This window comes from Poeciliopsis prolifica, unplaced genomic scaffold (assembly GCF_027474105.1).
Source record: "Poeciliopsis prolifica strain line A6 unplaced genomic scaffold, Auburn_PproV2 SCAFFOLD002, whole genome shotgun sequence".
NCBI lineage: Eukaryota > Metazoa > Chordata > Actinopteri > Cyprinodontiformes > Poeciliidae > Poeciliopsis > Poeciliopsis prolifica.
The window spans coordinates 16,530,245-16,602,333 of NW_026562377.1; the positions used below are offsets into that span (position 1 = coordinate 16,530,245).

General features: G+C 37.9%; 5 protein-coding genes across 8 annotated transcripts in view; 2 read left to right on the top strand and 3 right to left on the bottom strand.

Annotated features, from left to right (window-relative positions):
* Positions 1 to 5,571, bottom strand: part of cpamd8 (C3 and PZP like alpha-2-macroglobulin domain containing 8) — a 41,610-nt gene extending 36,039 nt beyond the window's left edge. For 3 of the 4 annotated variants that reach the window (XM_055049366.1, XM_055049375.1, XM_055049358.1), the window contains exons 1-5: positions 4,881 to 5,571; positions 2,433 to 2,584; positions 2,054 to 2,076; positions 846 to 1,011; positions 383 to 435 (exon numbers count right to left, since the gene is read on the bottom strand). In XM_055049366.1, the coding sequence (XP_054905341.1) occupies positions 383 to 435; positions 846 to 1,011; positions 2,054 to 2,076; positions 2,433 to 2,584; positions 4,881 to 4,966 (480 nt within the window). In that variant the 5' untranslated portion in view covers positions 4,967 to 5,571. The remainder of the gene's footprint in view (positions 1 to 382; positions 436 to 845; positions 1,012 to 2,053; positions 2,077 to 2,432; positions 2,585 to 4,880) is intronic. The other variant, XM_055049386.1, reaches the window with a different exon arrangement.
* A 2,240-nt stretch (positions 5,572 to 7,811) lies between these two features.
* On the bottom strand, positions 7,812 to 11,303 carry sac3d1 (SAC3 domain containing 1). Its single transcript, XM_055049521.1, has 4 exons — positions 11,258 to 11,303; positions 10,408 to 10,822; positions 9,227 to 9,509; positions 7,812 to 8,748 (listed from the first exon to the last, which is right to left on the bottom strand). Exons 1-4 carry the CDS (start codon positions 11,281 to 11,283, stop codon positions 8,282 to 8,284), a joined length of 1,191 nt encoding a protein of 396 aa, XP_054905496.1. The 5' UTR covers positions 11,284 to 11,303; the 3' UTR covers positions 7,812 to 8,281.
* Positions 11,304 to 12,036: 733 nt separating this feature from the next.
* haus8 (HAUS augmin like complex subunit 8) lies at positions 12,037 to 17,011 on the bottom strand. Its single transcript, XM_055049550.1, has 10 exons — positions 16,932 to 17,011; positions 16,619 to 16,683; positions 15,277 to 15,338; positions 14,922 to 15,036; positions 14,620 to 14,730; positions 14,417 to 14,520; positions 14,111 to 14,269; positions 13,076 to 13,217; positions 12,731 to 12,872; positions 12,037 to 12,435 (listed from the first exon to the last, which is right to left on the bottom strand). Exons 1-10 carry the CDS (start codon positions 16,994 to 16,996, stop codon positions 12,309 to 12,311), a joined length of 1,092 nt encoding a protein of 363 aa, XP_054905525.1. The 5' UTR covers positions 16,997 to 17,011; the 3' UTR covers positions 12,037 to 12,308.
* Positions 17,012 to 25,259: 8,248 nt separating this feature from the next.
* foxe3 (forkhead box E3) lies at positions 25,260 to 26,543 on the top strand. The gene has a single exon (XM_055056549.1). The coding sequence runs from the start codon at positions 25,260 to 25,262 to the stop codon at positions 26,541 to 26,543; it is 1,284 nt and encodes a 427-aa protein (XP_054912524.1).
* A 3,307-nt stretch (positions 26,544 to 29,850) lies between these two features.
* On the top strand, positions 29,851 to 31,758 carry foxd2 (forkhead box D2). The gene has a single exon (XM_055019815.1). It carries the CDS (start codon positions 30,275 to 30,277, stop codon positions 31,379 to 31,381), a length of 1,107 nt encoding a protein of 368 aa, XP_054875790.1. The 5' UTR covers positions 29,851 to 30,274; the 3' UTR covers positions 31,382 to 31,758.
* Positions 31,759 to 72,089: the final 40,331 nt, after the last annotated feature.

Consider the following 72,089-nt stretch of genomic DNA (forward strand, 5'->3'; position numbering starts at 1 on the left):
TTTTATCACATGTTGACATTCATTTATCCGTGGAAGTGAGTCCAGCTTTGTGCCTGCAGTACTTTTATAGCTGCAAACATAAATAAACTGCATGTCGGCACAGTATTTGAGTATTTCAGGCCACTCCAAACATTCCACATGAAATGACTCTAACTTTGCCTCTGTAAATAGGTGACTGTTCACTTCACTGCACACAGGGAGAAAACTATGTTTCTCATCTTAACTCTCAAGGTGAAAAATGTCAAACTGGAAGACAAAAACATCTAAAATTACAATGTGAATATTCAGAATTTCAATTCAGCAATGAAGGGCACTATGAATTAAAAAGAATCCATTAGAGTTAGCAAAATTGATCTCTTATTAAGCTTAATTATATAATTACCTTTTCATTTATGGGCCTCATATCAGGTGCCACTGTGTAGACTTTAATAAGCACTGAAAGCAACAAACAAAACAGTAATTTATAAAAAGTAAAAAATAGCATATAAATATGTAACATTTCACAGATTAACTGCATATTAAATGCTAAACTATTTTATTAGAAATGTTTTACAGTGATATTTACCACAACTACTTAATTAAAGAACCTTTGGATTTGTTTATTTGCTAATATCTACAATCTACAGTGCCAAACAAAAGTATCATCAAGCTAAAATAACGTGAAAAAACTAAAATGAATGTTTAAAACTACTGAGACCTTCACAGAATAGCTGTATTTGTACTAAGACTGAACTGATCAAAGACAAAGTTCATTTACTAATTAACAACATGCTTAAAAGATACCTTTATCCTCTACATTTCTGAGTGAGTTAACTAATTAACTACCAGCAGCCCTAAAAGGGAACCTTTATGTTTGGGTTTGTAGATGGGTTTGTCAGTTTGGATGAAGACGGCTGAGCCCTTGCTCTCCACGGTGATGGTGGTGTAATTGTGGAAAATGTAGCCTCTCTCTGTGAGCTGACGGTTTCCCCAGACCTTCAACAGAGCCTGCCCTCTCAGCCCAGAAGGAACCTGGTGGTGGGAAGGCAAACATTCAGATGGATCAAGGCTAACTCAAAAAAGAGAGAAAAAGTAAAATTACCCTGAACCTTGATTTAAATCTATCTATCTATCTATCTATCTATCTATCTATCTATCTATCTATCTATCTATCTATCTATCTATCTATCTATCTATCTATCTATCTATCTATCTATCTATCTATCTATTTATCTATCTATCTATCTATCTATCTATCTATCTATCTATCTATCTATCTATCTATCTATATCTATCTATCTATCTATCTATCTATCTATCTATCTATCTATCTATCTATCTATCTATCTATCTATCTATCTATCTATCTATCTATCTATCTATCTATCTATCTATCTATCTATCTATCTATCTATCTATCTATCTATCTATCTATCTATCTATCTATCTATCTATCTATCTATCTATCTATCTATCTATCTATCTATCTATCTACTATCTATCTATCTATCTATCTATCTATCTATCTATCTATCTATCTATCTATCTATCTATCTATCTATCTATCTATCTATCTATCTATCTATCTATCTATCTATCTATCTATCTATCTATCTATCTATCTATCTATCTATCTATCATCTATCATCTATCTATCTATCTATCTATCTATCTATCTATCTATCTATCTATCTATCTATCTATCTATCTATCTATATATCTATCTATCTATCTATCTATCTATCTATCATCTACTATCTATCTATCTATCTATCATCTATCTATCTATCTATCTATCTATCTATCTATCTATCTATCTATCTATCTATCTATCTATCTATCTATCTATCTATCTATAGGAATAAAATTGTGCAACTTAGATTGATCGAGTCCTGCCTGCGGGAGTGGCAGAACAATATATGCACGTCGACAGCTGTTGTGTATTACATAGGGGCTGTTACCTTATTCTCAATGAATGAGCAGGCACAGATGTAGAACTACAAATAATGCACGTGTTGATTTGGATACTGCCTGAGGACAAGAGTTCAGCTGCTGCACACATTGCAGTACTCACCTTCAATTTGATGGTGCCTTTATCTGTAAAAGTAGCAGAAGAAGAGAGAATACTATGTGAAATGCTTTTTGCCCACACATTTCAGTAAGTTATTGTCAAGGTATGAGAGCTACAAGCATGTAGTTGAGTTTGCTTTGAGGAGGAGTTTTGCTTATTTTAGCAGAAGGTCCAGCTGCAACCCGTCTCCATGCAATTCTGAGCAGAACAGAGTGAGTAGCACCATCGATTAGCAGTGCTGTCAAACAAATCATGCTCTGTGTACACTAAAATCCTGGTCGGATAGACTAAATTGATGCAACCGTTGTGTGTTGTACAGGAACACACAAATACTCCTCCTACCTGCAGATTTCCTCTTAAATCTTAGGAATTTTGTCCTCACCATAAACTGTGCTGTGATTGTGGGCGACTGCTTGTCCTTTCACAGACAGCTGCACCTGGACGCGTGTTTCTGCTTTTGCATTGAAGATAGTGACGCTCACGCTCTCCTCTACACCAGCTCGAAACACTGAGGGGGCAGCAACCAGGTATCCTCTGACAGAAAACCATGAGGTAGAATGAAGGAAGGAGAGAAGAAAGCATAGGGGTAAATAAGAGGACAAGAAATCAATAGACAAAAGAGAAAAAAGGAATCATAATATGAACAGATGAAACAATGTTGCACCTATAAGTCTCTCAAGTCTAGAATTAAGCCTCTGATTCAAATAACCAACCCGCATAGCTATGACGCATTACAGGTAACTTCACAAGAAATCTAACTTAAATAGTCACTTTGCAACATCTTGCAAATATCACAAGTCTTTATCCAATATAATGGGTGAAATAATTCTTCTTTTGCTTGAACAAAGGTTTTTCCAGAACTCTGTCAAGAGAAAGCTTGGGGCATATTGATTTGGACTGCAGTGTGTCCCACATTATTGAAAAAAAAAAAAAAATGGAGAAAATGTGAGGACAGGTGAAGAAATAGAAAGTTTTTAAAAAATCACCACAAGATAAACTGGATCCTAAAGTAACATAAGGCACACAGTACAGCAGAACATGGTGTTGCAGAATTTATGGTCTACCAAAAGGGTTAAGACCACTGAAAATATGCTGCAAGTTTTTCCCTCAAAGCTCACTAAAATTTTGTTTCTTTTTGACAATCTGATGCTAGTAACTGATGGGTCAGCTAAGACAATGAATAAAGTGGTAATGACTGAACAAAATAGAAACCATGTGTCTCAGCCACTGTCACAGAAGGAAAGAATTTCAATAAAACAGAAAAAAATAGTGTGTATGCTTAGTATGTAGTGGTCAGGACCTATCACACATATCTCAAGGAAGAACCAGTGCTAAAGTAATAACAGTCATGTGAGTCAAAGCTCAGTAATGTTGGGAGCGAAGCTTTGCTCCTGTGGTCTCAATCAATTCAATTTGATTTATTCACAGCACAGTTCTCAACAAAAGTTAACTCAAAGAACTGTAGTAAAAATGCATGGTATGTAGAATGTATGTATGTCAAGAATGTATGCCAAGTCAATGGCATACATTCTAAATAGTTTCTGGTTATCAACACCCTGGCAACAGACAATCTATTGCTGCTTAAATGTGTAAAAGAAGAAAAATAAATAAATACATTTATCCAAGTTCTAGAAGTTTGGGATCTGAAATGAGTTGCAGTTTTTTGGCTATGAGGCTGCATACCTGCCAAGGAGTCATGGTGTCCTTGAATCTGGCTTACTCTGGTAAAATAATGTGTGTTTGAAAATGTTCCACACTGATTCCATCCTTTTGTAACTGAAAACCTTCTCCGAAGAGCTCACAAATCAGAGCTGAGTAAAACCTTGAGCACAAACCCAATTGCATGCATGAGAGTAAGATCAGGTGGTTGGCATTACAGCACTGCAGAATTAGGGCCAGAGGCAACCAAAGTTCCAGTGCAAGAGTCATGAGAAAATCCCTGAAAAATAAGACCTCAGGAGAAGGGAGATAATATGGGGAAATTGACTGTATGTGTTTGATCTAAGGAAAGTTTAACTTGTCCTGTGATGAGCCTGGATCAGGCGGTACTTATTTCAATCACATGGCTGCTGTTATCAAGTTCTTTTAGCCCAGCTGTTCTCCCTTGGACTGGTTCGTTATTGCTTACCATGCAAGAGTGAGTATTTTAGGTGAGGTCTCAGAAAGGTGGTCACAAGGTTGCATGTGTTTGGGAGCTGGACCTGCAAGCTTTCTTCAGAGCTTGATACCACACAACTAAAGCTGCGTTTGACCTGTCATAAGTCTTTACAACTCCTTATTAATAACACTCAAAGTCATCTTTAGTCCACTAGAGCAGCTGTCTGAGCGCATCACAGTGCCAGAGACTAAGAGGGTACTGACAAGCTCAGGAATCTATTTATATTTGTCATTCTCACAGCACATACTTTGCGTTAGGTTCCAACACAACAAAATCTCAAACTATCATTCTGACCTCATGTCAATACCACCAAATAGTAAATGAACCCTGTGAAAACAAAAAGAAACATAAGCGCTAAGAAGACAGTTAAAAAGTCCAAGACAAGTTTTTATAAAAACTTGTCTTATATATTAATATATATATATATATATATATATATATATATATATATATATATATATATATAATATATATATATATATATATATTAATATATATATATATATATATATATATATATATATATATATATATATATATATATATATATATATATATATATATATATATATATATATATATATATATATTAATTGCCTGGTTTGGGAATATTTACTAGAACACAGCTCTGCGCTCATCTCAAAGACACTCCAAACAACACGGGCGACTTACTGTCGTTCAAGCGCACAGCTTCTGCACACGCTGCAGATAAACAAGGTCCACCAAAGACTCCAAGCTCTCCAAAACATCCGCTGCATTTTTTCTTCTTCACTTTTTTTTTTTTTTTTTTTTGTTTTATGTTGATCACAAGCTAACTTCTATATATATCGTCTCTCTCCTGGGTGAAAGTTGGCCGCTTTATATCCGAATAAACACGGGAACTCTTGAACAGATTCCTCTCCGTCTACCGATCCATCCTGGCTGATTTGAATGATAGGTGCGCAGAATTGTTGTGATCATCTCTCTTAAACAAATCTGGATCCAAGCATTTTTTTTTTTTTTTTGTTTTTGGAGGGATCTTCCTCTTACAGCAGCTACACCACCAGTCCTCTCCCATGTGCCTTCACCCGCCCCGGTTCCGTTCTCTCATATTTCAGCATTAACATTTGTTAGTGTCCTCCCACTTCTGTCCGCTCGGAAATGTCTCAGGGGGAAAAAAAGGGGGGAAAAAATCAGCTTGCATGACCATTCAAGCAAGCTCTCGCTTCTCATGTTGTTCCTTGTGATTTCAGATCGGTTTGTCTAGAAGCAGCAAAGCAGCGCTTCATTCAGATTTCTTGCGTCCTCTGTTCACTCCTCTCAGCCAAGACGGCACGACTCTACTCGCACAGTGTGTCCATTTCACCACAAGCAGCAATTACATGATAAGTATTTGCTACAAAAAAAAAAGTTCGAAGGGTGTATTAAAAGTGCATACAATCAAAAATCAATAAATAAAAAGTTTGCATGCAGTAACAGTCTCGTCTTACATTTATTTTGGACACAGGCTGCGTCCATTTCTGTGGCACAGTGGCTCCAGCAAGAGGCGCTGTTTCTTGTGCGCACATTTGCCTGTAAAAAAAAAAAAAAAAAAAAAAAAAAAAAAAGCTCTATGCCGCGTCAATCAATTGAAACAGAAGAAAACACATTTTAAAGCTTTTTGTGAGACGTCTGGCCCACACGAGGAAGCCATCAACACAGCATTTTTTATTTTTTTTGGAGGTTTACCCTGTTTAAACCTTAGACAAGTAAGAGTCTAAAATAATTTAAAATCAACCATTCCACTGAAATAAAAAAGGAAGAATAAAAGTCGGACTAATAAGCTTCTGTCTGACCATCCAATTAAGGTAGCCCGCAATACAGACTGCAAGATGCTAAAAGAAGGCTACAGGGATACATCTACGTCTGACTTTAGTTATTGTTGAGATAAAACTGAATCCGTACGGAATCCAACTTTAACTTTCATAAAATCATTGCAAACAGCAACTTTTACCTACTGCTGAACAGTAATGACAAGTAAGACATAAGAAAGCATAATAATAAGATGATAAAGCTAAGGGCATAACAATGAATCAAAAATTCAACTCAAGAAACAATAAAAGTTAAAATACCAATGAAAGTTAGGTAAAGTCAAGTCTCATGAAACAGAATCAAACAGAAGTGCCAGGGTTGAGGTTTCTGTGCTGCAGCAGTTTCTAACCACCTCACTGTCAGACCCAGCATGTATTTCTGAAAGTGAAGGGAGGAGCAAGCTTTTCTCTGTTAACAAATGGTTGACCATGGCTACAAAAAAACCATCTCTGATCTTATTTCAGCTAAAGCGAGTAACATACATAACATATATATTGTGTAACTACTATTAAATGTAGATAATTAATCACTTAACAGAAATAAATAAGATTTCTATACATAAATGTGAAATTTTCTTAATATAAGGACCTGAGTATTTTCGAATATTCAAAAAGATTTTAACCCTAACCACACAAAAACAGAGGCTGAAACTGTTTACATTTGAACTGGTTGCGGCATACAGTCTAAAACACCAATGCTGTTCAGTCGAAACTGTTAGGCGATATAACATTTAAGCTGTGAAGCTGATGAGAGCATAACAATATTCCAGGGCCAAACAATTCTACAGCCAAGAGGCAACCCCCTGCTAGCTGCAGTGGCACCACGAGCCCACAGGGAGACTACTCAGAAATTGTTTTTACTGCAGGTTCAGCACTACTTGTGATCAACATAAAACAACAATGAACCCTTAATGATCTGATGCAAACTTGTTCATGATAGGATTGCTCTCAGTCTTTGCAAATGTTCAATAAACACATATTTGACACACATTATAGAGTGATTTGAAGAAATAATTTTCATTTTAAGAAGTGACCAAAATAACCATTCATCCATAGTTGCTTGTCCTTTTCGGGTCCCGGCGAGGCTGGTAGCCATTTTCCACGATCACTGGGAGAGAGGCGTGATGCCTTTGCAGGTCATTAGTCCATCATAGGGCAACACAAAGATATAGGACAAACCATGGACACACATACACATACTTGAGGACAACTTAGTGAAACCAGTCAACATAACAATCATGTTTTTGGACTGTGGGAGGAATCCAGGGTACCCAAAGAGAACCCATGCATGCACAAATTATGGGGCTACAGGAAAAGGCAGGATGGGTGCTTATGAGTACTTATTAGATTTTATTTGACACATGGAAAGTTGAATTCTTTCAGGTATTTTTGACACCATTGACATCACAGTTATGAACTTCTCCTACAGTTTAATTTGCCAACCATCAAAAGAAAAACTCAAGATACACAGATCTATGCAGATTTATTGAAATAAAATTTGGAGATGCAAACTGTGCAAACCATCTCATTTACTGATCAAACATACGCAACTACGAACAAACTAGTTTGTAGTAGCAGGTAGAACTTTAAATCGCGTGTTTGAGAGATTTAGGTAGCAGACCAAACGCAAAAAGAACCAGCAGATCTTGAAAGTCAAATGATACTATGATCACAAGTTTGTATGTAAGGTTTGTTTTGATAAATGCTGCCACCAAGTGGTGACAGGATGTACATAAAAATTTAACTCAGGCAAATCAGGCAAACAAGTCAAAGATCTGTTTGGTAACACACATATTTATTGAAATGGTTTCACAGTAAGGAGTTGGATTAGTGCTAATGAATGAAGACCGGTGCAAAGAAAAATCCCCTAACTGTTTTGAGAAATATCAAAAACAGCATGTAAAAAGCAACTGTTAGCCTTTGGAAATAATCATGGTGACCTTTTATTTCTCTTTACATTATATTACATGAAGAAAGCTGTTAAAATAACAAACATTACCAGTATGAAAGGAGTTCACATTCCGAGGTGATTCGAGACCTGAGGTAATACCACTTATTGCACAGCAGGACATTAAAAAACATACAAAATTAATGTTCAGTGAAAAAGAAAAAAAAAAATCAGCCATCTAGAAGACAACTTGTTTAATGCAGGTTGAACTCTGTTGTAAATTTTATTGGAAACCTAAAGAGCTCTGTTACAGGAGTAAGGTACGACGAGCACCGATTAAGAGACAAATATCTGTATCAAGTACATCCGTGAATGATGCTCTTCACAGTGAGGCCTCTTTGTTTCTCAGATACTATGTTATGATACAGTTTACAATCCAGTTTCCCTTGTTCAGGTTCAGTAAAAGCACTTTTGGAAAATAACACCTGGTTGTGCTGATTTATTTCGATGCCGTACACCTGACAAAGTTCGGCTGTAAGGGATGGTTCCAAGGACAAGAGCTGAGCGAGTCTGTCAAGAGGAAAGCGGCAGTTGCGGCTGTGGTATCCGTGGCTGTATATAAGCAGTAAGTGTCTACGACATGTCACCAGGTGGCGGTGCAGTGCACAGGCCTGCAAAAAGTCCAGCTTCTGCACTAGTCGGAGTAAATGTACATGGTTTCCCTCCAGAAATGCTTGATTTATTGCTAGAGCGAGTTTAAGAGAAGGAGCTTGTCGCAGGCGCTCAGGGAGCTCCAAAACATCCTGAGCGGCGGGACTTGAACCTACAGAGAAAGCATGAATTGAATCAGTTTGGGAGAAATGTTCTGAGTAACACGTGTTTTAAGTGCATGTTCCCCACTGACTACTTTTAACCACTTTTTCCGATTATTTTTGACCAAATTTCTTTGACCGCATCACTTTCATAACGATGAGCCCTAACACTTTGTCAGAGCTTCACTTCCTCCAGCGAAGGGGCACTTACAAATCAAAATTCGACTGCTGATTGGTCAGTCATTGACAAACCCACTGGATTGACATGTGGAGTCATTTCATTTCAAATCATAAAATGTATCCAAAACAGCTAATCTGTAAATAGACATATGGTGTCAAAATAGCTTTAAATAGTTTTTTTTCAATACTTTCCCAATTCTCTTAAAAACTGATATTAATTTCAAGTGATCTCCTGGTTAAATAGATCTTAAATACAACATACATAAACATGAAAAACACCTAAGGAAATTTTCAAGACATTAAACTGACCCAGGTTGTAGAGGAGGCCGAGAGTCTGAAACTCCTCTTGGTTTGGATATGGTCCAGTTCCAGTTTTGTAGCAGTCAAACAGCCAATTCAGATATTCTTGTAGGTGTGTATCATTGATGCGTGGATCGTAAATCCGCAGCGGCTCACCACAAAGACGGTAAGAAGCGTAGATGTGGAAACGCACTGTTAGCTCTAAAATTGCCACACAGTCCTTCCCAGTCAACCTTTGGATGATCATGTCCTGTTTCACACTACGTAGTCGATCAAACACAAAGCTGTACACCTGAAAGGGAGCAAGAAGTTCAATTCCAAAAAATGCTTGTGTACAACTTTTATTTGACAATGTTCTTGGTAGTGAATCACAATGTCATAGATTCTGCACTAGGTACCTTGCCAAAATACTCATGTTTTTACATTTTCTTACAAACCTACAAACAGCTTGTAAAAATCAGCCTCCATGATTTTATGTCATAGACTAACTCAGTTGTCCAAGTCCAGTCAACAGGTTTAATCCCACTCTTCATCACAGCAGGATGCACAAGTCACTGTGAAATTGCACACTTTGAATTATGAGGAATGTTCGCTGTCTTTTTCTCTGACCTGTCTGATGTGTTTCCTGGTCTCAATGATACTTTGTGTTTACCCATGTTCTCCAACAAACCTCAGAGGCCAACCAAGAAAAGCTGCACCTATACTAAGATTAAATTAAACACAGTTCATGTATATTGATTAATGCTGTGATTTGTGATGGTATTTAGTTGCACTTGATTTTATTTAGGTGTAATAAGTAAACGGGGCCAAACATGAATGCACATCTAACCTTTCTGATTGTTTTTTTTTTGTTAGAAATGTTTCTACTTCAGAAATGTGTGATGCTTATTTGCTTGTTAGTAAGATAAAATTCCAATAAAACACATGAAAAGTGACACAATGTGACACAAATAAAAAAATAAATAAATAAAGGAGAATCCATGCTTTTACAATGTAAGCTGCACCCAAATCTTAATTGAGGTTTAATTTAAAATACAGCAACATGTTTTTCATGTCATTATCATCTATATGTACCTAAATTATGAAAACATAAAAAAGTCAGATCTTAATAGCAATAACTCAACACCTTTAGGATAGTAAAAAAAGTTTTCCTGAAATAAATAAATCAATAATGTGGTAAATCTACTTGCCTCAGTCCATGGGTACAGACTAGTTGACCCTGCAATCTCATCAATAAGATAGTAGACAGTCTTCAGCAACACATCAGGTGGTCGCAGGTAAGAGGGCTTTGTCACATCTTTTCCTGCTGCTGGTCTGGAATACTCCTTGACAGCACGCAGAGGATCTCCCTTCGGCTTTCGAAAGCTCTCGGTACCAGGGACCACTTCGAAACAGTGGAGCCGGTTTTGAGACTCACGGTTCCACAGCTCTTCAGCAGGACACATGGTTTGACAGGACGCTCTGGGAGCCATTTCTTTTATTTCTTTTTCCTGGTCTTCTGCTTCCACCTCATTCTTTTGGGTTTTGCTTTCATTTTGACATTGCTTTTTGTTCCTCGGACTCTTCCATCCACCTGATGGTGCCCTACTGTTCTGCAACCGAGAGCTGTTTAAGAACAGATAATGAACAGAGGAGTGGATTTACAATTATGTCACTTCTCTCCATCAGCACACGGAAACATGAGGGGGAGCACAACATCTTTGTTCTATATAAACTGAAAGAAACTTTACTTTTTAGCAGGAGGGGAAAACTATCAAGAACTGTACACTTGTCATCCAACATTACAAATCCAGCCACTTTCATTTGAACCCAATTCTTAGTCTTGTAAACTACGTGAGTAGGCCGTTACCTGAGTAACACCGATTGTCTCCTGGACTAGTTAGCTTGCTAACGACCTCAGCTTGAAAATAACCCTCATGAAGAAAGACGCGGACATATTTTTAAGTTCATAGTAATTTAGTTACTCGTTAAAACCTTGACCCTAAATTTACTTTGAACAAAAATTACTTTTAAAACAATAAATTCAGCTTTTGCACTTACATGCGCGTACCTCTCCTGCGGTTCATTGGCTCAACTAAACAGGAATGTCGTCACTTCCTGTAAGCCGCCAATGGAAATGCGCTTGAATGGAACGTCATATCCGGAATTTGGTGCAATTTTGTTTACGGTAAAATAAAAATAAATAAACAACCTTTAAAATGACTACTGGCATTTTCTGGCACATGATGTTCAAAACCTTTGGCAAAATTTAGGTGTATTATTCCATACTTCATTATCAATGAACTCCATTTTAGAAAATGTGTTATTTGATCAAAAACTAATTCATACAATGAACATATAACATCATTTTGCGGGGAACATTTTTTTTTTATCCACAAATGCAAGATTGAAGGAAGGAGTGCATCATCATTTGGAGAATATAAACCAACTCATGCTTTTTTGGATACGCCTGGATAATTTTGAGATGATTTCGCCCATAATAGAAATTACCTTTTCACGAGAAACCGCCCAAAGCTGAGCGGAAAAGTCTTATTAAACAAAAATGAAATGTCATCTCTATGGTGACATAAGCATGGTTACAAGTAACACTATTCACACCATAAGCCATTGTCCTATTAATTTCCCCTTTTCCTTTTGATTCAGCCATTGTATCAAAAAGGCAGATTAAGATTAAGATTAATAAGACTACATTAGTAATTTATCCATTGGTATTACATTTGATCGGTTTAAATATTGTCCACTTGATGGCGCAGTAGAGCAAATTAAGTTCCAGGATCTTTGGCTCAGAAATGGAGAAATTGGATGGAAAGACTACTTGATTTAAAAGAATGAGCTAATTTTATTGCTGTATAAAGCTGAAAGGGAAAGTTCGGTTTTTAATGTTTACTAAACACAAGTAATCTGTAAACCTGCATGACCAATTAATTACTCAACAATACAAACTATAACACAATTACAACGAAATCAAACAGATTATACATTTAAGAAAAGACACAAAAGGAAGTTACACAAATTAATTTGGGAAATAATACAGGGACTGGGGTATTAGCTAAAGTGCAGGAATTGTGTATCCCATTCTGTCTGGTATTCGTCACTGTTTGGGGCAGAAGAGCAGGAGGGTTCTGGAATTCGCAAGTTGCTCTTCCTCGACGGCTTGCTGAAGCTGGACTGATTGACGGCAGACCAAAGAGGACAGTTCCAAAAGCTCTGAGCATGTTCTGGAAAGAACAGGGACATCTGAGTACTTAAAGTTAAGACATCTTAACATTGACACCATAAAAACTGAAGAACAACTCTTGAGGAATTCAACATCTTCAGATTGAAGAACATGTCTTATTTCCATTTGTAAAATCTGACTCTAGCAGGTCAGAGCAGCAGTTTTACAATTATGTACCATTCTTTGCTAACTAATCTCTTAAAATCCTAATGTAATTTTTTTAATGTTGTTACAGTATTTATACTTTGGGTACAAGCACTTTTGCAAGGGACTGCAGCATGTTATACATTACCTACCCTGAAAGCTGCTGACTGATATCCTTTGATATTGTTTTAATTTCCCTGAGGCACTCTAAAGATGTGCTGTGGTCCAGATGGTCTCCCTGTGTGCAGTCCTGCAGCAGAACCTCCGTTTCTTTCAGGCAAACTTCAGCTTTTTCTAAAAACAGCAATATAAAGGGACATAAGTATTATAGCATGTAGCAATAGTTTATACAAAACAATAGAGTTAAATCTTGATATCCAACTCCCTTATAAAGAAGAATTATTAGTTTGTGTTTATTTGCAGACAATGCAGTCCATGTAGTAAGAATTCTAACTTAAAGTTTATAACTTCAAGTTAGTTATAAACATTATGACAACCTAGAAATTCTTTTCCATCCCCATTTATGTAGAAATTCTTCACAGGCAACTCATGACGAGTTGAATCAACAGCTGAAGCAAAACACTTGTAGTCCTTTGTGAACTGGTTGGCTGCCTCGGCCACGGGTGTCAGAATATCAATCTGAAGGGAAAAAATAGAAATAAAAAATAGGCCCATTAGTTAAAATGCTATTGCTGAAACAAAAGAGCTCACAATTTACAAATGCAATCCTTACAAATATATGATGCAATAACAAAAGCATATGTCTTCAGTAACTTACCCTATTGACGCATAGCTCATCAATAAAAATCAATTTTGCACTGGCAAAAAATATTGACCTTAACTAACAATTAATTTACAATACTGACACAAATAGGGAAATAAATCTGATCTAACAAAGTAAGGTAATGCAAATAACTTCAAATTTTGAACTCTGCATTAATTTCTGTGCAGTTGGTGTTTATACTTACTACAGTGCAGCTTTAAGAAACAAAGCCTTTATTTTACTGATGCTGTTCCAGGCTTAGATCAGCCTTCAGTAAATGGACCATATGTGCAGAAATAAATCAGTTTGTTTGGTGATCATCCAGAGAAGTCAGTTCTTCTCTCTCGACAATACAAATTAAAAATACAATACATCCTTAAAAATCTTAATTTGTTAAATAAATATAAAAACGACACCAGTCCGTTAAAAAGCAACTACAAACACACCCATTAGGCATTCCCAGGCTATTGCTTATTTTTCGTTTTTGTTTTTGAGGTCCAACCAGTCAATTCCTGTTATAGTTTTTTTCCAATAACTAAAACATAAAAAAATGTATTGCCTGTTCTAATATTTACATTAGAACCCAACAGATAAAAAATGAAAGAACGACAAGATTTCTTCAATCATGCATCACAAGATCTGTCAATAATACATAGTAGGGCTTTGTCAAAGTTCATACAAGAAAATGTGTCAAGTATATGATCTTGATAGATACAAGACCAACTCAAAAATGGGAAAATATTCAACAATTAGTTATTGCTGCACTGACCTGCAAGTCTAAGAGCTCATTCAGTTGTTTCTTCTTCTCCATTAGAAGATATTGGTGCTTTTTCTCCTTAACCTTCCTATACAGTCTCTGTTCTTCTTCCATATTTTGAAGGAGCTTTGCCACTGCTTCAGCTTTGAACTTTGCAGTGTTACTCTCCATCTAGAAAAGAACATTTTCAAAAAATGTTTTTCCAAGAGAAAACATGCGATACATGTGTAAGTTATGTTCACATTAAGGTAGGCTAACTGAATGCAACAGATGCACAGAAATGTACAGCTTTATTCAGACCATGTAAACAAGTCTTACCTTAGCTGTTAGATAGGCTAGAAGAAATGTTTGCATTTCTACAATCTTCTTCTCACTCTCTAGAGTTCTTTCAGCCTCCTTTGCGTTCTCAATCACAGTTTTATCTTTGAAATATGGTAAAAAAAAAAAAAAAAAAAACCTTATCAATTCACAATTCAGTTCTGAAAGGAAGTTCTGGCATTGCAAAGTTGTTTTCTATTTACCTTTAATGACTGAAATATCAAAATCTGGTCGAAAATAGTGACCATCCGAAAAAGTGGACTGGAGGACACTTTTACCAAGCAAGGATGTATCAGCTTTGCATGTCAGTTTTGCTTTAACAAAGAGAAAACAGTACAATCAAAATTAATTTTAAGACAACTTATTTTGTATAAATTGTATTTTATTAAACAAAACAGAAAGAAATAATGGTCATGTAATTGTTATTCTTATATTTTAATACTCAAAACCTGACATTTAATAACATTAATCAAAACCCAAAGTAACCCCATAAAGACAAACTTACATTCCGCCAGTGCTTGTGTGGTTATTAAGCGCCTTGTTGGAGCGCCCACCTTTGGTTTTACAGCGGTGGGTTTGGGTGAGGAAGGCCCAGTCGACTCACTGGTCAGTGAGTTGCTCTTTAAAGGTAGAATATGAAACATCAAAGGATAGCAGGAAGAAAGAAAAAGAAAAAAAAAAACAGCAAGACAGTCTAGTTTACATCAAGGTGAAAAGCAAATTCACTCCGGCATTGTTTAAAAATATATCCTCTCTTATGTACATAAAAAGCAACATGCATCATATGTGATCTGTTATGTAAAAAAAAAAACTCAACTTGTTTCAATGTAACAAAGATAAATATAGACAAATTGATTTACCTTTGAGAGAGATGTCTTCTCAGCAGCTTGTAAATATCGAGATTTGACAATAGTCCCACTTGCTACAAACCAACAAAGACAATAAATGTATTATGAAGGTTTTTTTAAAGCACTTAATGTATAATGCACAGTTTTATCATAAGAGGTACATTATATGATCACTTGTAACATTAAGAAGGTGAAACTTCTTGCTTTTATACCTGAAATTAATTTATTAACATAATTAAAACTGGTATGGGTCTTGTGTGTCACTTTTCAAGTTCAGTTTGTATGTTCTTTTATGCCTATAACTTGAACATATATATTTTTGCAGTTTGTCAGTTGAACAGTATATACAGGAAAATGGTAAATTTGAGATTTAAATGTTTTATGAAAATATTTAAAATAGCATTTAGTATGTCACAGCAGTCAAAGAAGGGGAACGGATATTTAAATGTTTGAAAATAGTTGGAACATAATAACTACATCCACTGACAAAACATAAGGTGCAGCAATAGATATAACAAGAGCATTCCCTAAAGACAGAAGGCACCTCACATGTGTTAATGTAGACCAATCAGTGATGCTAAAGTAAAAACAAACTTCTATACAATGGATACTAACACAGCCAGTGTTCTCTCCATAATCCACAATTCCTTAGTAAATGTTAAAAGAGTGCTAACCCTGTAGAAGATATCTCTGGATGCTAACAACCATGAAATTTGCCTTAAGTTAAAGATCAGTAAAACCATCAAAATCAACGCAAAATCGAAAAGGTAGTATTTATCATCTAGTGGAAACTAACTTAGCAAAGCTTGATTTCAAAAATTTCTAACAATATGAGTTAGTAAATCAGCACTCAATTATCCTAATAACTATATATTCATTACGGTGCAGTTTGATAACTTTGTGAGCTTCACAAACTGTTGGAAAAAACAGAAGCTTAACATAGCTTGAGAAGTGCTGGTCAAACTAAAAATGGCAATATAAAATTGTTTTAAGGAATTTATCACAAGGTTGTCAGTAAATGAAATTAACAACAGCAAAAAAGATACAATGTGATTTCAATCCTAAATGGAAAAAAAAAAACACACCACTAAAACAATATATTTGTTGAATTTAGTTTCGTTTACAAACTGAAATACGGACTCAGGTGTGTAAAATTAAGAGTTTGTTTTTCCAAACTCTATAGACGTAGACATGATGGAAGCAAATCTTTTTTCAAAAGACCTGCCAATGAACCCTCTCGATATATAGGCCTAAATGACGTTTCTGAATTCACCACACTATTGCAGTTTTGCTCAGAACATCTACTAATTTACATTACGTCAGTCATCTATAACAAACATAAGTGCATACTTACATTTACCAGTTTTCTTCCCATCTGCAGTGTTACTTGCTTTAACTCCACTACTGGCACATTTTGAACTGAAAACAACAAACAATTGCTGAATGGCAACTTTGTACATGAAAGAAAAAAATCTCTTATCTTATCTTTAAAAGGGTAAACCCATGTCCCTTTCCTGCTCTGCTTAAATATGTTATGCGAAATGAAACGGCTGAGCAACGTGATTTTTTTCTTTTTCTTCATTTTATTCACCACAAATTCAGAAGCCAAACAATCGATATAATAGAGCATACTCACTTACGACGAAGAAAACAACTTTAACAAATACCTGTTTGCATCAGTGAATGTATTTTTAAAACTATTTGGCGCTGAAGACGTTCTTTTGGAAGCCATGTTTTGAAGAGAACCGCCCGCTCCTCTGTTTTATAGTCCGCCAGGAACACAAACACCCGACTTCCGTTCCGGGGGCAGGAACTTTTGATGGTACGCCACAAATTACTACTAACGCAGTATCGGAGTTCACATTTAAACAAAAAATAGCAGATCGAAAAATTAATTATGATAAAGTTATTAAAATAATAATAAAGACGTGTTTGGATGTTTCCAGTTGTATTTTTCAAGTGTATTTTTGTAATGACGAGCATATTTCTTTATAGATTGGTTTCTTTACATTTCATGAACGTAATGGTTTTTGCATTATTGAGCAGTTTCCTAAATCTAATGTAACAAAATAAATATTTATCCAATATTCCCTCATCTGAACATTTTTATTCTGATTTTATTCAATTAAATAGTTGATCACGTCTCAAGGAACTTAGGCCTAACGTAGCTGTGGAATGTTTTGCCCTGAAAACAACTCTTTCAGGATGACAGTTGATTTATTAAGCACACAATGGGGATGTACATCATTGTAAGAAGTTAGACACTAAACAAAAAGCATGTGATGCATGCATAAATGAAATGTGTGGTGTGTTCATGTTAACACACACTTGATAATCTATTGGTTCCTGTTTTGTTGATTATTTTTCATAATCAGTGAGTAGAATAATTTTCTGCAACCACAATAAAATGAATAACATAAGTGAATATTCATGGAGAGCTTGAAGAGGGGCTGGAGCAGACAAAAGGGGAAACAATCAACCTTCATGTGTTCTTCATCTTTTTCTGAGTTTAATTCTGACTTGTGTGCAAGAGTCTTAGAGCACATAATGCTTGCTGATCCCACCTACCTAAGACCAGCCTGGACAATAGGTAGGACAACAGGGTGGGTGTGGCACTGCACAGCAAACACAACTACTGCTCTACTTGATCTTTACAAAAACATGAATGTCGTAAGTGTAAACCTCATGGAACCTCAAAATTGAAATTAAATTTGTGATTTTTTTGTCCTCAACAATAATTTGTAGATATCTCTGCTTGTCATACTGAGTGTCTTGCATTTTTTTGTGTGTTAGAGGCATTCATACCCTACGTCGTTAATCTATAGAAAGACGGATCTTATCGCATCTCTCCCCCTCTTCACAGAGTAATAAAGTCTTGAAATCAGCAAGTGTGTTGGCACGCTTGCTATCCATCTCTCACCACCAGGCAATGCCAGAACCTGTATTGCAATGGACAGTAACCACTCTTAGTGGAGGTGATGTAAACAGAGCACACTCTTTTTGGGTTAATTGGTTAAAAAAAACAAAAAACAGAAAAACTAGCCATTTTATAGATCAAGTGATTCTCATTTACAATTGTCAGAAGTGAAATAACCAATCTCTGGTTGATGAGTTGAAATGAAAAAAGATAAGTGCATGTTGATAGACAGTGTTAGAAGAAGACATTTAGCACCTGAATGAAAGTCCTTGTCTCAGTCTGGAGCCCACCTCTCTGGTCTTTCTCTGTCCTGTGAAACTCTGACGTCTGTTAGAGGATTCTTTTATGCCGGTGTGACCTCACTGATACTCTTTCAAAACACAAGAATACATGTAAGAATGGGGAGTAGTCAAAGGAAACAACAAAAAGTATTAAAATTTTTCAAAAAATCTTTATACTCATTGAAGACTATGCATCATGAGCGTACAGCCCCTTTCCTCAAACGACTGAGGAGTTTTAGATGTGTCTCTTCTCAAACACAGCTGATTCAACTCCTTCCTCAACATGTCAAAGTTATGCAAAAGGCCTGCTGATGAACCACCGTTTGATTCAGATGTATTAAACCAGAAAAAAATAAATAAATCTAAAACATGCTGGATACCCGTTCTTGAAGGCTGACTTTGTACACCACTGCCATACATAATTACCCCTCTCACAACCTCACACCCACACCCTTACACATGCATGGACACAACGCTTCTCTCTCCTTTTTAGGAAGCAGTTACTCATCATGCTTTCAGCCTGTCTGGTCCACATAGCATACTGGGAATGCTTTAAATATACAAAGTCTCTTTCCAGGAAAGTCAGCAAGTAGTAAATGTCCAGCTAAGATGTTCATACAATTACATTGCTACTATCCATCCGTCCATCCAGTCATCCATCCATCCGTCTATCAGGGGTATACCTATTTCCAGCAGTCATTGTGTGAAAGATGCCTTAATGTCCAACCACCAGTTCATGACCTTAAGCTTAAGTAGAATGGCGTTGAGCAGCAGAATGATGGTCTGAAGCGTGCTAGAAAGTTCTTCTCTGAAAGGCTCTGTAATAAAAACAGAAGGTATTGGGGTGGCTTAATCAAAATCCATATTTTAAACCGATTGAGATTTTGTGGTAATGCATCTTGTTTCCTACTGAAAGGTCACCCTTTCAGTAGGGTCACCTTTCAGTAGCTATGTGACAGACTCTGTCACATAGCTCGGAGCCAAGCTTTCCAAAGTGTGCCCATTGCTGCTCACTTCCTAATTGTGTAATTATAGCGCTTACCTTAACAGGATTTGACAAGGTTGAGTTTTTTGCTTCTGTGGATAAGTTTTTTTTTCAGTCAGCACTTAAAGCTACGGGATTTCCTGCATATCTTGGGGAACAAATGCAAACTCCTTTAAGTTAATCAGTGTTTACCATAAAAAGTGAACATATATATGCAGCTACACAGAAGAATACCCATGTCAAAAAGAGTTTATTACTTGTCACGCACATTTAATTCTGCTAAAAAAAGAAGAAAAGAACAAAAAAGAGAACTGATTTGAAAATTTTAACAAATGTACAGAAAAGATCATTTTTGTGCCATATCTGTTTTAATAGACTTATGAGAAGCTTCACAAATAAAAATGAGCAGTGGATGAGCATGAATGAATGTGTCTGTGTGAGAACCATGTAACGCTGCTTTAGCAGGGCAGTGTAGCGTGCAGTGCAGGAGCGAGCAGAGGCGGCCCAGGCCAACCCAGCTCCAGCACCCTGGTAATCCCTGCGTTTTCAGGAGCCCTGGCCCGTACTTGATTAGCTTGAGCAAGAAAAAGGTTATGCGCGCTCTCATGTGTTTCTCTCACTCTCTCTGTGTCTCCCTCTCTTTCTCTATCTGTCTCACTCCATCATTCCCCCCCTCTTTCTCATGCTCCCCCACCCCCTTCTCTGCGTCCCCTGGAGCCACATTGTGAATGAATGGACTCTAAGTATTTGCTCAGCAACTTCATCTGTTCCTCTCACTCTCTGTACTTCTCTAGATTTTTTTTTCTTCTTTTTTGGAGAACTTGCTGAGCCGATGAAGAGACAGAAGTAAACCTGGCATTAAACTGGAGTAGACACTGGGTTTTTTGCACTGCTGGCCACATTTATAGAAACCACTGGTAAAAATGTGTATAAGAATTATCTCATTGCTGTAAAATAATCTCACAAGGATTTTTAAAAACACTGTGTTTATTTTGTGTACATTTATTCAGTTTGTGCATAGCAGGTTTTTACAAAAATCACTTTAAAAAACCTGTAAAACTTTAAAAATTATGTGGCTTTATGGTATTAAAGCCAAAGTTTAATCAGTGATACTTTTATAACAAATTTATGTCAGATCATGATTTTTTTGGTTAATGTCAAGTTATCCTAACAAAGACATTTTGAATAATGTGAACTTTGTATTAAAAGTGTCATGATTTATTGAATGACACTTTATGACAACAGTTATAAATATTCATGAAGATGTACTCATGTTTATAACAGGTGTTATGTCATGTTTATGACATAACAGTCTTGTTCACAGCCTGTCAAATAAAGTGTTACCATTAATGTCAATCACAAATGTCAAAGATTGTAGCAATGAAAAAATGCAGTTTGAGAAGCTAACATACCTATGTGCAATGTTATCTGATTTACTGGTGTTTGCAAACTGGCCAGTCCAGTCAGCACTGCTAATTTTCCATGTCTGTGATTGGCTGTATCTCGTTTGTAAGAGCAGAGACAAGGATGACGGTAAATGTTGACCTCTGTGGTAGTGCTGATTCAATATCCATTGTGTACATTAATATATATTAAAGCATATTTGGATTTTGAACCCCAAATTATCCCTTGTGCTTTAATAAGTTTCTCAAGATCTCAGATCCTCCACCATACTTGACAGTGCGAAGGAGTCACTCTTCCAAATAGTCATCCTTTGTTTTATGGTTGCTTTCTTGTGAATCTATAGCTCAACTCTGTGAACAAAGCAGATGATTCCAGTTATAGTCCATCCAGATTTTAGCTCCACCATGTTTGCAAGTATGATGATGGAACAAACTTAAGATAATAAATACCGGACTGCTTCCAAAACAATTCTCAATTTCAGAATTTTTGCTTCCTTTTTTAATTTTGATTGAAGAGCTCACTTTTGAGAAAGCTGCATATGAAAGGACACACTGCAAGTTTGTGGTGACAACAACAAAACATGAGTGGTTGAAAAGAATGCTATCGAGAATCAGAAGGAAGAAGTGTGAGGAAGCAAAAACACCATAGGGTACAGAACATGATTGAAAGTCTGAAAGATTGAAAAGCTCTAAATTGTGGGGGCAAATCCGGACAGCTTGGGCCATAGGTGACATTTGCTTTTCATTAAAAATAATTCTAGGGTTCATCTCATTGTCAGCAAATAAGCAGATTTTATATCATTCCGTAAACTACAAATTACAATAACAGATTCTCCAGATACTCATGGACATCTCCAGAGAGATTTTGTAAAGACAAAACTCATTTTAAAAATTACAAATTTTACATTCAGCTCTATTTTTTTAGAAACTAAAAAGTAATACATTTTAGAAGTGTTACTATGGCTTTTACAAATACAAAGATGTAATTAAAGTTTCTGGCAAATGGATTGTGTTTTGAAGGCTAGAAATGGTGTACTTTGTTGTCAGAAGAACATTTTGATGCAAAATTTGTCAGTGTGCAATATGAAAAATAATGGAACCATCACTTTCTGAACATCTATAGCAGAGTGCTTGTTCCATTTATGGGACCGAGAAACAAATATTGTCCTGAAAGGTGTATGGAGTCAGTGCTGGGGTGGCAGGGTGGTTCATGAGGGGATTAGCAAGAGGCCGCAGACCCTGAGGCAGGGGTCCTCGTTTCCTGGCCTGAGCCCCTGTTTGTCCTGCCTGACCTGGCAGCTCTGGGGGCAGATTCCGCCTAGATACATCCCTGCTCCCACGCCTGTCTGAAGCTGTTAACCACTGGCTGTGAGTAGCTAGCTGGGCTTAGTTATGTCTGAGCTGCAGTGTGGTGAGAAGGGGAGGGGGTTCCAGTTATCTGTGGGATGGGGTTGCCAGCTTCTGCGTGTTGGTAGAGGATGGGTTGTGGTGAATCAGACGTCTACCAGAACTATGGGAGGGGACGATTAATATCTTTGACTATGAGCGACTTTTATTCGGAGCAGGATTGTTCAAGAGGAACATCATTGCATTAAAACTTGTGGACAACTTTAGTGGAAGATAAGCCAACATAAGAATCAAATGAAGTACAATGTAAAGGAGAATCACACCCTTTAGACTTGTCATTTTTTTTTACATTTCCATGAAGTACACTAAATAAAACAAAAGATTCAAAGCAAGCGTTATTTAAATTTTTTTTATTTAATGCAGAAATTTGACTTGATCTAATCCCTTCCATCAATCATCAAGCTCTATCGCTTTGTTTTGTATCATCCTGTTGGATGGTGAACCTCTCTCTTCAGTATCAAGTTTTTTTCCAGTAACTTCCAGGTTTTATGATCTTCAACATCCTGTTAGTTCATGTGAGTGGCTATATCTTGATTTACTTGCAGTTTTGCATCACTCTTTCCTGTGATGCTGTGATGTTTTCCTCCTCGGAAAAATGCTGAGTAACCTAAATCTGCTTTAAAACATCTCCTTAACTCAACCCCTGCCCTGTCTGCTGTGTTCCTTTGTCTTCATGGTGCTGTTTTTTCTCTAACAAAATTCCGGGGCCTTCTTAATTCTGACACACAGATGGACTCTGTTTAAAATGTGCATGAATACTGGCTGCCCTAAATTTTATTAAGGGTGTATGAAACAACTGTGTTCTAAATATAACGTGTCAATAAACTGTCAAAAGGTTCAAGAGGTATGAATACTTTCCCCGCAACATATTGCATGTCGCAAATTACCCACATTCAGCATGTTGCTCCCTGTTGCTTTTTCACCTGTTCTTCAGACGATATCTCATGTGGTGTATAAATGTTGGAGATTTAAATTTTCATCAAATTGCTACATTTAAACAAAGTAGCTCAAATGCATCTGAGCAGCATCTCACTCACACAACAAACAGGTGTTCGATATGCAAGTTTTTCAACATTTTCTACGCAGTTTTTGTTTTTTTTTTCTCCTGTGATCCAGATAGTTTAAAATGTTTTAAGACGTTTGGTGCATCTCTAGCTATGTGGTGTCTCAAGTGTACCCTCTAGAGTTTTTTTTCAAGTCCTTGGTCATTAAAATTATCTCTTACTAAAATCAATTTCATAAAATAGTTTGTTCAGTTGTGACCCTACCTTGTTGTGCTCTGTCTTTGCATTCCAAGTTGCAGATCTCACAATGCTGCTGAAAGCCATGCAAACAGCTTGTAGTTCTTGGTTTGCCTAAATAATCATGAAGAAAGACCAGAGCTTTCAAAGCGCTTAAAGGGTGTTGTCTAACTACCAACTGTGTGCACAACACTGTTTTTACTTCAAAATCCAAAAGACAACGTGTCTCCTCTTCTCCCGACTGGGTTGTTTGATTATCGCTCTCCAGAAATGAAAATGAAATGTAGGGATATGTTTCTTTCCTTTCTCAAAAGCTTGGATAGCTCAATTGCTTGTTTTGAGGGTGTTGTTATTGTTTTTCAATTGCTGGATAGGCTGCAGATTTTGGAGTAGCCCGGTGCAGCTCTGTGAATGTTGTTTCTGCCCTAAACATACAGACAGCAAGTCAGTGAAAGGCCAACGAACAGCAAATTTACAGACACAGAAGAAGGCTCGCCAGTGATGTTTGTGTCTGCAACTAATTATTAATTTGTTCAATAAATCTCAAAATCGCACACGCCCTGTTTGAAACTGGTATTTTGTGATGTTCAAAAAGATTAGGAGAGGATAAATTATTTAAAAACAATTTCTATATTTATTTATCCTGCAAAATTCAAGTAAAAGTCAACTACGCCCAACTAAAAAGAAACAGTTGATGTTTTTTTCATATTGTAGAGAAAATATGAAAAAAAAATGCTAATTTCAACAAACAGGATGCAGAAATGTACATGTGTCTTTACCAATATTGTGCTGAAGAATTTTGGAGTTTGGAGGTGACATCCAGAGAATAAGATATTTTTTTAAGAGAGGGCAAAATATTGTCAAGTCAAAAATCTTGTACTACACACAAATGATGCAAAAATAGTGATGAAACCTGCAAAATATGTGCTTACATTTAAACCTTTCGACTGACAACCTATAGGTGTCATTTATTGGCAACAATTGCCTCAGGGTTAACCTTAGCATGCTTGCGAGTTTCACTTTGAAAGGTGTCACTAAGCTAGCCGGATTCAAACCTAAATTATTGAAACTTTCTAAACCACAAATCTGGTAGTTGTTCTTTACATTCGATAAGTTGATTTTTTTTTAAAATTACAGTTAAATAAGCATATTATCCCTGTCTCTGGGAAAATAACAAAGTAGGTTATAGAGACTGAGCTAAGATATTCAGTGAAATTCTGATCAGAAAGTTTTGATTGGACTAAAATAAATAGCCCAGTTTGTAGAATGTATCAAGTATCTACATTTACAAACTTATTCTTGATTGCAGTTCTATTAAGGTTAATAAACCATATTCTATTTTCTGCAAAAAGTATTTTTACAGAGCTGTGCATTTCTTTTTTTTTTAATTTGAGGAGTTGGGAAACTGTTATTGTAATTCAGGAACATTAACTACTGAAGACCGGCTGCTCAAATCAGTCAAAATCTACTACTTAGAGAGATAAAGCCAGTTTGTGGTGGGTGGGTTGTGAGTCCTCTTTCATCAATCGTCACTGTGTGGACCCAGTGGCGTCACTCCTGCCCGGTCTTATAAAACTGTCAGCGCCTTTCTCTCACCTGTACTGACACACACCATCCCAAACAGCAGAGTGAGGGCTCGCTTTGGTAACAGAAAGGAGACTGCGGTGTCTTAAAATACGCACCACCTTGAGCCATCCAAGGGAATATTCCCCTTCCGATCGTTTCGATACAAAGCTGGTTCTCCCGTTTATTCTTTTTTTTATGACTCTGGCAAACTATTCTTACTTCTCTGGCATGTGCAACATGACCGCAGAGCCCTCGCCTGCAGAGGCAAGCCCGGATGTCATGTCTCCAAATGTGAGCTTGGATTCGCCGCTGCCTCCGCCGCCACTGATGCTGCAGGCCCGTCCTAAGGACAACATCCTGATCAAGTCTGAGCCACAGGGGAGCAGCCCCAGCACCGAGGACGGGGGCGCAGTGGGCCACACAGAGGAGCACCTACCCACAGGCAGCCGCCGCAGGAAGAGGCCAGTGCAGAGAGGGAAGCCTCCCTACAGCTACATCGCTCTCATCGCCATGGCCATTGCCAACTCCCCCGAAAGGAAACTCACCCTGGGGGGCATTTATAAGTTCATCATGGAGCGGTTTCCTTTTTATAGGGAGAACTCCAAGAAATGGCAGAACTCAATCCGCCACAATCTGACCCTCAACGACTGCTTTGTGAAGATCCCCCGGGAGCCCGGCAGGCCGGGCAAAGGCAACTATTGGACTCTGGATCCAGCTGCAGAGGACATGTTTGATAACGGCAGCTTTTTAAGGAGAAGGAAAAGGTTCAAGCGCACCGATGTGAGTACCTATCCCGGCTACATGCAGAGCTCCAGCGCCTTTACTCCAACCACCATGGGGAGGCAGTCCTACCCAAACACGCTGTACGCCGGGATCGGGTCCGGCTATGGTTCCCAGTTGACAGCCACATCTCCACATCCCGCCATGATGCATCACTACCAGACCCCGTCGGGGGTCGGCCAGGGGCAGCCGCGCATGTTCAGCATCGACAACATTATTAGTCAGCAGACTGTGGTGCAGGGCGGCACGGTTGGAGAGCTCAGCACCCAGGCGCTGGGTCTGAGCGGCTCCATGACTCAGGGTCATGGAGCCCTGAGTGACCTGGGCTCCATGACCTCCAACTGCTCTGTAACCAGCACCGACCCGTCAGCGTGCTTCCAGACCCAGACTGTGAACCCAGCGGCGACCATGCTGGGCAGAAACAGCGGAAACCTGACCTCCAACCTGGCGACAGGGTACCCATACTCCGCTGCCTCCACCTCTCCCCCGAACCTGCCCTCGATGAGCCAGGCCGGGTTCTCCCCCGGCGGCTCTCAGGTGTACTGTTCGAGTAACAGACTGTCCTTGCCGGCTCTGCGCCACGGCTCCTGCGCAGAGCACACGGAGCAGCTCCTGGGCCTCCCGAACCCCATGAACTCCTACAACAACAGCTACATGAGACAGGGCAACTTCACCACAGGATTAGAGAGGTATATGTGAGATAATATGCTCTTAGTTGAAAGAACATTTGCAATGACCGTACGCGTAATAAGTGCGAGTTTGTTCCCTTTGTGGGAGAATTTTAAAACATTCATATTTAAAGAGGTACAAAGCCATCTATAGCCTTGAAACATTCCATCTTTACATTAAAAAGTCATAGATTGCTTCACCTCCTTCATAATTCATGTTTCAGTTTGTTTGATTAAATTCTTCTTTCTGTATGTGTAAAAAGTTTGATGTAGCTCAAGATTTTAAGATAAAAAAAAGTGATATTTGCTGGCAATCATGCCGCTGGAAATAAATCATTTCTTCTTGTTGAAGAATTAAATGTGTCCCTGGTTTGTTTGGGGGTGTTTTTCTTTTCTTTTTTTGTTTTTCTTTTTGATGACATTTTCGTGGAATGTCAGCCAGGAACTTGCTAAAACAACCACAATCACAAAAACAAACACAAAACAATTACAAGTGCAAATGCACGCGCTGACTCTGAACAAGATTGTGAATAAATAATGGTGATAAGAAAATAAATAAATAAATAACCTTACATCTGACCAGTTTCAACGTGGTCTGTTAAATGTAGCTGAGACATAAAGTTTTAACAATATTTCAAAAAGAATTTTTAGCTGGTCAAATTTCACTCATCAGCTAAGCGCACCTTGACAAATTATCTTTCCCGTTCGCAACCCTACCCCACCTAAACCAATAACAATAATAAAAATAATAAAATCAGGTAAAAATTAGGGGGGGGGAGCAGTACAACTGAAAAAAACCCAACATGACATACATAGTAAAAATTCATTGCTATATGCACGTCATAAATAACCATAATTTATGGTAATAATATGAAAATAATGAGGCGACCATCCACAATACATAGTTTATGTCTGATTAAACTTTTTTGTCTCTTAGTCCGAAAACAACAACAACTACAATGCTAATAATAATTATTATAATAATAATAGCAATAATTTCCTCCACAACTTGAGCAATTTACACATTTTAGCCTCGAGGTGGCAGCAGCAATAAGATGTTCATTGGGTCGTCTTAGTTCTTTTCCTCAGGAGACTGTTGCTCCTTCACAGATATGTTGTCAAAGCTCTGCCAATGAAAGCGTTGGCTTGTTGTGGCTCCAGAGGTCAACATCCGGCAGGGACGCGGGGATGGAGGAGGCGGATGGGTTAGGGTATTTTTTATATTTAGGTTATTTTGGATGCTCAAACGTGGTGCAGCAAGAAAAAAATAAAAATGGAGTATAAATAAATGAATAAATTGAATTCACTAGTCGAGACTTACAGTTGGAAACCGATTCCTCAACTATGTTGTTTGGTTTTTATTATTAGGCCAATGTTTAGCTTGCATTTTATGCAGAGGTGCACAATTATTTAGCAAGACATACGTTTCAGAAATTTCACTGGAAATTGTGGATTTTTTTAAAATCTCTTTTTTGGGATCCAAATCGTAAAAGACAGAGAAGCCAATTTATCCAACTGATTTTTTTTTCTTTGAGTTCACCAGCAGGTGGCGCTTGAACACCGCAAACTACAGCATGCTTATTCGGAAGCGCGACTGGGTCACTTTATGAACATCCACATTTCTGAAAAATAGCAAAACCGAGACACTCGGATTCAGTTTCCAAATACATTAATTAATAAAATACATGTAAGTAAAATACTTGCTTTAATCCTTCCATTCTTGAAGTGAAACTGTAGAACTATAGGGATATTTGACAAGTAAAAAAATAAAATATCGAGGTTTTGGCATCTGTTCCAATTACTGAGAGCGAAACACATCTAGTCTATATCGATCTTTTATAACAAAGAAATTTGAAACAAAAACAAAAAAAAAATACTTATTGATATGCATGGAAACAAAAAAAAAGAAATAGAAGAAAAAAGTTGTAATAACTAACATTTCAGGTAAAAAAACAAAACAAACAAACTAACAAAAAAAAAAAAAACCTGAACCCTTCAATATCTGCTTCCAGACTTTTATAAGTCAGACATGAAAACAGTCCCACAATATCTCACATTTCATTTAAACTCGATTTATCGAGTAAAATGTTTTCCAGACAAAAGGACAACAAAGGAGATAAACGAGGGAATAATATCCAGAAGCAATGACAAGCAGAGGGAAGCTTACATATAAAAACTCTTAAACGTAGAACGTGTTGATCTCGTTAAGCCTGATCTCCTATTAGTGCGAGTCTGAATGGAGGCATGACGGATGACAACCCGGTCTAACGAACGAGAGGAACCCGCAGATATTGTAATATCATCTGCTGACGTTTCATTCCTGATGAGGAAAAAAGAAACTCGGAGCACGTTGCAGTGTCTTCAATTTGTCCTTTTACAACTCCTGCAAACGGATCATTGTCTGCCTTGTCTAGAAGGAGACGGAAAAAAGCGACTTGGATATTTCACCTGTCGAGTAGCAGCAAGAGGCAATTCCTACGTTTGTGTTTGAAACAATATCAGTGATAAGAATTGTTTGCATAAAATCATGAATATTATGTATATACTTATTTTTTAAGCTTTATCTAAGAAGGGAAAACTCGTAAGTAACAAAGGTAAGACAATACAACAACTATTCACATGCATGTGATCATCTATGTAACAAGCTTTTTCAGTAAGTTATAAACATATAAAGAAAAAAAAACATCTACTGATAGTCAAGAAGTATTGACCGAGCGTGGGAAATGTCGTTTATCTTTTTTAAGAAAATCTGCAAATAATAATAATAATAATAATAATAATAATAAATAATAATATAATAATAATAATATAATAATAATAATAATAATAATAATAATGTATCTTTTTCTCTGCAAAGAAATGTATGCATTTACGAATAGGATGAATCTATTCAAATTAGTTTGATTAACTCTATTAAGAACAGATTAAATCAGCAACATCGAATATTTCCCAGTTTTCAGCACGGCCTATATATTCCTGCAAGTCTTTAAGAAGTAGAATTCAGGCAGATTTCGTTAACTCGCGTTGTTTTAACTCTAAGTTGAAGTTTTAGATTTTAAAAGTGAGCCACAATGAGGAGACAGTAATTTTACAATATTTGGGTCTCGAGTTCAGTTTCTATTTTAAAAAAATATATGTTATTACTATTTGAACGTCAAAAATAAGTAAATAAATAAATAAATAAAACATTGATTAATGTAAAATACAAATACAAAACATTTTTGGCAGAAAAAAAAATCTGTCCAGTTCCTGGTAACTGTGACTCAAAGATCACGTGATCGGCGTGCTCCTATAAATACCATTTGAAAGCTAAGGAGGATAGTGTGACAGTCCGACTGGATACCTCTCCAAACCCGTGCGTAAAACCTCTTTTGGAAAGACATTCGGATACTCAAAAGCTGTGTTTTGACCGGAAGCCATCGCATCTAAAGAAAAAAAAGAAAGGAAAACTCTGCCAGCTATCGATGGAAGACGTTGACTGTATCTTTGGCTGACTTTTTTACGCGAGTGCATCAGATTTTTTTTTTTTTTTTAATGAAACCACCCTCGGATGCAAAAGTAATCACAAGATTCGCAGGTCAATGCGATTTTTGTGTCTCTTAGCTATGTGTGCATTGACTCGTTGGAGATAAAGTGTCCACAATAATACCTTCTTGTAAGGGGAGGAGAAAGGGAGGGTGTGCGCACTCTCGCACTTCAGCCTTACCAGAAAAAGGGAAGAAATCTGGGAGAGACGGCGGAAGAGAAGTTGCGTCTCCAAGGATGACTTTAGGGACGGATATGTCCGACAGCTCTGCATTGTCCGAAGATGTGGACATTGATGTGGTCGGAGGGGACATATCCGTCGGGAAAGACGGGAAATACATTCACCACGAGTTCAACTTGGACAATGACTCGGACGATAATTACTCCCAGAGCGCGGCGGAGAGAGGTTCCTCTCCGGGGCTCAGCAGCTCCGAATGCCCGTCTGAGCCCCTGGGATCCGGCGCGGAGTCTGGGACCTTGATTGGGGACAAACCCCGGAAAAGTGCACTTGTGAAACCCCCTTACTCGTACATCGCTCTGATCACAATGGCCATCCTGCAGAGTCCCAAGAAACGCCTCACGCTCAGCGAGATCTGCGAGTTCATCAGCAACAGATTCCCTTACTACCGGGAAAAATTCCCCGCGTGGCAGAACTCCATACGCCACAATCTTTCCCTAAACGACTGCTTTGTGAAAATCCCACGGGAGCCCGGTAACCCGGGAAAGGGCAACTACTGGACCCTGGACCCGGACTCCGCAGACATGTTCGACAACGGGAGCTTCTTGCGCAGGAGGAAGCGCTTCAAAAGACACCAAAGTAGCGAAATCCTCAGGGACTCCGGCGGCTTTCTGCCAGGGTTCGGATACGGGCCGTATGGATACAACTACGGACTCCAGCTGCAGAACTTTCACGCAGCCCACAACCCTTTCCACCCGCACCACACCAGCGGATCTTTCCCCTTCCCCAACGCCCCCTGCACCTTGCCGTCACCTGCATCCATATTCCCCGCGCCGCATCACTTGCCCTCCCTTCTCGGGACCGACCTGAGGAAGCCCTTTTACCCGCAGCTCAGCCCGTCCCTGCCGCCTCTCAAGACGGACTCCAGCTCCACGACGAGTCGGCCCTCCTTCTCCATTGACAACATCATAGGAGCGGCCAACTCCAGCGGCTCTTCCTTCAGCGCGCAGAGCAGCAGCCAGGCTCAGATCCTGGCCATGCTCACCCCGGCGCTGACCTCCGCTTCCAGCCACCTGAACATCTCCCAGGAGGGCCTGTTCCAAGCAAGCCCGCAGAGTCAGACTTTTCCCACCAAGACCTCCAACTTGAACACTTGCCCTTTCTAAAAAAAAAAAACTGAAAAAAAGTGAATAAGAAATAATAGTAGTGGCGTCGTCCTATGTGAAGGTAGGATGAACATTTTTGCTGCAAGAAAGAAAGAAAGAAAGAAAGAAAGAAAGAAAGAAAGAAAGAAAGAAAGAAAGAAAGAAAGAAAGAAAGAAAGAAAGAGTTTGTTTCGAGCTCTCTTGGTTTTCTGACAATGTGAGAGGAGACTTTATTTATGCGATGTAAATATATGTGCATAACACTGAGAGGCAGACAACTTATGAAAGATCATAAAACACAAACACAACGCAGGCCTGCAACTCCGGTCTGCGGTCATCTTTCAGAAGGTGATGGGATTTAAAATAATAATAATAATAATAATAATAATAATAATAATGATGATGACAATAATAAAAACTGATATTTTAACATAAGTTGAAGTTGTCACCAACGACCAGTGGGGCTTATTTCCAATTTTTTTAATTATAAATATAACTGAGAATTTAATTATGATTTATATTGTGTTTATTGTAAGATAGTGGCACTATTGTTGTTGATATCTAGAAGAAAGACGGCAATCTCAGGTTTTTACTTAGAAAGCACATGAAGACGAAAGGGGGGGTTTCTGACTTTACAATCTCCCGTAGTCCCCCTTTTACATGGTGAATTTGTGGCAATATCGTTTCCTGTTGTCAGTGGATATACATCTATGTTGCGTGATTGACTCTCTCAGCCTTTTTTTTTAATTGTTCGTTCCTCCTTATATTTACAGTTGAATCTGTGAAACATTTGTCTTGTGTTGCCAATAGCTGAGCACCTAAATGTTCATAGGTCAGTTCTTTTTTTGTTGTAATGACAATAATAATAAATGTTTGTGAGTTTAAGAAACAAAACAAAACAAAAAAAAAACTCTTTTTTTTTTGCTTTAGTTTTTCTGCATTCAAAATGACAAGAAATTGGGACAAAAAAAATCTTAAAGTGCAAAACGAGAGCTGGCAAACTTGTCTTAAACTTGTTTGCTTTTCTTTATCATTTTTTGTTTCATCACGTGAAAATTCTTTGATGAGATTCCAAACTGTGGGGTTTATTCGAAATCAGGTTCACGACCCAGAGTCTTTCGCAATTTTTTGCGCATGTTGTCAGGGATTTCCCAAACAAACTGCCGCTTATTGTTAGTGGGAGGAAATTATCAATGTGTTAACAACAACATTGGCAGCTAAGGCTTGCACTAAATTGACATCTGGGTATCAAAAAAGACACGTAATTCCGCTTTATATGATTCCACATGTTGATGTGCGCAAAATTGGAGAGTATCACGCAACGGTGGGCAAGTATATTCCTCTTGTGTGGCTGTTACTCGTTTGTAAAAGGACCAGCGACTTACAAAGGCTCCCCCAAATGAATGGGAGGGCGGGGGAGACGTTATAGCGAGCCTCGGTACTCTGTAATTGAAAGTGAACAAGGATATCCCCACGGTCTTTGGGGGCTTTCGTTGCTAATTTGTAACAGCATTTTTCATCGGGGCTCTCTAATCCACAATAATGCAGCTTTTTTTCACCCCCTTTTTTTTTTCTTTTTTTTTTTTTTTTTTTTTTTTTTTCGTTTGTTGATGTTGTCAGCGTGGACCCCTGGCCCAGGGGACTGAATGCGCACACAGCGAGCGGTCCAGCCACACACGCACAGGCTCTGAAAAGCAATCTTCTCAAAAGGCCCTCGGTGTTGCTCCGCTTTCACGCCATCCGTGTTGTCACATAAAAAAGAAGCAGTGGGACTCGTCCTGCGACAGACAAACAGGCCCATTGGTCTTTTTCAAAATTGTTGGACCACATGTTTCCATACAGAGGGGAGGCGCGAAGACCCTCCCCATTATTTAGAGAAATCTGTGCGCAAACGGCTGAATTAGTTTGCGGGTGTTTTGACAGATGATTACCGCGGATGAAGGGGTCTTTGAAACGAAAACCAACACATGACCACTTTCTTTATCCGGACCCGGGCCTTTTGTTTCTTTTCTACTTCTCTTGAGCTCGTTAGTGGAACTGAGTGAAACCGATGAAAGTCGAGAACGGATTTGAGGGAATCATTTTTGATCAGCGCCTCTCCTGCCCATGCTCGGTTAATGGATGTTCTCCATGTTCAATTTGCAAAGTAAATGGCCTGGAAAAAACATTAGCAAGACTATTGAAGTTTTTCCTCTGCATAGGGAGTCATTACGCACCGCATCAGACCATTAAGATCCGCGTCAAGAGCTTGCAAGGGTGGTTAAACATTTAAAGAAGGAAAAGGAGGCCAACAAAAAATAAATAAATAAATAAAATAAAATAATAAAAAAACTGAAAAGAAAATTGCAACACAGGCTGGAGCAGATGCACACACGGATCAACCACCAGAAGGGCTCAAACCGTGGCACACATTTGCAACAGATAGTTTGATAATAAGTTCACTTGGTTTTCTGCTCAAATCCACACAGACGAGTCCAGGACGGAAACTCGCTGGTTAACCCGTCAAGCACACCCGGGTCACACTCATCCGCCCTTCTAATGTCCCACATACACGCGAGCGGGACATCATCTGTTGATAAACTCGCCATAAATATCGTGTTTTCGCCTCGACCGTCACTCGAGGACACCACAGCGTGCATCTGATTTAGGTACCGCAGAGACATTACTCATTTTTTTCTCCCTCTTTTAATAAAGAACTGAGTGATATGTGAAGTGACAGCCAAATGACTCAACAGTCACTATAAACACGTTTATAAATTTCAAGGCAATTCCCATCTTTTTTTTCTAACTGCTTCCATATGCGCAAATTGGGCACTATACTCGCGATTTGAGCCGCTGTAATTTATGGAGAGACGTCAACGAGATGCAGCTTTTACTTCACTGTTTTACAAATTCAAATGATTCTTAAAAGAAAATTAATACCCCAAAAATACCTATTATTAATTATTATTATTATTATTATTATTATTATTATTATTATTATTATTATTATTATTATTATTATTATTATTATTATTATTATCATCATCAATGGATTCTTAATGTTACATTTAATCCGTAACATTAAGCCAATCTATGCTTGTTGACGTCAGTGCCCTGTGAGGTAATAAGTGAGGTATTAACCTCACTTATCGATGGATTTTAATTTTCCTTTTTGCAAAGTTGTTAAAATGCAGAGAGATAATATAATATAATATAATATAATATAATATAATATAATATAATATAATATAATATAATCGTTTTAACATTTTAATGAGCATTATGAATATTCAACTGAGAATATAAGCTGAGCATTTTGACCTTTTTCGCGTTAAATAAAAAGATCAAACTTGACAACAGGACGGCTTACCCAGACCAGACTTATTACTTAACAGTTATTGTTTTTTTTTTTTTTTTTTTTAAAGAAAGAAAGATACGCATCATTCATTTGAATGTGTCTAAACCACCTAGCGCACACACACTCTTGCTTGTATACTAATGGTGAATTTTGTTGCTTTCCCTGGTGGAGCAGTTTGACAAGTGGGTCAACCTAAAAAATGTGTAATGTGTTTTGTGTGTGTGTGTGTGTGGACACGATAAGCCACCACAGAACAATCTTGGCACGGTCCGTTCGGCCTCCCGCTCCACTCCCCCCACCCTCCACCTACACCGGCCTGGAGGAGAGGCGAGCGGCGCGGCTTCGCATCTGCAGCTCCCCCATAAATCAGTGCAGCTCCCGGTCTCCCTGCTCAGCCCTGTGTTTTTCCAACGCGCAGAGGAATCCTCTGCTTAATTAATTTAGAATGTGTAAATAAAGTGAGGACAGTGACCTCTCCGTCATCTCTGGAAGCACAATATTAACTCTGGACCATCTCTGCCCTCGCTCTCTGGCTCCTATAGTGATGCAGACATTAAAGGAACACCTGCTGCAGAAAACAAGGAGCAGGGGCCGGCGCGCGTGCGGCTACATGCACACGCACAAGAAATGTTCATGCTTTATTGGGTCAGGAGGTATCAATGACAATATGTTAGTGGTCTGAGAGGACCACTGGAAAAATCATATTAAACTATATAAAAAAAAAAAAAAAAATATATATATATATATATATATATATATATATATATATATATATATATATTATATTATTATAATATATATATATATAGAATATTATATATATATATATATATATATATTACTATATATATATATATATATACATAATAATATATATAATATATATATATACTTTGCATTGCACGTGTTTGGCATCAGTTGATGTTACATATAAGTTTGCGTTCACAAAGTTACCTTGAGAGGATTTTAAGACTAATAAGAAGAACAAAACAAAAAAAAAAACAAAACCAACACCCCAAAATAATCTTTATTTATGTTACATGTCCTTAAAAGCATAAATAATGGAACTAATGAACAAAATTGAAGATAAAATGGCAAAACATACAAATGAGTGATAATACTAGTTAAAAAAGAGATTTTTTTTGGAGTCCTGAAAAAAATAAAGAAAAAACAAACAAACAAACAACAACAAAAAAGAAAAAAAAAATCTGTCCACAAAAGTTAGCCAATTATTTAATCTCACGTAATCAACCTTTTGCCATAATAAGAACAAGACACAACACATGTGAAACAAAAAAACATGGGAAACAGTCTGACAAAATAGAGAGAGCAGGTTTTTTTGTGTGTGACCATTTTATCTCTAAAACCAAAACAAGACAAAGCAAAGCAATAAATAAATAAATAAATAAATAAATAAATAAATAAATAAATAAATAAATAAATAAATAAATAAATAAGCAAGATGCCCAAATATTCAACTATTTACTAACCCAAAAAACAAAAAAGAAAAAACAATAACAAAACAAAACAAAACAAAACAAAACAAAAAAAAACTATGGCTTCCCGCAAAATACGCACGAATATTATTGAGCTAATTCTCCCTTTAAATTCAAAAATACAGAAGAAATGTAGCAGACAAAAAAACAATGGGGGGATCTTGGGACTTTAGCTTCAGAGCCATATTACACCCGTGCGCCAGTATACGCAATTGTGTGTATTGACCAGGAGGGACCCCGCATCCCGGAACATTACACATTCACTCGCTCTGCCATTATCTAATTAAACTAAGCCAGTTAAAATTAGGACCTGCTGGCTGTTCCGCATAACCATTTCCCCTCTATAACCCCTTTCCCGCCTCTGTCTCCTCCCTCCCTATTGGTCATCGGTCTGTCTGTTGGGCGCCTCCATCCCGTGGTGTTTATAGGGAAGTCTTCACCGCAGCACTTTTCCTCTGTGCGGCTTTTGATAGAGGCGCGCAGCTGCTGCAGGCCGCTCTCACACCGCCATCGGGCGCTATGATGCGGGCGCTTTTTTTGCAGCCTTCTTCTGTTTGACCTTTGATGCCAGCAGGGAAGGGTCATGTGAGTTCGAAGGTAGCTCCAGCCGACTTACTCAATAGGCTATTACTTTAGGATCTGGAGGTTTTAATGCACTTTATTTAACTTCATCCAGAGAAAGATGCGCTCGACAGTATTTCGTTAACGATTGCATTGGATCAGTAACTGCTCTGTGTTGCCAAGCGAAGTTTTCTATAATAATTTGGACTGACTACTTTATCTGACAAAATGTGAAGGGAGTTCTTATCACCCAAAATCAAATCAGTAATTACTATGTATTATAAATGACATCAGATGTCAGTGTTTACACTCGCGGCTGTTGACAAAGTTGGACAAATGCAACTTCTGCCGTGGAGCCTGGTCTGCCTCGTCAGATAGGTGAAAATAAAACCGTGTTTAAGTTGACATCCAATCGTCTTCGGCGTGAAAGAGTGTTTTTTCTGAAAGTGGGAAAACCTCGCGATAAAGTTGAAGTTTACTATCCAGGGGTGAAATGCGATCACGCCGAGGTCGCGGGGCCAAACTTTTTAAGACTAATGTTTATTTAGAGAAGTGAGCGCTGTCTATAGGACTCCCCGTTCTCCCAGAATGCACTAGTAATGTCTTTACCAGGCCAGACTGGACCACCGGCAAGACGGCGAAACGCAGCTTTGCAGGAGCCTGCAGCCTCTCGTGGCCCTTTTCACACAGAGATATGCAGTTCAAGTGCATATGCCACCACGCTAACGTTTATGGCCGACGTATTAACATTTGGTGGTTGAGCCGTAAACTGGAACATATTTTCTCGCACTACAAAAATAGCTACACTATCTTCTTGTATTTAGTCTGAATTATTGCAACTTCAGAACAAAAAAAAACGAAGTCATGTCCCATCCAGCAATGCAAAAAGAAAATAGCTCCATAATGAGGTGTAAAAACTGACATATTTTACAATGCGTTTCCAACTACTTGGAGAGCAGAAGCGTGTTTTCTTACAGATTGTAAAATTGAATTAGATATGCTTTGGAATCTGACCTCTTGCCAGACCCACATGTGTTTTCCCCCCTCATGTTTTAGTGGTCCGTGGGTATTTTTTTGTTTTCTCAGCTGGAACTGCCATTAGACAATGTGTCCATGCTGTCCATTCCTATCTTTACCATCTCTCCTGGCTGAGTTCTCCATGCAGAGCCACTTGCAGTGCAACTCTCCCCCTCATTCCCCTCCAGGTTCCTCCAAACACCTAGACTCTCCCGTCTTCTGACACAGCAGCTCCTCTGCAGCCACCATCATTGATGGAAGAAGAAGGAAGCTGAAGAAATGATTTGCACAAGCAGAATATCAAGAAAGAAAAAAAAAACATTGTCTGAGGAATTTTATCATGATATTATATAAGTAGGTTATCTAATTTATTTAAATTTAAGTGTATTCATATAATAGAAATATGTTGAACATGTCCTTTGATGTATACAGAGGCTGGTTTATTTTTGTAAAAAAAAATACAGATGGAATAATGTGAATTGTGGTATGAAGGACAAGAAAGTTCAGAAAACAAAACAAAACAAAACACAAATTTGTTGTCATAATTCTGTTTTTGGTCATATTTTCGTGTATTGCTTTCAATGATTTCAGAAAGCCCATGATGTAAATCTCAGATCATTGTTGTGTTATGTTTTGCATGAATCTTATGATCACAGGATGTAGTTCCAGAGTGATTAAAAACAACCTAAAGGCCATGGGGATTATTGGGTTCAAGACAACGAGGCAAGATAAGAAGATATGTATCATTGCTGTTTTGTGAAAAACTAAGAATTTCTTTTTTTGTGTGGTTTTCACAAATAGGCTAAATGAATCCAAGTGTTGAAATATGTGTTATACGCATTAAAACCTCAGTTGAAGTTTGAGCCAATATTTTAGATTTTGATGGTCATTTGAAAGAAATGCAGATTCTTCAAAAAAAGATGAAATTCCCTGCATTTTATTTAATTTAAATTTTTTTCTGTCTTGCACCTCAGGATAGTACATGGTGGGTTTGGCTTCCTCATAGTGTGGGACCAATTTTTCTTTTCCCCAAATAAAGATATACCTCAATTGAATTTATTGACTAAATAGTCTGACAGATGGGAACTAATTAATGCTTTGTGGTGAACAGGTCAAAAATTTATAAGGTAACAAAGAAGGCTGTTGGAGCAAGATAACTCACTACAACCGTAATAACAATAGCATTAAAATTAAGCAAATGAACAGTAACAACAAAAAGGAAAAGTAGAATATAGTGTGAAAAAAGGTTAACAGAAAAGAACATTTTCTTAGCTTTTTAAGTAAGCTAAAAAAAAACCTTTATTTTAGTTTTAATAGAAATATCAAATCGGAAACAAATTTCAGCATGATTAGCCAGTCAACATGTACAGTAATAATTCTTTTGATTTCATTTTCAATGTACTGCTGATTTTATTGTCACCATTGTGATCAGTTTTTATTTTTAATCACAATGTCGTTTATTATCACCATTGTTTTTTTTTCTGTGATGGAATCTCTTATGATTCTAATCTAATTCAAAAATGTGGACCCAGTTTTAGTCTATGTTGAGTTTATCATTTCAATATAATCAGATATGGCAGCAGATATATTAATAAAACACGTTATGTCCTTAGTCGAGATACTGTATACAAATTCAACTTTCTATGTTGCAAAAACCATGAGGTCTATCAACCCGCCGACATTTCTCCTTCTGCCCTCCCCAACTCAAAGGCATCCTGGGCAAAGAGCCCTGCAAATCATATCAAAATGTACTTGAAGGTGTTGACTAATGAACAAGAATTATTATATAACTTTTTGACTTGTGTTGAGAATAAATAATTCTGTGTTTTCCTTTGGTCTCGTTAAGCTAGTTGCTAAGCTAAAGCTAAAGGAAACCACATATTAGGAAATGCAAATGGGAGCTGGAGAAAACGATGACACGCTATGTAAAACCCTCTTTTCCGGCGTAGCTCAGAGAGACAGAGAATGGAAAACCCTTGTGGGATACCGTTTGACTGTTAAAGGTAACATGTCAGAATGGACCAGCTGTATTTTGGTGTAATAAATGGAAATCATGAATTCAACTCACTGACTATTCTGTAACCTCATACATCACAAACTCAGCATGGAGAACGGATAATTCTCCTCACTTGAAACTATCTTATTCCTTCACAGACTTAATTGTAAACTGTCATAATCACATTTATATAACTTCAATAAAGCTACTTTTACTTTTACTATGGAAGAAATTGAGTAGCTTTACGGATGAGTGAATGCCCATTTTTGTGGGAGCTCATGGCAACACAATCACACACAATAAAGGTCCATATGATTCTTCTGCTGAAGTGGACCGGAGCAACTACAATGTAAACAACAGTCACTTCACTGAAGAGGGCAGGTTTCACACTGTAGGTTGCATTAGGGTACTGAGCAAGAGGTACAGACAGATTATGGATGTTTTTTTTCCTCTGAATGTGTACATTTCAATTTATTGTTTCTGTGTTAAAAAAATTACAATTTTACTTGGGATTTTTTGTATATTCATGAATCTGAAAAAATACAATAAATAAATAAATAAAATCAGCCATGTAAATATCAAAAGCTGTGGTTTTGGAGGTTCGAAAAAAATAGATCTCTTTTTCATTTTGACATTCTCAGCTTTTAGCATGTAATTGTAAATATGTGCATACAGAGAGAGAGACAAAATAATGTGAGCCTCTTCTCCAGTAAGCAATATAATGTTCATTTTACAAACCATGTTGAGTCAAAGACAAAGCACCATCCGCTAGAGTCAAATTGAATTTGATAACTAAATCAAGATGGTTTTTTTTAGCTTTTAAATGTTTTACACATGCTCACATGAAGAAAAAAAATCTTAAAACGGTATTTTATTTCACTTATAAAATACGTGTGTTCTCCTTGCTTCCTGACGGGTATGCAGAAATTTAATTGAAAGTGATATATTGCAAAAAGGGTGTTTTATTACATATGCGAGTGCATCTGTGTGTGAAAGCGTGTCTGCGTGCGTGTGTATATGTGTGATTGCTGGAGAGTTCACAGAAAGCACAGGTTCAAAGGCAGGCCAAATGAAAAGGCCAAAAGATGATAAGGCCACTCTGAGGGCCCCTTTCTCGGAGGAGAAATGTCACACATAAAGAAGAGTGGAGAAACAACAGCCTGCACAGCGAGAGGCTGATGCAGAGGTTGAGTAGCTTGAGATTGCACTCTAAGTAGAGGTAAAGGGACATCTGATCACATGTGTGTGTAAATACGTGTGTGCGTGCGTGTGCATTTGGATGGGGGGAGGTTAATGATGTTCATGACTAGTAGAGTCATTTTGCAGGGCGAGAGGCGCGGCTGGATGATGGATTGGAAGCTGAAGGGGCGAGCAGATGGGTAAGTAGAGAAAGTGAGGTTAAGTGGCAGTTAGATGTTGCCGATCTAAGTAGATCAAGAGTAGAGGACTGTGTGTGTGCATGCGTGCACATGTATGTGTCTGAGGGAGAGAGATATAATACAAAGTTTGTCAGACTGACAAACTCAACTAATTTTCAAAAAAGGCACATATTTTTACACTCTGTGGTGGGGCGGATCTAAAACTTTAGGTTCATCTGAACCTTCTTCTTCTGACAAAATACATGAATGTATTGTTGGTGCTGAATGACACATGATCATTAAAGTGTAGATGCAAAGAAGGCTTGCAGTGCTTGAATTTTACTGCTGTATAAGCCATTGGTAAGTAGTTACTACTTTTCTGGAGGATTTTCAGTTTGACATGAAACCATTATTTTAAAAAGTACGTTTTTTTGTTGTTGTTGCTTTTTTTCTGCTTGTAAACTGGAAAGTAAAACAAAATCAAACCAGGAAAGCATATTGCTTTCAGCTCTCACGTTTTTATGGCACTGATAACTTAAAAAAAATTTGTACGATAGCAAAAACAGTTGACATTACATCCTTTGAACTCTTTTATTGCTATAAAATGAAAATTTCAAAATTTTCTTATCAATCTCTTGAAGTGTTTTCTGGTTTAATTTAGATTTAGAAACCCTATATTAAAAAATGTCAAGTAGCCATTTAAAACCAGATATTAACATGCACTGTATTCTTCAAGAATTGACAGAATAATAATTAACAATAATTAGAGAAAGGCGTTTTGCTGTCTTCAAATTTAAAAGTTTACGTACATTTCTTTAATATTGGGTGGAATTTTGCATGAGACTCATTTGTGACCATGTTTGAGTAACGTGGCTCGTGATGCCTTCTGTTTTGTGAAGCGCAACAGTCCTTCCTGCAGGAAAAACGCCCACTGAAAGCGATCTTCTTAGTTTGTATTTTAAAGTTGGGAGGGTGCTCTCAAGCTTTTCATGCACACAATTAAACCAAAATAAAGATCTTTGTGCCTGTGTGCATCTACAACCTGTAATCTGTAAATTCACTGTAAATTTGTTTTCGAGTATGGCCTCCTCCTGGTTCGCAAACCTTTCTCCAAAACATACAATGAAATGTCTTTTGACACAGACTAAATGAGGGAAAACATCACAAGGCTTATTATTCCTGTTCCCTGGACGCACAATGCATTCCTCTGTATGTTGGTGTCAATCTGATCCTGTCCAAAAGGTAAATCTGAGCAGTTAGCATAAAGAGGTCTCAAAGGTAGGAGGCTGGCCCACACAACCAGGCGCCATAAAAGTTTAAGAAGGAGGAGGGAAGTGAAGTGAAGTGTTTGTCTTTGCTCATGGCTGGCTGACTGGCTGGCTGGGACAGACTGCCCGGGTGGCACACTTGTCACAGCCCTGTCAGTGCCCTGTCACAAACCATTGTGGCAGTTTGGGATTGATGAGGAGCAGCAACAGGAAGACTGAGGGCTGCTGGGAAACAGGAAGAGGAAGAACAACAGATGAAAAGCGGAACCTGTGGAGGAAGAGTGCTTAAGTTACATCATGAAGCAAAATCAGAGAGGGAAAGTGAAGACAGGACCAACTCATCATGCAGCCAAGAGACGCAAAGTGACAGAAAGCATTGTTTATACACAAATATATTATTATTATTATTATTTTTTTAAAGATTAGAAATTGTTTTGATCTCTTGCAATTAAGCTCTTGGCTGTCATTCATCATCTTGCTGAATCCTTACTGAAAATGAAACAAAGCAAAACAAAATAAAAAGAGAGAAATGAAACAAGGCTTTTGGTATTATTCACAAATATTTTATTTAAACAATAAAATCAACTCTGATAATTAAATTCAGAAATTAGCATGTAAAATTGATTTACATCTGTTTCAAGTGATTACGGCCAATCTAACTAAAGATATTATAGTTGAATAGTCAAAAGGTTGCATTTTGTTCAGAAACCAGATATTTACACTGAGTAAAAGACACAGACACATTTTTACTCATGCTGTGAAATTAAATCATACCAAACTTCTCTTGCTATAGGTTGGCTATTTTCTAAAAGCCAGAAAATGCATTCCTCACAATGCCATTTATTTTATGGAGTGCACAAGTTCCTCCTGCAAAACAACCCCACAGCAGCATGTGACCACACCAATACTTCACAGTTCAGGTAGGACACAACAAACGTTCCTGTTTTTCCTTCAAATGTAAATGCACGGTTATTTTTTCAGTGTGTCCTATTGTCCAGGGCAACATAAGCTGTGTTTCCATTGAGCACATAATTGCACAAACTGGAATCATGAAAATAAATTTGATTCCTGGAAACATGCCATTTTTGAAAAAAACAAAACAGCAAAAACAACAAAAAAAAAAAAACTCATGTTTTTCAATAAAACTGCAATAAGAACACTTTTTTCACAGCACGAGTCATGTTTCATGCGATAAGTTTGGTCACGTATCACACAAACAAACTAACTCATGTGATATTTATTGCGTTTCTCATTCAATGGAAACACTACAATTGTGTTGCTTTGATATTAACAAAATATTAACAAAGTTTTGCACACATTTGTAATGGAAATGCAACTACTCTCACAAGAACAATTTAAAGAGGATAATTTATCCAATGATCACGGTTTTCAGGCTACAGGAGGAAGTTGGAATACCCAGTGAGAATCCACACATGCACAAGGGGAAAATATAAACTTCACGTAGACCCTCATATTGCACCAGTGTAAAGAGCAAAGGATAATTGTCCACTTTTTTTTGTTTCACCTCTTGACTTCTTTCCCTCTATTTGAATTCTGCATGCTGTCCTTGACTCAATCAGCTCAAAACTCCACATCACATTATTATTTTAAAACAGTTTTTTTTTTTTTTTTTTGCAAAACTGCTGCTTCTTTCTTTCTGCTTCATTTTTCTTGCTCCAGGTTGCTCTGCACTGTGTGTTGCTTCTGGTTTTCAATCTCTGGATGTTCCCCATTTTTTTTCTCCTTCCCCTGAACCATCTACCTCAGAGGGAATGGCTCTCTGGAGCTGAGTAGGGTCATGCCTGGGTGAGGAATATCACTTCACACCCATCTCCTTACTTAAACACCTTTTCTTAATTCTCCCTGCTTTCTCACTCTCTTTCTTCAGCTGTTTTTTTTCTTTCCTCCTACTGGTCCAACTTTCTTCTCTCTCTACAAACTTTCCTTTTCTCCCTTTCCTCTCTTACTGTTTCATTCATTTTTCATTCAGTAGTTTGTCTGAGGAGGCATAGGAATGGAAATTTTGATATCACATTTAAAATTTTCATTAGTAAATATTTTGACCAAAATGGTTTTGGTTTTGACTAGTTCTCAATTGACTTTCGTTGTTTCTCAGGATCTTCATCAGGTGTAATTAAAGCAACAAGGCACAGGTTCACATTCATCATTTGAAACAATTTTATTTGGATTTGCATTTTTTGATAAGGGTAGGTTTTAAATTCTAAACAAAGAGGTGAATTGTACAAAATACACAAAGCATTTTGGAAGTAGTTGGAAACGTTCAATCTGAAAATGTAAAGATAATATGTTACAGTTTCACAAATTGGGCCTGCACAGTTGGTAGCACTGTTACCTTGCAGTAAGAGAGTCGTTGGTTCAATTCCCAAGCCCTTTCTGCATGGAGCTTATATTCTCTTCCTCCCACAGTCAGCTTAATTTGGTCTCTCTAAATTCTCCTCAAGTGTGGGTGTGCGCGTGCATGATTGTTTGTCCTGTCTGTCTCTGTGTTGCACTGCCATGGACTGGTGATCTGTCCAGGGTGTGACGCCCCTCTCTTGCCTGGCACCAGTACCCCTCCTGACCATGCTCTATAAGATATGGGTCGATGGATGGAATTTTGCAAATTGCAATTGTCAACCATTAAACATGAACAGATCTGTAAATATACATATCAGGTATCGATATTTATTCTGCGAATACTGTAGTGCAGCTAAATATGCCAACATCCAGAATCAAAATGTTTCTTATGCCTCCAGGGATTTAAAGTGAACATGAGTGTTGAACTGTTTAACATCCCTTAAAAGCCCATCAGAAACAGTAAGTGCAAACTTTCCATTCATTTTCTTTACAAAAAGTAACCATGAAGCTATAAACACCTTTAGAATCTGACAACGTTTTGCAAATCAGATTTCATGTATTAGATATATTTGTGGCTCACTGCTATTGCTACTGCTCTTTTCCCCACAGTTTAAACAAAGCTCTCATCTTTGACATTAGTTAGAAGTAATTCTCTGCACCCAGTTTTAATCTTGAAGCAAGATCCAGTAGTCAGTGAGAAAAATGAAGTTTAAGTGCTGTCCATACTTTGACCAAAGTCAGATCTGATTGGATTCCCTCTGCTTCCAATATTTTTAAAATAAATTTTGTTCTCTGAAAAATGAAAACGTCCGTTTCTTTTGTCAAAGTTCAGGTCATCATCAATGTCAACCTACATGGCTCTTTAAGGAAGTTTTCATTCATCCTGATAGAATTGATTCTGTCACTTTTTTTTATTTTTCAAAATGAAAAAGTTCCTCTGTGTGAAAGTTTCAGGCAACACCAACTTGCTCCCACCATTATGGACGTTACAGAAAAGAGCCATCCGATATGTTCAAAACGTTTAGTGTAGCTATACCAACAACTTTTTGATAGATTCCTACATCCTCAAACTACCAGATTTGGGAGAGTTTTAAACTGCACAAACAAACTACTGCCAGATTATATTCATGTTCTTCACTGATATAAAAATTCAGTAAAATTTTTATTCCCCGATAGGTTCAACACCACCTTAATGTTGTTGAACCTTCAGTCTTCAAACAACCATGGAGAGAATGTGAATCTATCAGTGATGTGAAGATTTAGAATAAACCTGCCAAAGAGCACAGACTTTTTTTTAAAATCCATAATTCTGACTTTGAAGCATTGAGGTTGTGTGAGAATTTAAACCTCTAAATGGTTATTATTGAAAGGTGAACAGGGCAGATGAATTAGGACTGGAATTAAAGCACTGTGAACGAGTTGGGCATGTGTGTTTATATATATATATATATATATATATATATAATATATATATATATATATATATATATATATATATATATATATATATATATATATATATATATATATATATATATATATATATATATATATCCTGTCTGTCTCTGTGTTGCTATATATATATATATATATATATATATATATATATATATATATATATATAATATATATATATATATATATATATATATATATATATGTACATACTGTGTAAGCATGTGTGTAAGTTTATAGGAAAATGCATATTACAGTATTTACATCTGGAATTACTTTTCATTAAGAAGGGAAATTGGAAGATTAATTAGGTCATAATATAGGATAGGAAAAGTGTATGATTAAATAAGTTCATGGCCCTTTTCAGACACACAGTTACCTAATAAGTAGTGTATACACATACATGTATTTGTGTATGTGTGGTACACTTAGAAAAATGCAAATGCTTCCTTTATTTTGTGTTGTTCTCTTGGTGAAAATGTCTGAAATAAAAAAAAATATCATCATCATCATCATCATCATCATCATCATCATCATCATCATCATCATCATCATCATCATCATCATCACTATCATCATCAAAAAGTGGTTCATTCAAATGATCAACTATACTCTAAAATTATTCTTTGCTCCCAGGAGAATAAAGACTGTTGGCAATACAAGGAAATCAATCAAACAAATCAACATTGAAGCAGATCAAGAATAATCAGTTGTAAATCTACATTTAAAACGAAAATGTAGATTTTCATTTTAAATGAAAATCTACATTCATTTAGAATGTAGATTTTACACACCAATCCTGATTGGTGTGTTTAAAACCAATCAGGATTTCATCATACATGTAAGCGCATCACTTATGCGAACTGAGGAACCCTAGTGCAATTGAGAGAGCAGGAGGGTGTGAGAGTTCTTATGAAAGATGGATAATTAGAAGATGGAGCTGCTGAGGAGCTGCTGTGTGTACACAGATGCAAAACAACACAAGAACCGGGAAAAAAAAAAAGATGAGCAGAAGATTCAAAAGGGGAGCAAAAAAACAGGGTTATGTGTGTTTTTCAGGGGGCAACTTAAGGGATTGTCTTCCCCCTTGGCCCCTCCCTGGCCCCAGTCAGAAATCTCCAGGGGTCCCCGGGTTCCTGAGGAAAAACATCTCGGCCCCCATCACCCCTGAACCCAGTGCTGGGCTGTTTACCTTGGCCTGGCTGCCTGACAGCTTTACTGATGTTACATACAGGCACACAGGGACCCTGAGTCAAAGAGGGAGCAGGAGCTAAAGGAGAGAGCAGGAAGAAGGAGGAGGAGAGCAGGACAGATGAGGAATAGAGGAGTAAGAAGGATAGATGTCGAGAGATGAGGACAGTGGGTGTAGGATGGGAAGGGGGGAGGAAGTGGAGGCATGGGGATGAGGCGAACAGGAAAGGAGGAGAGGGAGCGGGAGCTGCGAGGGAGCGAGAGTGTTGGCTTACTCTGATCTTAATCACCAACATCAGATCCATTTGGGGAGATCTCCAGAGAAGAGAGCCGTTCAGAGGGCAGCTGAGTGCACACTGAGTACACAGGCGGGAAGAAATATCGTCTCCAAAAAGTGAGCACTAAAAACACAGGCATTAATTTTCATCTACCCTCTAAGTCAATCACTGTGTATATAAGGCAATATTTTGTTTTGAGGGCAATTGCTCAGAGAAATATGTGAGATTTCAAAAGCAAATGTGGAATGGAGACACAATATTTTGACAGGAGGTAACATTACTCATTACACTGAGCTTCAGAAACCTGTAGATATTTTCCATATAGTTCATGGGGAGTGAAGCAAGGGACCACTGGCCCTCACTGTGCAAATGTTGACTCAAGAGTTTTATATCTATTTTAAATAAGTAAACATGATGGACTGCTTTTAATTTATATTCATCCTTTACGGCAAATGTATGTATTGAGTCAAACGTGAAAATATTAATTTGGGAGAAAACTTGTAAAAAGGCACAATTTTGTGCAGTCTAAGCTCACAAAAATAATTGAAACAACATTGTTTTGATGTTGATTTGAGTTTCTATTCATTCCTCATCTCCTTCTGACAAAAACTTCCTCTATTGGCTGGCAGTTTGTCTACTTGTAGGCGTCTGTTTGTCCATTTCAGAGCCACAGTGTGCAGGGTTGGGCTGGACCGCAGGGGTTTCTGCGATGGGGTGGGAGGCCTGTGTTTTGTAGCTCCACGTCTTGTTTGTCTGTCCCAAGCAGCTGGACAAGCTGAAATAATACAAACAGGCCTTTGAACAGGCTGCTATGTTGTGTCGACCTGGCTTTGGTTCCATCCCACACACTTGTTCTCTCACAAACACATGCACACTCATGACTGGCAAACCGACCGGGGACATAAATTCATGTCAAAAACATGTGGTTCAGTGCTCATATAAACTGAAGCTGGTGTGCAGACAAGACAGATGCCTTGGAAAACTATTCACTCGTTGGCCATGCTTCTTTGCAAAATGAGTCAAGTTCATTCAGATTGGATGGAAAACACATCTAATAACACATCTCGGACAGAAAACAAATCCTATCCTTTTCGATGCAGGACTTGAAATTCTGCAGCTGAAGTTAGCTGCAGACATTTGCTGGGTCAATCTAGCGCATAACATGTTTTGATATGAACATTCCATGGGAGATCTGGCTGTATGTTTCGGGTCATTGCCTTGTTTGAAGCTTAACCTGTTTCCATCTCTCAAGTACTTTGGAAGCCTCTTGTAGGGTATCTTATACCTTGATCCTGTATTTTATCCATCAACTGTAACCATATTCTCATTCCCTGCTGAAGTGAAGTATCTTCATAGCATGATAGGGATGGTGCGTTCAAGGAGATGTCCAGTGTTAGCATCCCTCAAAATAGCCTTTCTTAATGTTTGTCTCATCTGACCAGAGGACCTTATAGCAAACTGCAAACAGGACCTGTTATGTGTTTTCTTTGAACAATGGCCATAAAGACCAGATTTTTGGGGTGTCTTCCCTCATTTGAGCTATTGCTCTGTGCAGCTCCTCGATGTGTTGATTCTCCTGGCTGCTTTTCTGATTAATACTGTCCTCTACCAAATTTAGGTAGTTGGCCATACATTGGAAGATTTCCAGTTGGGACATTTTTCACGTGATGAAAAGAAGAGTTGATCATGAGAAGTTCAAAGCTTGGTATATTGTTTTATAATCTAACACTGTAAATTGACATGTCTGCTCTGTCTATTGTTGGGTCCATACAGAGGCACCTAATTTGCTCAGTTAGCTATGCACTTTTTGCACTTTATTCATGACAATAAAGTAAAAGGGGATTAATAGATATGCAACACACCTTTGAAATCTTTTTGGTAGGAAAATGAATGACTGAACAAAATGTCATTTTTCTTGGACTTTATCTGTTGTATTTTTTGTTGCTAAATCCTAATAGAAAACACTGACGTTTATAGTGTGACAACGTAAAACTTTCAGGTGTATGCATATCTTTGCAAGGGACTGCACATGAACGCAAACCACCATTTGTTGCTAAACACAACTTACCAAAACTCCCGCTGATACTTTCCTGTTGAGTGTGATTGATCAGCTTCAGGCCGACCATCACTCTGCCTGATGGCCTGTTTGTCTGTCTCCTTCTGCATGTTTGTGTATTTGTGTGGACAGGCCGGCGGCTTGCTTGTTGTTTGTTCACGGCTGATCATTTGTCACAATAAATCATTAGGGAGGGACAAACACACACAGAGAAACGTTCCCTTTGGAGTTGTGTGGATTGCTCCTCTTGTCTTCCTCAGACCCATTTAGGCTTACACAAACACTCCAGCCCCATTGCCCCGTCACCCTCAAAACACTGGAAGCAGCAGATCCCTCAGAGAGAGTGAGAACAAGGGTACAGGGTTAAGGTCCATCCCAGTCCGCTGCATTGACGGATGACTTCCTCTGCCATTATGCAATGGAGTTCAGAGGTTTGCTGACTGGGCCAGTGGCCTCTGTGCTCACACCAGGATATGAGAGGACAGGGAATTGGGCTGCAGGTTGCCCCGGTCAACACTCTGGGGAACTACATCCCAACTGGTACAGGTTAGAGGGAGAAAGTTGCTGAAGTTGTCTGAGCAGCGGTCCAGCAAAAACATGAGCTGAATGCTGAGCATAGCAGTGGTTGTGAAAGTAAAAGCCACTATGGTATTTTTGCATTTCGTGTGCAATACCAGCAGGGTTCTATTGTAGGCAATACACTGCACATAACAATGAACATTTATCATAAACTGGGACTGTGAATTACAAAAAATATACTTAAGTCAATTTATTATGAACACCTGTCAAATGCAATTTGTTTTGATATACAACAGTGTTTTGAAGAAATGTACAGTTTAGCTCTTTTTTTGTTATTGCTTATTAATTTCTAATTTTTTCTGCAAATATTGCTTGAGCTTCAGAGATCGATCAATCTCTGAAGATTGGTTGATGTTCATTACGCTGTAATGTAATGAAGACTTAAGATCTTAAGTGTTTAAGACCTTAAAAAAGTCTTCAAGACTTCTTAAGAAATTCCTCGGAATTTTAAAGTTAGTGTAAAACTTAGTACACTCTTATTCTTTAGGTTGAAGGTCACTTTGTTGTGTTTGACTTCATTTGCAAGGCCTACGCCTGATTACTGCTGGACTTGTAGGATCAAGAAATTACTTGACTGTGACCTGCCAGATGACATGAAGTAGTGAAAGATCTAAAAAATTAACACATCAGTAATTGATCTACACTGCAAGAAGAGGTCAGAGACCAAGTCTATGATGTTAATTGGTTTAGAGGAATTTATAAAGTCAATTTTTAAAAATGCAAGGCCATTTTGAACACATTTGATTTCTGGTTAACCACAGTGATAAACAAATAGATAAAACAGAACCCAGAACAACATAAAATAACTCTAGGAGTCATTTGCCATGGATGACCTGGGGAGAAAGGTCATCCATGGGAGAGTTCCTATGCCAAAACCACTGCTGACCACAAAGGCACAAAATTGTTTCTCATGTCTACCAAAACATGTTCTGATAATCCCCAAAAGCTTTGAGAAAATATTTTGTGGACTCATGGGAAATAATTGGAACGTTCCGGAAGGTGTGTGTCTAATCAAGTCTGGCTTGTTAAAATCAGTTTTATTTTGCAATTTGTAAAGGTTTTATTGTTAATATGCACATGGAGTATGCATGTAAATACTTCATTTTCATGTTTCATATCAAATTAGGAGAGAAAATGGTGCAGTTTCTCTCCTAAGCAGATTAAATGGGTGAAATCAGACAAAAGCAGTGGCAAACCCCCAAAATGTTATTTTATTATTATTTTTTTGCCATTTTCTCCTTATACCCTATTAGCCTTTGCTTCAGACCTCAGGATATTGGGCTGAATTTGAAAACTGTTCTCCAAAGGTTTCATCATTTTACTGCCTTTTCTTGTCTTACTCTTCCCTCTATTCAAAATAGACCTAAGAGATTGGACAAAAATCTACATTTAAGGATTTGGGAAAGCAACAACCAGTGTTTTTTTCATGCTGTTCGTTTGTCTCCTTTTATTTGTACTTCTTCCTTTCTATGTTACATTTATATTTAGTGGAGCTTATGTGTTGATTCATGCGCGGCAGGCCTTTTTATGAGTGTACATACTGTAAAGAGGCACTTTCTTCGCATGAACTGTGCCTTATGGCTTGTTCAATGTTGTTTTTGCGCTCTCTCTCCCAGCCCCCTTCAGCACTTTTTGTTTTTCCATGGCATGCTGAGATTTGTTTTTTTGTTTGGTTTTCAACTCCTTCACCACAGTCTTCATCATTTAATGACAGGGGACAGTATTTGTAGTGGGAAGGTAAAGGTCAGAACTGTGTTTTGAATTTGCATGCTTGACTGGCCAGTCAGCCGTGGTGATATACAGACAGTCTGAGAAGTTAGCCTAACAAAGGCAAGGTTTTAAGTTCACCCAAAGATTCTGATTTATTTCAGTTGTTTCATCTGAATAGTTTAGTCAACGGAGAGTAAATCCAAAAGAACTGAATGTTGTTTCTTGCAGTAAAAATTTCATGTCCAACTAGAATAAAAAGAGCAAAAACCCTACGTTTTGAAGTGATTTGCGGATGCTATGACAAACAAGTATTCTTTAATAGATTTTAACTTTAGAGCTTCAAAATTAGCTTTAAAGTGAAATCTGAGTCCTAGACAAGCTTCCATATTTACCCACAGTAGTGTTCAGATGTTCACATACACTCAGCATAACGTAAGAGGTTGAAGTCGTCTTATTACTTCAACTATTAGTATCAGGCTACAATCACCATGTTTGCTCCCTCAATTAAAATTAAGTTTTGATTGATGGAGCATTTTCTGTAATCCAGACATGTTCAGAAATATTTTCAGACTTAATACTTTGGTTAATGTCTGTTAACAAGTTGTTAACAGACAAGAACTGATGAGACGTTTGACAAATTTTCCAGACAGAAATGGCAGAATTCATTTAAATTGAATTCTGGTAGACCTCACTTGTACACATAGTTCAATCATTTTAAACAGAGTTGAGTTCATGGTTTGGGATTAATATCAAAGCACCTTTTTCATCTTATTACTTCAACTATTATGGGAAATGAATCACAGTATCAGGCTACAATCATTATCTTTAATTGTTAGTAAAGTATTCACAGATTTAAAAATCTCGCCATGACTTCTCCGTTTTGGCTAAATAGCTGAATGTTGGTCTTGTGTCACCAAATAACTCCCCCAGCCCTCTTAAAACAAGATACTAAGTTTGTCCATTCTAACATATTTCCTTTAATCTAAGATAAGCAGTTTGAGTCTTCTGTTATATGCTGGGTTGGGTCTTTGCGATGTGAACAACTTGGAATCTGCAGATGTTTAGAAATGGCTCCAAAAGACTTTCCCAACTTGTGTAAATACACAGTTCCAACTCTCAGATCTTTACCAAGCTTGGTGGACTTTCCTATTGTTCAGCAAATTGTTATATCCAATGAGATCAGTTAAACAAACCAAGACAATAATGACCACAGGTAATCTTTTGACCACAATTGCAAGTGTAGCGTCTGTGCAACAACATGTCAAACTGACAAGACCAAATGTCCCACAATTTAACATGGATTTCATAAATATTATTCAAAGTTATCCAAATTCCAAACCAAAGACCATAAAAAAATCTGCATGTACAGAATATGATGAGGTACCTATAACCATTTCGATGTTATTTTCATAAAAGAAAAGGTTTAATGCACGACTGATCTACATGACATATTTGACAAGTCTAGCACTTCCGTGAAATGGTTTTTGTCTGCATAAGCAGCAGAACTGCAAAAGATTTGGAACTCCTAAAAAAAAACAATACAAATAACATAGCCATAACTAAACTCAATCAGATCTAATTTTGTGAGTTTTCTGAGAAATTCTCAGTTTTACATTAACAAAGCACCTGATCTGACAATAAATATAGCTCATTTGAACCCAATCTTCATGTACTCAGGTTTGGTTTTCTCTTTATTCAGACCTGCCATGAGTCATTGAGGTGACACCTCAGTTGGTAGTTGCATCTTGTGAAATACATTTTAAGTCTCACATACACACACATGCACACAGTTTCACTTGGCCCCAACCAGTCTTGCAGTTCACCCCTGCTGTTTGTTTAGTGTTTGTCAAGTTTATGGTTGCCATGTCAAATGCGTAGTAATAACATATGTTTTTCTCATCAGACCACAGAGAATCCACCTCAAAGAACAGTGCAAAGATGAAGCGGTGATTACTTTAGAAATTGTCTAAAACAAAAAAAGGGAAAATAAAAGCTTGGATGAGTTCAAATATACAGTGAAAATACAATTAAATGATTGAATGGTAGAATGCTTGGTGCAGCTTGGTGGATAAAGAGGATGAAAGATCAACAGGGTATGTGGAGGGCATGCAACCCACTACAAGTGAGCAAAAATGAAATAGTCTATAAAGCTTTGATGACTTGCATTGGCGAGATCAAATGTGTAAGTCAAGAGGTGGGAAGCTATAGTGATGAGGCTTTCGAGGGGCTATCGGGAGCAACACATCTGCAAAAGCCATTAAGGGCTGTGTATGTATGCAGCGTGACACTGTGTTTTCTCTGCCGGGGCCTAGCTTGGGCCTGCGCGGCAAAACTGGGATCAGGTTTCGTCAGCATGCAGTGGGGGGCCGTCTCCAGTTGACGTGTGATGATTTAGTCAGGTGTGAGCGTGCACTTTCCAATTTGGAGGGAAATAAATTAGAAGTGATTTTTTACGAGACCTCTGTCCCAGGCTGTCTGAAAGCCCCTCTCTCCCTCCTGTTGTGCACTGTCAGCCCAACTGATGTGTTTATAAAGAGTGCTGCAGTGGCCCATAAACACACTCTGACACACACTCTCTCACACACACACACACACACACACGAGAGAGGGAGAGAGAGAAACATGCGCAAGCATCCTGACTTGACTAAACAATGGCATGCATGAAAAACACACATATGTTGAACACTCCCAGAAACCCAGGCTTTCTGACTGTGTCCACTAGGAGTTCAGAGCAGGGGGATGGAAGAATGTTTTATATATTTCCTGTATATGCCTAGAAATCCTGTGAAAATAGTCAATAATTGATTTGTTGATCTGGCAGCTTTATTCAATAATTAAATAAAAAAGAGAAAAGGATAGAAATGCCGACCGAAACAGATTGAGAAATGATGGGAGAGTATTTTAATGTGAAACCTGAGCAGATTTAGAAAAGCATTAGTTAAACACACACAGTACTAACCTTCAGAGTTTGAAAGTGCGAAGTTATTGGAATCAAAATTGAAAGATAATTTCAATGTTTCCACTGTTAATAAGTGATGCTACTTTTGAATATTTGCATCTTTCCACAACAAATTTTGTTTTAACCGGTTAAAAAACCTTAGCTCACATAGTTATGATTTTTATTTCACTATGAAATCATTTTGTGAAGTATTACATAATATTTAAATAAAATGTTAGACAGAAGATGCCTGTAATATGGGGTATTTTATATCTATTAACTTGAAGTATTGCATTTTTATTAAACTTAACTGTATAAGTGGACAAACAACTCAAAACTGTGGCAACAGCAGTTATCAAATATTATCAGTCCCCAGTATTCTTTGAACTCAAAATTAACAACATCAAAAAATAATATAACTGCTGTGGAAATTAAATAAGGAACAAAATAAAATAGTTTAATTCAATAACTGGTTTAATACTGTTCTATTATAAATATCACTTTAACCCCAGTAATTGAATATTGAATAAATATTGGCAATGGACTGAAAAATGTCTAGCTAAGCACGTGATATTGTCCATTTTTATTTACTACTGTATAACCGGTTAACATAAACAGGTTGTGGTGAAATGCAGATTATAAAGAATAATCAAGTATTGACCCTAAATAAACTTTGGTCTTGGCTTGAAATCACTGATGTACTAACTGTCATCATAACCTTGATTAAAAATGAGGGCTCTCTGGGTGAGACTTACATGCTCCAGCTCCACAAGGGACCAGAGGCAGGAAGCCCTTTGACCTCTGTTTGGTTCCCCTGCCTCTACTTCCACATGTGGCTCTGCCTGCTTTCACTAAATAATTGTTGGGCTGGTCTTGTCTTCCTAACTCCCTTCATGCACGTCCATGTCAGTCTCTCTGCCCGTCTGTTTTTACTGACTGGCCGATCTGAACGTCTGTCGGGTTGCCGTGCTGCAAACGAGTGTCTGTCACTGTCAGCCCTTTTAGCTGGCCTCCAGAGGTTAAATTAACACACTCTGCCTATGCCTTCTGGTTCCATTAAAAAGACGGCAAATTCAATTACAAAGTATAGTAGCTATTCAAACGGCTTATTATTAGATGCACACTAAAGATTTCACAAAAATAAGGATTGGGCACAGTTAGAAAATTAAGAATTGTTTGTGACTGCTCAGCTTTTTTACACAGAGCAGCTGCTTAGTGCATCACCAAAACACTGGTGCCATCTGCAAATCCATAAAAGTTGTGCAAAACAGGAATTTTGCTTTTGAATCAAAAGCCAAACAAATGCACATTTGTTCCAGCTGTGTACTTTCCTGGCAAAGAGCATGGAAAGAGCCCAACCTCCCAAAGGTATTCACACTCCTTGTCACGTTAGAACCACAAAATTAAGTATCGTTGTTCTGGGATTTTATTTGATAGCCCAACACAAAGTGGCACAAAATGTGAGCTGAAAGAAAAGTAACATTTTTTTTTTTAAATCTATTAGATCTAAATACAATTCATTGGAGTCACCTACTTTCAAATAAAACCCACCCCTGTCTAGTTTGATCGCAATATAAAACTACCCACAGGCAGCACATTAATGAACATACAGCACTATTAAGACCAAGAAACACAGCAGACAAGAAGTTCAAAGCAACATTAGGTTATAAAACATGATATAGAGTTTAGAACATCTAAGAGGGTTCTGTTTACTATCTGGAAGAGAATGACGCTGTCTGCTCACCTAAACTGAAAGGCTGGAAAAGAAAAGTGTTGATCAGAGCAATAATCAATAAGGTGACTCTGGAGAAGTTCATATATTAGGTGAAAAAAAATGTGTGAACAGAATATCATTGGTCTTACACACTACACATGTGGCCTCCACTGAAGTGTGTCAACAAAGAAAGTCATTGTTGAAGTTTCTTAACACTCAGATATGTAAAGAAGACAAACATATTTTACATACTACATGCAAACCCATGTGTTGTGAGAAAATGCTGCACATCACCCTGAATCTATCATCCCAGCAGTTGTGAAAGGTATTGGTATTTGTGGAAATGATTTTCTTTCGAAGGGGTAGAGAAAAAGGTTGTTGGGAGACTGATGGATTTAAATAGACTGAAGATGTGAGATGGGTTGAAGGTTTACCTTTCAGCAGGACAGCAACACTAAACATGCAGACAAAGTTACAATGAAGTGGTTTAAATCAAAGTATATTTATATTTTAGGGTGGCTCAATCAAAGTCCAGACCTAAATACCAGAGCGAACGTGTCAAGACCTGCAGAACCTGAGCCTGAGCTGTTTTGGCACAAAGCATGGGTCAAAATGTCAATCTATAGCTGTGCAAAACCGGCGCATTGCCTCATGGGGGCTGAAATTTCATTTGTAAAAAAATGCTAAAACCACTTAAGACTTTCCGTCTGCTTTATTATTTAAATATAGATCTTCAATAACTGAGATAATCCAGAAGTGTTTTGAAAGTTTCTTCCATAGATTTGTTAACAGTGAAAAATACAAATAAATAAAAACACTTTCATTTTTGTGAGAAAAAAAATAAGATGATATTGAATTCTTAGGAAATGTGTAGATATCTCTACTTGGAGGTCAGACACATTAATAAACAGAAGTCACTTTACAGTGAAGGAAAATGGAAAAACTCAGTGTCGCTATAAGTGTTATTTTGACAGTCCTTTCAGTTTGGAAAGCATTACAATTACAATATGCAGATAAATCTTGGGCTAATTAAAATCCTCTTTATTGCTATAATACGTCATAGGAAAATGTGACGCTAACAAAGAAAAGTAGAGATTTCAATTTCATTTTGAAAGGTCTTGCATCACACATATTTGCAGATTGCAAGATTACTTCACTGGTTAAGTGAAAACATCTGAACTGTCTCATTGAATGATTTGAATAGGGCAGTGTTAAGATGCAAATGCTCCTATGTAATCTAATAAAAAAATACATATATATATAAATTTATATAATAATAATAATAATAATATAATAATAATAATAATAATAATAATAATAATAATAATAATAATAATAAAACAAAAAAAGTTTGGCCTCAGACGAACTGGTCACTCTTTCTAATGAGACCAGAGCATCAGTAAAGCAGTATTGCGCAGGTCAGATGTTTATTTTCCATAAAATCCTCTTTATTATCTCAGATATTTACAAGGGAACTTCGGACAGGATGTTAGAACATGGTAAAAGTTGCTCCTGTGAATTTGCCTAACACACTCATACGCAGAGTAGATGAACAAGGGCGACTGGGAACCTTTAACTGAGGGGGGTCAAAGTCTCCTTCCTTTACGAGTTGTTACAACATGAATGAGAGCACTGAGTGAGGGAGGGAGGTGGGGAAAGGAGGAACTAGGTAGGTATGAAGGGAGAGGAAGTGAAGGGTGTAGTTTTTCTCAGCTGCACCGCCTCAGAGCGAGGTAAGAGGTGGGACCCGGGGGGCACCACTGGCTGGGTGGTCAGTGAGATTGCAAACCTGTGTTAATGTGCGTGTTAATACCCGTGTGTGTGTGTGTGGGTGTGTGTGTGTGTGTGTGTGTGTGTGTGTGTGTGTGCAAGAAAGTCAGAAAATAAAAAGGGGTTCTGTCTGCACGGTGCCCAACCTTGGGGAAAATGGAAAAGCCTCTCATATTTCGCAGGAGCCTTTTGATCTGTCCCTCTCATTTTTTTTAAACACACTTTTCTTTCCTCAGATTACTGCTTCTATTCTTGTGTCATTGTTTTTCCACACATAGCTTACACATGCACATTCTCTGAGGTTTCTCTCTTTATGGCCTGCAGAATGAGGTGTAGACCAAAATGACTGCCCTAATCGAGAAGCTGCACGAGTCCTAAAACAACAGACTGCATTTAGCAAATGTAATTCATTCCACTTGACCATAAAATATCCACAGCCTTAATAAAAACAGTTTTCAAGCAATGAAAGCCCAAGTGTTTCACTTCATATAAATTCTTACTAAGAAAAACAGATCAAGGAGAGTGAATTTCAGGGAAGGGACATGCGATAAAAGAGTTGTGCATACATCTATTTAAGCTATTTTTTCAAGTAAACACAAAAACGTTTTGTGGGAAATGAGGTATGAACTGAGCAGTTGTAATTCAAAAAGGATGTACTGGATTGTGCTTTCCCACCACTAAAAACATGTTCCAAAACGACACCCACATACACCAAGCAGAACATGATAACAAATTGTTGCATGTATGTTTTGTCTGAATAAAAATTATGCTCTCTGTGTTTTTCTGCAGATATTTATAGCATGCCGTTTAAGAATTTCTGGAACAATGAGAAACAAAACATAAAGATCCACATGCAACTATTAGACATACCTGCTTATCCTTGCAAGGTCACAGGTGTATCTCCATGAGCAGCAGATTATTTCACTTATAACATGGAAAAAATATTTTGTACAACTGATATAATCTGCCAGTGGACCTAGCTCTAATGTGCAACGGCAAGCTATTTTACACATTAGGCTGCTAGCTTGCGTTTCACATTTCGGGTATCAATTCTCTATGCAGTTGTAAACTTTATCATTTTTATCCCCACATCAATTTTAGCCCCATCTGCACACAGAACTCACTTATAAACTTAACAACTTCAGTAAGTTCCAGTGTGCTTCTCCAAAAAGAAAATATATTTGGGAACCAAAGCGCTGAAAGTGCAGAGATAAAACTGCAGCAGTCCATTAAACAAACAATTTGACTGCACAATAACGAAGTGCCGATGTATTACTGTAAGGGAAGTTCAATGCATGTTTGTTTAATCCACACAAAAACAAGTTCAAAGATTTCTGTACTTAAAATACACAACTGGCTGCTGGCTGCAGTCTCATGTTCACCGCATGCACTGCTGAGTGGTTTCAATCTTCTTGTTTAGTTCTCGGCATGAAACTGAATAAATGCAATTTACCAAAAATATCAAACCAGTCATGCAAACCAACCCGTGTCTGCTGCACACTGACTCACTTTTTAAAATTTGTTTGTTTCTCTGTTCAGACAGTCGTTTTCCTTGTCTGACTGTAGATCCAGCTGGCTGTCAGTCACATTAAAACCTTTTGACGTCAGTGAGACCCACGGCCGGAGCTGCAGTGTGGGAAGCTTGAAGCCACATTCAAGAACAGCTAGCTGTCATCAGACACTCCTAAACCTAAATACAAGCAGCCACAGAACTTACTCCATCTCTCCCTGGGACTGCACTGCTATCGGCCCACCACAACAACATTAAACAAGAACACGTGTTCTTGTTACTGCAGCACTCTCAGAAATACACGTATTTATACATATATTAAATATCGTTTTCTGTATTCTGTAAGCTTACCCCCATTTGTGAGTATAGGATCCTTTTGTTTTGCAAGTGGCTGCTTCAGTCAATTGCCCCATGAGCAGTAAGTTAAGCCCCACATGTCAGATGTAAGACATCTTCAGATCATTAGGCTTTGATCCCGATGGCTCATATGTGACAAACTTTGCTTGGAATCAAGAAAATCAAAACCTGGAGGGGAGTGAGAAGGAAGATCAGCTAGATCAAGCGATGTGGGGCGAGAGCATTCATCACAGACGGCCCGGACCATGACAGAATTGGTCCTGCATGCTGTTTTGGACCAAGTGCCGGTGTCATGTTCGTCGAGTGGCCGTGTTGTAAAGCTGGAGCGGTTTTGGCACAAGCGGTGACGCGAGCTCCTGTTCTAAGGGTGAACCCTTTTTCTTGTGCTTGGAGAGTGTTGACAACGCTGAAGCTAGAAACCCAACCCGGCCTACACACTGAACATTCTCTCTGCCAATTCATATTCCTCTTCATCACCAGGAACACTCCCCTGCCTCCCAAAAAACCTCTTCTATGCCTGTCTATCTTTCATTCAGTCAATCTCATTTTGATGTATTTTCTTTTTATTTTGTTCTGCTTCGTGTTCGAGGCAGCACTTTTGATTGTCCTCTAGATGTTCCATGCTTAATTTAATCTAACAAATGAAGAGATGGCCATTTAACCTTTGTTCTTATTTAGTAAATATTAATCTGAAAAACAAGCTGCTTTTGGTGGTAAAAATAAGCTAAGTGCAAGGAAATAAACTCTTTTTAATATTTAAAGAAACAAATTTACCTAGAAAGGGTTTGTCATGGAAGAGTTTATTTTTTTTTTGTAGGTCCCCGTAGGTCAATTGTACATTTATAGTATAAACATAGATGAAGATATAAAAGTACCCTTACATTTAAAAATTCAATGTTACCTTATGAGGACAAAAAACATCTTTCATCCACTTTTTCTTTAAATTATTTGCAATCACAATAAGTATAATGAGTTGTTCCCTCTCAGTCTACCTCTGTCTCTCTCTCTCTCATCTTTTTCTCCCACCATTTAAACCGGAGTTTGGCAAAGTGTTTGTCACGGCGAATAAAATAATGACTTTTTTTTGTATTCTTTTTTATTACTGCTTTCTGAAAAAAAAAAACAATTAACAAAATATGCGCAGACCTCCGAGTCACCTTGCTTTACTCAGCAGTTTGTGCTATCATTAAACTTCGCAAAAGCTGTAAAACCCTTGAATGAGTGAATCATAAAATCTCAAGTATCATAATGTTTGTGCTTGGAGGAGTGTGCTTGCAACTGGAAAAAAAAAATCTATCCATATTGTCTGTGTTTCTGCTTTTTTGACATCTCTGAATATTATAACTACCTATAATTATATGACAGAAATATAGTAAACAGAAAATTTAGATAATTTTCCCATTTGAAACACTATTAATATCACTTAGAGGATGAATGCAGGTGGCCAAAAGGACATCAAAGTCAGACTGAACCAGAAATGAGATTGTGCTATAAAGAGGAAAGTGCCACCCATCCAGCTGTAGAGGGAGCTGTTCAGTTCATACCCCAATATGTGACACCTCCACACAGTTAGATGGTAATATTTGAAGGTTCTGATGCCTTAAGGTAGGAAGAGTGATGAGGAATTGTGCTTTGTGGCATTGTAAAGAGTTGATAAGGCCGAGGTGGGTTTGGCATCCTTCTCTGCAGTAGCAACAGTTTGCATTCATATCAGCATCAAAATCTGATAAGGTGTGAAATACAACATGTCATATTGCAGCAAGGTGTATTTGCTTTCCTCTGCATGTGCACTGAACCCTTCATGACTTTGTTTTGCAAGCCAGGAGATAATTGTCCCAAGGCAATGCAACAGGAATACACAGAGCAATAACAGTAATTTTAAACACAGGTAGCCAAACAGAATTTAGGGTTAAGATCTCGGCCTCAAGTTAATATTTAATCAGAGACTACTCAGAACTCCAGTTTCATAAATGCAACCTCTCCATTGCAACACACACAAGAAAACTTTAAAGCTCGGTGTCATCCTGTGCCAAATTCTAAAATCATATAAATCTAGTCCGAAGAGTGCAAAATATCATAAAAGCCCACTCACTATGTTTATTTTTCAAAAAGTAAGTTAAAAAGTGGAGTTATTTGATGGTCAATAAGAGGGACCAACTGTTTGCCAGTCTAAGGCATTCATCTCAAAGGAATGACCTTTTCAGGTCGCTCCCACCCTGTTCAGAAAGGGCTGAAAGTGAATCAAACACAGCATATCAACTCAAAAAACTTGTGCCAAATGACAAGTATGAGAGTGGTTGGGTAGTGATTTGGACTTGCTTTGTAGCTAGTGAGCATTTTGCAGTCATTGAGTGGATTACATACTCCTCTGCTCAGCAAAGTATTTCATAATGAAATGTGTTGGGCTTCCAGAAAGACGGAATCATGCACAGGGAACAAAGACACTGGTATAAGAGCCTCTAATCCCACAACGCACTGCATTAAACCACTTCCAGTTTGAGGAGGAAGATAAGAAGCTTAAATACGAGACATCATGTTAGCAAAAGCTATTTGTTGAAGGAAGAAGGTCTCTTTTTCATCTTCTAGTCTGTAAGGCTACATTGAGGACACAAGTGCGTGACCCACACCCCAACCCTATTTCCATCGTTACTCAAGCCTTTCCCCTCTAATTCCCTTCACCGAGAGATCACTACTTTTATTATTTGATGAGTTAAGCCCCTCCCAACTAACTACCTACTGTGTTAACCTACTTTGAGAGGTTAACACTTAACCAGCTCTCCACCACAAGGTGCTGAGCTCCCTGATTTCTACTTGCGATACCTGGCAGCCTGAGTGGGGTCACAGGGGATTTGGTGCCTATCACCAGCAGGAAGAGGGACACAATTCGGACAGATCGCCAATCCTTCTTAGGGTAACATAGAGATGCACAGGACAAACTACAATGCACACACATACTCACTCCTAAGGTCAATTTGGTGACACCAATTAACCTAACAGACATGGTTTTGGACTGTTGGAGACAACAAGAGTACTCAGAGGAATCCTTAGGAAAAACAACAGATAACGCTAAATATACTTAGAACAGTGAAGTTATGAATGTCATGAATTAGAAGAAGCAGTCTTCTACAATTTTTGCTCCTCATTATCTATGTGTTTATCAATTTGCAGATTCTCAAGCACCTTTCCCCTCGTGAATTCCTGTAATTCCACTCACACAGAGACAAACCCTTGTATAGTTAGAAAACAAGAACAGTTTATGGTGGAAGTAGGTTAGCATGAGGGAAGAACAGTTTTACTATGCAGACTAAATAAAACACGAGGACTTTGTGGTCCATGGTACGGTTGGAAAGACAAATATTTTTTTTTTACGAGCAAGAGAGGTCTGGGGACAGACTGTATAAAACACCTCAATGACAGAATGGTTGAAGGATTAGACATTTTAATCCTGGTTTGGGGGTCTTGACTAAGATGAGGGCACACAGGAGTAAAGTCAGTTTAGACTAGGGTGATTAAAACCTACTTATAAGAGCGCAAATACACTTTCAACATGCTAATGTAGCTACACAGATAGCCCCATATCTTCTTGGCAGACATGTTGCCACAGTACACTTGTTTAAATGGACACTAAAAGTTTAATGATTAGCTTCGAACAAAACGCCTTCAGTTCCTTTATACACAACAAACATCAGTCGGATGGTAATTACTGTGCTGCAGTCCTTGGTAGCTCTTTAACATTTTAATATGTATTCATGTTAAAATGTTACAGATGAGGCTATCTGTTTGTAAAATGTGTTTTTTTAAAGCGATCACTGTTTTATTGCATGAATGAAGAATTTTGACCTGTAAGGGAAATGCTTTCTCTAAAACTAAAGTAATTAAAGTTAGAGGATTTTGAGAATGAAAATACCAAAATATACATTTCTTATTTTTATACAACTGACATTGGTTTAGCCAGAGTGGCACTTCCACGTTAAAACAACTCTTCATGTACAGAGAAGTTAGACACTTGATGGTTCAGCCCTTAAACAGCTTACATTCTTTTATGAGGTTCGTCTCTTGCTCTACATGATTCTTGTTTTTACCAATGCCATTTCTAACAACAGCAACACCTTTGCCAATACAGATATGTCAGTTTCCAGACCAAAACTGAGCTTGTATTGGAGACATAAAAGAATGGATTGATGGGGAGGTGACTGAGTGGGAAGTTTACCCTGCAGGATTGTGAAACGATAGCACATACACAAAGACTTTAATAAAGATCTCTTTTAGCTCTGGCTATATGCTTAGGATCATTCTCTTGGTAGGAGTGGTGTAGTCTAGCTTCTAACAGGATTACGTCCAGAACTGCCCTGCATTTCAACTTCATTCTTCTATCAGTGAACTCTTACCACGTGTCCCTGTTGAGAAAAAGGCTCCATCATGTTTTATGAGGTTCATGCTGTGTTCAGAAAATGATTTGCATTGTTAGATTTCTAACAATGCAGTCATTTTTTGCACCTAATTTAGCCAGAGCACCTTCTCTGTTTTGTGCCTCCATGGCTTATAGCAAATTGCAAATGGAACTTCTTATACATTTTTTTTATCAATGAATTTCTTCTGTCCATTCATTCACAAAAGTCAAATTTATGGAGTGATGTTCTGTCAAAAGATTCTTTCACCTGAGTTATGGATTCTTGTAGCTCCTCCAGAGTTATCATGGGCCCAGTTTATGTGGCTGACCAAGTTTCCAGCAGGGGTGAATAATGAATAATGTTCTGGTTGATGCTCCGTACTCTATTCATTGCTTGCTCTCCTTGATACTGTTTGTTAGTTAATGCTCTTGAACAAAACTCTGTGGTCTTCACAGAACAGCTGGAACTTCACTCAAAGGAAATTAAGGACAGCCGGGCTCCATTTAATAGTTAGTTGGTAATTGGTTGCACAGAATTTTACTTTGAGGTATAAGAGTTTAGGTACTTGAATACAAATACAGGTAACATTTTTATTTTGAAACAAATATGAAAATTATACATCATTTTACCTTCACTTTACTATCAAAAACCACATCATGTTACTCCTGCTCTTCAAATCCCAATACAATATATCATTATATTTGACTATAATCAGAATGCAAAACTCTTGGAATATTTTTGCAAGGAATTGCTTGCAAAGAAACTGATGATGTACATATCTTTTATATCGCTGCCTCATTCGAGCAAGAACAACGGGCATCAGAAACTCACAGATGGTCATGGCACTAAGAAATTCTCTCAACCATTAAATTAAACTGGTCCATCCACGCTAAAATACATGGAGCTAAATTAATTAAAGAGATACACAAACGGAGACATGTGTGTCTGACATTTCTATAAAAGACTGAACTGTCTGTCGCAGTTACTCTGCGTGCACGTGCACCTCACTTCAGAGTGTGTAGTTTGTGTCATTTAAACACATGCCTGTTTGTAAATGTCCCTCGCTCCTCTTCCAGCTGCAGCTCTCATGCCGTGGCCTCCTCCTGGTAGCCATTATGAGTGAGTGTATGTGTATGTGTGTATGTCTGGGTGGTCCAGTCCCGTCTCCCTTCTTCTAATACTTTTCTGCCCTGGCGGTGCCCGAGGGCAGAAAAGTTTGGGGGGGTGGAGGAGGTGAGGTAAGGTGGCGGGTGTTACAAGGGGGTGTGAGGAGCTCTGTTGAGAAGAGCAGACGACAGGCTAATAAAGCTTCATAGGGTCTAGATCCATCGCTCTCAGCACTTCCTCCTCGCTGCCCTCTGTGCTCCCATCCTGCCCCCTTGGTCTGCCCCCAACTCCCCAATGAACACATGTGGTTCAGCCGTAATGGGACACAGCTGGACTCCCACCTTCTCTGCTCTGACGGAATCCAGCTCACGCGGTCCAGTCTCAGTCCACATTGCTCTGGGTTGTCGGTGTTTTGCCCAGTTTTTTGGGGGGGGTTTTGTGCGTTTTGAAGTCAAGAAACGGGAATGGGTCATGAAGAGTGGCGTTATACCGTCTCTGATGCGTCCCTGCTTTTGAGTCAAACATCATTCTTCCCATGACCATTCTGAAACACTTCTGGTGGTAAACATTTGTTCCCCAGGCCTCCCATGCTCCTTCCATGCTCCATCGCAGGGCTCAGTATGTACAGTAATGAAGGCGAAGGCAACTAAATGTTCTAGAGTTTTTTTTTTTTTTTTTTTTTTTTTTTTTATGGGGCAGAGCAATTAAACACTTTGGAGAATTCAACACAGCAAATTGCAATACTTTCTCACAGTGTTTTGGGGGACAACCACTGCCAAGTTCCCTAAGCTGTAAGACAACTATGCACTAAGTGTTTGACATGATAGGAAATGAATGCGCATGAATTTGCACACTCATAACATGGCCAGTGTTTTGTTTCTGCACGTGTGACGAAAGTGCTATACAAAGAGATTGATGACAGAAGTTTGTTTCATGCATTTCCTAATCCCTGAGTCTGTCAACAATGTATCCACAGTGAGCTTTGAATTGAGATTGTATAGATTTACTTTACTGTGTAGTGCATCTGATTTTTCAAGTGTATTTTGTCATGAGGCAATCACAAACGTCCATCTTGAGCTTTAGTCTTGAAACATTTCTCCTCTGCAGAAGAGAATCATGATGTTGGTGGTTGTGCGCTTACCGTCAATAAATTCACCCTTCATACAAAACCCCACATCGTAAAGTTCAAATCACAAAAATCCAGCTGTAGATTTAATCACTAATATTTGAACTGGTCTCTTTTCTCCACCCAATTTCACGATCACTTTGCAACCAGAATTTTTCTAAATCAAGTCGAATACTCTTTCACGACAACTCCTTCAACCATTTGATCTCTGTCTTGAGGCGCTGAAAGCATCATCCAACAGGCACTCCTGAACAAGTCAGATCTCAGGAATGGATCTTGTAACTGGCTTCATGTTTCTACTACTGTGTCTGCCTGTGCCACTTGTGCCAGAAGCAAACTGGAACCTCCTGCGGGCCTTATCCAACCCTTTCAAATCTCGTCAAGGTCACATATAGCACTGAACTTTTTCATTGCTTTTCCCCAATCTAAAGGGAAAAGAGCTGCACACTTCACTATCAACATTTTTTTTTGAAAGCCTGTCATCTCATTCCCCTTGACAAATGTTTTTCTGTAGCCAATCTCCTCAGGCTTTTTGTCTTTCATCTCTACGGATTCACAAAAGAAACTGATTGACGGCCACAGTGTATTTACTTGGAATTGCTGGATTTTCATTTTGCTCTTGGTGTTCTGGTTTTCATTTTGATACTAACAGACTGTGATCTAAACAAGTTTAGGTTTTGAAGTAATATATCAGTCAAGAACTTGGGTTGAGAAGTCCCATAATTCTCACTGCTCAGCCACCACTGGTCTCTTCAATTTGAAGCTGCCATGGTATTCAACTCTCTCTTTTTCCTCTCATTGTTCTGAAAACCACTATTCCATCTAAGTTGAAGAGGTGATCCCAATAAAGTCCAAATAAAAAAGAAAAATACTAAAAGTTGTGGTGGCATGTCACAATAAGTGGTAGTTTTGCAAACCATCACATTATCAAAGGAGTGAATGATAACTATGTAACCTCAATAATGTTTTGTCTGTGAGGACGGTAAATGTGACATATCTTGAAAAACAACTAGTCTTAGCTGCAGAGAAAAAAAAAACAATTATATATCTCAGTTTCTCAGAGCAGTGAATCCGCTCTCCACGGTCACAGTCACAAGTTATTCTCTGACCAAAACTGCAACTGATGTTGAGACTGATGAGAGGCTGAGCTCCTGCTGTGTGGTCCCACAGATGGTGTCGTGGTGGTTCCTCTCTGTGTCAGAGATGAGAAGGTTGGGTGCGGCAACATGGCGCTTGTGCTCTTGAATTAATTATCTCAGACCGCGTCTGTTCCTGTGATCAGAGCCGGCACGGTCTGGATAACAGGACAGCAAAGTCTTCTCCATGGTGTGTACTGACCACACCGTGGCATTTTGGAGTACAACCAGTTAGCTGTTACTGGTATTTGACTGGTTTAAAATATACTGTGTAAACGCATAAGTCTGAGAAGCAAGCTCCAAATAGCACATCACTTAATTCTTTAATTAACCCATTTTAATAACAACACAAACTTTTGAAAGTCATAAAATATGCTTTATTTTTATTTTTTGCAAGATCATGATATGTGTTCAAAGGTGTTTTTCATAAAATGTCAAGTAATTTTAATAATAGCGTTAATGTTGCATCTCTGAATATAAATGTTTAATCTTTTGATTTAAGATGTATTGCAATTTGAAATGTAGCTTTGTGATGGAATTAAAAAATAATAATTAGCAATTATTTTCACAATATAAAAATTACTTTTTTAAAAAAATTTTTGAAGTAAATGTTTTCATTTCCTGTCTTATGAGACTCACTGTTATTTTTGCATGCACTCAAGTAACACTTTGTGTTATTGTTTATTTTGGATATGTTGAGTTATTTAACTGCTCACAGTAACATAAATGTTATGCTACAATTATATGTAAATGATGTTATTTTTATCTGCTGAATCTGTGTTATTTCAGCTCACTACGCATTTAAAGTTTCCTTGGGAGAATTTAACTTCACACACATAACATTCCTTACGACAAGGGATTGCACTGAATGAACTGGAATGTGTGCAATGCCTAATCCAGATAAATATATTTTTAATAAATGCAGTCATTAATAACTCTACTGAATTTAAGATGTAAACTCCAATTTATTTTATAGTTATTTGCTCCACCCAGAGTCTACAGAGGCCCAAAGTGGTTCATGTCCATGTATTGTTTTTTTAACTAATTCTTTTAAAACCAAAAAAATACACAAAAATGAAATGCAATTCAAGCATTTTTAAATGAATGCTCAACCTTTTAAGTTGATCACAGTGGAAATATTCTTTATTTGTAATTCACGATTGTATTCATCAAAGCTATGTGATTTAAAATAAATCTCACTTAAAATTAAAAATGGAAAAGAAAAGATAAAGTGCCATTCAAGGCAATGTCCATCGCTCTTCAAAAGTCTGAAAGTGAGTACAAGAAAAAACACATCTGCAATCAGAGGAGTAGATGATGAACTGTCAGCTACTTTTTTTATTCTACTGTAATGAACTGTGTCAAATAAGGTTGGCTCCATGTTCATTTTATGATTACACATGGTAAGGAAAACCTTAACCCATCATGTCAAGCACTTTCAATTGTGCTGTTGGTGAAATGACTTTTCAGCACTTTTAATGTACCAAACTGACCAACACTGAATGAAATTCATAGGATGAATATTTTTTGCATTCTCATTGAGGATGAGAATGCATTAATACTGTCTAGGAATGATGGCTTTTATGATTCATAGCGGTTTGGTAAAGTCATGCAGATCTTAAGCCTCATTGCATGGTGATGGGCCAACCTGGCGCCCCTTTAGTCAACCTGTCCAATGGCCATTTCAGGGGGATTGAAACCATGACTCTTGCTCTTTAGGTTCATACATCCACATATCCTGGAGCAGACGAGGCCCCAGAGTGTTTACGTGCGGAAGACGCCCAGGCTAAACAGGAAGGGACACAAGACCCTCACCTGGGATTTAGAACAGAGTCCCATGTCCATGGTCCCTCTCTGTGGAGACCAGGTTTGCTAAAAGTCACTTAAATGAATGTCAGTAGGCTAAAACACCTGTAAGTTACCACATTTGAATTTGCCTCATACCTGCAGAATAGTTTTCATCCTCAGTAGACAGCGATCTGAACAGCATGGCTGACACATGAGCTTGTGAGCTGTTCAGACAGAAAAATAAATTCCCTCAAAAGCAAGAGAGGAGGCAGTGAGTTTGAAGTCAGGGAGCTGCAGAGTAGAGAAACAATCCAGCCTGTATCAGAAACTTGATGTTACCGAAAAGTTACGTGTGTGGTAGTGAAAACCCAGTACCACGATTTGACTTTGTGCACACGCACCATAATCCCACACACTTCTCTGATGATGTCAGATTAGCATTAAGCATAAGTTTAGACTTGTGTTTAAATCTGGAATTGTTTTCTAGGGGGCTGTGAAGGAAATGTAAACAGCGGAAGGTAGTGGCTGAGGGAGAGTGGAGGAGACGTTCCGTGCGTGGGTCTGTGTGTTTGTATCGCAGGGATAATGACATCAGCGGCTGGGCAGAGAGGAGGTGAAGGGGCTCTGGTCAGTGTGAAAGTGGAGTCTGTAAACCAGACGTCTTCCGACTGCATGCCACACTCACAACGGCGCACTCAGCCTCTGGCAGAGAGCTGGAGGACTTACCAACGGTGCTCTGCCAAAAGCTGTCAACCCTGTGGCGGCTTAAATGTTTCAGTGCAGAAGTCTGGACGGAGAAAAGTAACAGTCACAGCAAACATTAGCATTTGACTTAAACATTGAAAGATTTCCTCTTCAAATGTATTGCTCTACATATCTTAAGTGGTGCGTAGCTCTTCTTTAATGCTATGTTAACAAGTCAAAAGACATTTAATGTGTCCAATCAAACTTTTGTCTTTTTAGCGAATTAAAACGAATTTTGGCTCAAATGACTCATAGTTCAAAAAGCTTAAAAAAAATAAAAATAAATAAGTAAATATGCTTGAAATAGAGACCTGAATTTTTCTAATCTTCAGTGGGTTAAAATCCATCTCTGGAGCAGCAGTCTGAACCTGGCTGTGCTCCACGCTTGTCTGACTGCTGCCAATTCTAGCAGTGAAATAGTGTGCAGGAATGACCACCTGCTTACTTTCCTTCAGATTCTATATTTATTTATACCAGACACTATTGAGTTGAGTGCTCCTTTTACACAGCTATCAGATTTTGGGAGCATAACCTTCATTCAAATGGAGGTGCGGGCAGCGCAGTCAATCATGATCCTCCACACACGTTTCATTTCTAGAAGTTCGGCTTCAGAGCATGCTTCCTCCTTATGCGACGTTTGCTTTTGGGTGGCTGAATTGGTAGAAATAAAGAGCAGAACAATAGTCCAGATTGTTTTGCTCTAAGTGCAGAACGATCTGGGCTTGGATCCCAGAAAGTAAATTGGCTGAGCAAGAGTGAACAAACAGTTCATCAATAATCAATCACGTTTATTAGCTCTGTGTTTTTAAATGTAGTTTTTCCTCAAAAGTATGTTCAGATAATCCAGGAGTGTCAAACTCAGTTTTATTTTGGGTCATATCGATATCACTGATGTCCTCTAAGGACCGGTTATGTTATAATGTACTGGAAAAAAAAATAAATCAATTAACAAATTGTAAAAATGTTAGTAAAGAGCTGTATTTGCATTCAGTAATTACTTCTTAAAATAAAATAATACTGAACATATTTTCACATTGATGTATTTTGGCAGTATACTAATAAAAACTGTTTTGATTTACTATCTTGAAGATTTGATTCATGTGTCATTCTAGAGTCTAGAAGTCCACATTAAAAAGTTATGGACCAGATTTGGCTCCCGGGATTAGAGTTTGAGACGTGTGATATAAGCCTATAACTAGCTTAGCATCTTTATTTAGCATAAATGCAGATTAGTTGATCCAGAAGTCCAACTGGGGATGAGACCGCACCAATCTTAAAATAACACAGATCTTTAAAGGACCTTCAAAACTTCTATAAGTTTACATTTAATGGTTGGTTTCATGGAAGCCATTGATTAAAGTAATGTAAATATTTTTTATTTCAAACCACTTTGCTTTTATATCCTACTGGAAACTTGTGACTGGAAATGCTCTAGATGTTTTGCTCTCATCGTGTCATTTGGTATGAATATTATCATAATTGGGT

Bases quoted from the DNA above. Each gene is read 5' to 3' on its own strand.
- sac3d1 (XM_055049521.1), bottom strand. From the start codon at position 11,283: ATGAACCGCAGGAGAGGTACGCGCAT. The intron at 9,510-10,407 runs GCAAGTAGATTT...GCTCCCTTTCAG, and splicing joins GTCTGTACCCATGGACTGAG to GTGTACAGCTTTGTGTTTGA. The intron at 8,749-9,226 runs GTCAGTTTAATG...CTTTCTCTGTAG, and splicing joins CGGCCTCCTCTACAACCTGG to GTTCAAGTCCCGCCGCTCAG.
- haus8 (XM_055049550.1), bottom strand. From the start codon at position 16,996: ATGGCTTCCAAAAGAACGTCTTCAGCGCCAAATAGTTTTAAAAATACA. The intron at 15,037-15,276 runs GTAAATCAATTT...CTACCTTTAAAG, and splicing joins AGAAGACATCTCTCTCAAAG to AGCAACTCACTGACCAGTGA. The intron at 12,873-13,075 runs GTTGTCATAATG...TGCTGTTTTTAG, and splicing joins GGATGGAAAAGAATTTCTAG to AAAAAGCTGAAGTTTGCCTG.
- foxe3 (XM_055056549.1), top strand. From the start codon at position 25,260: ATGACTCTGGCAAACTATTCTTACTTCTCTGGCATGTGCAACATGACC.
- foxd2 (XM_055019815.1), top strand. From the start codon at position 30,275: ATGACTTTAGGGACGGATATGTCCGACAGCTCTGCATTGTCCGAAGAT.